Raw genomic sequence first — 60,948 nt, 5'->3', positions numbered from 1 at the left:
CAATCTAAAGGGAGACAGCGGGCTGATCAAAAAAATGAATGGATTCCCCAATCCAAACAAACAAGGTAGATGGAAGAATTCTCCCTGCCATGCTATTGTATTCGGACAGCAGGGACGAATGTGCGCTGTATGAACACACTGATCAGCGGGTGCAGCCTGCTATTCAAGAGAACTTTTCCCATTTGACAGAATTTGATTGTTAGATTGACTTCTGTCAAGAAGTAAGGGCAATAGATGGAATTCAATTCAGCCGGACACTGCTGAACCAGCAGTTTCAATCTGTCTATGGCCAGCTTAAGCTATGCAGAATGTGAACTTGTAGCTGTAGGAAGAGGGCGGGGCTTGCTGAGGGAAAACATGGAGGCAAACTTTAAAACATATATGAGATTTTAGTAATGAGTTCCCAAACCCAAGTATATAAATATGAAGTCCAAGCATTATCTGTTTCGTAGTTAGAGAAGCAGTAAGCATCCGGTAACAGAAAAGATTAGTTTTATTGAAATGAGGGGTTTGATGTGGTTTTTGGCAGCTTTGTCATGTAGCCTGTAAAATTACTCTGAGAATATGTTTATGCACTATCCTATTGTTACTAACCTTAGGAATTTTCAGCAGACCCCATACCCTTTACAGACAAATTATGTATGGGCAGCCTGTAAAAACACAACACTGTTTATCAGAGAAGAATATCTGGCAGCGGTCTCACATTTAACCGAAACTGCTCAAGAACGAAAAGCTTCAGGCTTCATGCACACTAGCAGCTTAAAAACCTAAAAATGCTGGATGAAAAAAAGCTTGTTTAACTTTTTTGAGTGTTTAGCAATGTTTTTTTGCAGTGTTTAGGAGCATTTGCATTGTTGTTTAGGAGCACTAGCATTTTGGTAAGAAGGCGAGCGGCTGCCAGAATCCTTAACGGACGACTCCTCAGAAGTCACTGGAGTTCCCCACTGACAGCTGAATGTAAACAAAAGAATTGCTGGCAATTCAAACTAAAAAAAATTAATAAAATAAACAAAATGCATAAAAAAGCTTTTACTTCTTCTAAACACTGAAGCTTCAAGAATGCTTCTAGACTACAATAGCGTGCATGGACACATAGGACAGCACCATTTGTTTCTAGGGGAATTTAAAAAGACGCTCATAAGCAGCTGCTAGGGGCTTATTTCTAAGCCAGTGGGCATGGAACCTCATAATATACTGTGAGAAAGTAAAGTAGCTGTGCACTCCTTTCAAGAAAAGAGTAACCATTACAATTCAATTCATAAGACTTCATGGAACTTGTAGCATAGTACAACATTGTGATATTTATGTAGAAGTAAAACCAAATCACAAAAAATCTCACTTTTAACATAATGAAGTTTTATAAGTAAATTTTAACCTTCAAATCTACAACTTTCTTTAAATTAAGACCTGCTGATGCTGCCAAGATCCCTGTCTTCTAACTGCTACCCTAGGTTGTCACCTTGTCACGTGATTCATCTCTGCCACTTCTGCCACTCTGCTTTTCTCGTCCTTTCAGCATACTACTTGTCGCATATAAATGGACTGTCTTTACTGCTATTGCAATGGGACTGCTTGAAGCTGATGCTAGGTTAAATTCAATTTACACTGCTTGCATAGAATTTACATTTGAAATAAATATTTCACCTTTTGCAAAGCATTAATAAATGCACCCACAATGATTTTTTAGAAAAATGCATTGTTTGCAATGGAGACTGAAATTGTAACAGACCTCCGGTTCTCAGCCTGGAAGTATCATTGGACTACAAGTGTAGAAAAGTCACAAGATCACTGTGAATGGATGACATAGCTGAATAAGCAGAGCCAAATTCAGAAAATGACAGGATACTGCAAAGAAAAGAACTCCGCCATTCAGTAAGGGTGAGAGGTTATTTGGGAGTAGGGTCCTGTGGTGAAACATGGTAGAAAATGGACTTCGCTCTTAAAGTGTTACTAAACCCAGGACCCTGCATTCACTTTATCTGGTGTCACACAGTACACACAACATGGAAATGGAATGATTTTAGTAAATATAAACTGCAAAATACATTTTCTAAATCAGCAGTTAGAGCAGTCTTGTGACTTCTATCAGTGTCCAGCACTGGTTAAAGCTTGTAGGAGGAGGTTCATTCTCCTCCCATTACCCTATCACATTGCATAAAACCTGATCCTCTATCTGGACAGTGCTGACTGGCCCTGTGCTGATCACATGCACTCTTCTTATTAAAAAAAAAAAAAAAAAAAAACTCTAGCAGTACACACCAAACTGAGCATATGCAGAGTGTTCCCGAGGCTGTGTTCTATCAGGAGATGAAATGGGGATTGTAGAAGGGGAGGATCAGAGAAGACAGGATCAAACATCCTTTTTCCACAATGCAGAGGATTAACCCCGCAAGTCCCACAGCGAGTATAACAAGCATGCTTTACTGCATATACAGACTGATTTTACTGTTGTGGATTTAGTAACACTAATGATGTATTCATGATTACAGAACTGCATTAATATGTGTCTTTTATATCTGCCTAGAGTTCAGATTTATTTCTCTGGGAACCAATGTTTAACCCCATAGTAGAGTATATAACTGAAAAAGACAGCAGCTTAGTAATCAAGAACTGCTGAGGTCCTGGGTCCCATCTGTATGAAGAAGTTTATTACTTCCAACTGTTTGTGCTAGGTTTTCTCCCACAATCCAAAAAATTGCCAAAAGTATTGGGACACCCCTCCAAACTATTGGATTCAGGTGCTTCAATCACCTCCATGGCCACAGGTGTATAAAATTGAACACCTAGGCATGCAGACTGTTTATAGAAACATTTGTGAAAGAATGGGTCGCTCTCAGGGGCTCAGTGAATTCAAGCGTGGTACCGTGATAGGTTGCCATCGTGAAATTTCCTTACTACTAAATAATCCACGATCAACTGTTAGTGGTATTATAACAAAGTGGAAGCAACTGGGAACAACAGAAACTCAGCCATGAAGTTGAAGGCCACGTAAAATGACAGAGCGGGTTCAGCACATGCTGAAAAACATAGTGCACACAAGTCACCAACTGTCTGCAAAGTCAATAGCTAAAGATCTCCAAACTTCATGTGGCATTCAGATTAGCACAACAACAGTGCATAGAGAGCTTAGTGGAATGGGTTTCCATGGCCAAGCAGCTGCATCCAAGCCTTACATCACCAAGTGCAATGAAAAGCATTGGATGCAGTCGTGTAAAGTACGCCGCCACTGGACTCTAGAGCAGTGGAGCTGTGTTCTCTGGAGTGACTATTTACGCTTCTCTGTCTGGCAATCCGATGGACATGTCTGGATTTGGCAGTTGCCAGGAGAACGGTACTTGTCTGACTGAATTGTGCCAAGTGTAACGTTTGATGGAGGGGGGATTATGCGGTTGTTTTTCACGGGTTGGGCTTGGCCCCTTAGTTCCAGTAAAGGGAACTCTTAGGGCATCCGCATATCAAGAGATTTTGGACAATTTCATGCTCCCAACTTTGTGGGAACAGTTTGGGGATGACCCCTTCCTGTTCCAACATGACTGCGCACCAGTGCACAAAACAAGGTCCATAAAGACATGGATGAGAGAGTTTGGGGTGGAGGAACTTGACTGTCCTGCACAGAGTCCTGACCTCCACCCAATAGAAATCTTTGGGATGAATTCGAGCGGAGACTGTGAGCCAGGCCTTCTCGTCCAACATCAGTGCCTGACCTCACAAATGCACCTCTGGAAGAATGGTCAAACATTCCCATAGACACACTCTTAAACCTTGTGGACAGCCTTCCCAGAAGAGTTGAAGCTGTTATAGCTACAAAGGGTGGGCCAACTCAATATTGAACCCTACGGACTGAGACTGGGATGTCATTAAAGCTCAAGTGCATGTAAAGGCAGGCGTCCCAATACTTTTGGCAATATAGTGTGTGCGTATATATATATATATTATTATTATAAAAGGATTTATATAACGCCAACAGTTTGCTCAATGCTTTACAATATAACGGGAGACAATACAGCAACAATACAAGAGGGATAGGAGGGCCCTGCTCCTTGGAGCTTAAAATCTAAGAGGGAGGGGCTAGTGGTACAAAAGGTAGTAACTGTGGGGGATGGACTGGTAGGAGAAGTAGAAGATTCCATTATTAGCTTAGGGCAGGATAGGCTTTCCTGAAGAGATAGGTTTTCAGAGATCGCCTAACAGTGAGCAGAGTAGGCGATAGTCTGATAAATTGGGGTAGAGAGTTCCAGAGGATGGGGGAAGCTCTGGAGAAGTCCTGGAGACAAGCATGGGAGGAGGAGACAAGGGAGCTAGAGAGTAGGTCTTGCAAGGAGCGGAGAGTACGGTTTGGGTGATATTTAGAGACAAGATCGGTGATGTAATTTGGGGCAGAGTTATAAATGGCTTTATACGTTATTGTTAATGGTTTGAATTTTATCCGTTGGGCAATGGGAAGCCAGTGGAGGGATTGGCAGAGAGGGGTGACTGATACAGAACGGTTAGTAAAGGTGGATGAGTCTGGCCGCAGCATTCATGATTGACCTGCGATGAGGTCGGCCAATGAGGAGGGAGTTACAATAGTCAAGGTGAGATATAATAAGGGAGTGAATAAGTTGCTTAGTGGTTTCCAAGGTTAGGAACGGGCGTATCTTGGAGATGTTGCGGAGGTGAAGTCTACACGATTTGGACAGTGATTGGATTTGGGGCTGAAAGGACAGATGGGAGTCTAGGATTACACCTAGTACCCTGGCATGAGGGGAGGGACTGATGATTGTGTTATTGATCTCGATGAGAAGTTAGGGGAGGGGGCACGGGCTGGAGGTAATACTAAGAGCTCAGTTTTGGAAAGATTGAGTTTGAGGAAGTGGAGTGACATCCATGCCGATATGTCACTTAGTAGGTTAGTAATGAGAAAAAAAATATATATATATATATTATATATATATATAGTTATTTTGCTAGTTTACTGATATACTCAGTGCACATGATTTTTTTTTTAACACACAGCAATAGAAAGTGCATCATAGTCATCTGACAGTCCTGTCATTCATAATAGAAATAAAAATGGCAAAATTAGCTCTGTGAATACCAAGAATACATGATGACCCAAAAATAACTCTGCTGGAAACTTTTACAGCCAACAAACTGTAGCATCAACCACTAATGTTATAATTAAGGTCACACACACAGTTTTTACCCAAAACAGACAGTAGCTGACAAGGGTATGTAATAAGGATGCAGGTACAGATGCAGGTAGATTGGGTTTAAATTTAAAGCAAAAAGACGACTGGATGGTTTGAGCAAGCACTCTGACTTTCCCTTATCTCTACCTTAATTTAACACCCAACTATCTACCTATACCTATATATACACACACACACACACACACACACACACACACACACACATACATACACAGCAATTTAAATAAAGGGTTTGGACATTTACTAACTTGTTCTTTCAACCTCCATAAAGAAAAGACGTAAGAAAAATGCCAGAGAGATCCCACCATGCTCCGAATCTCAGATTACATAGACTTCAATGAGGAGGCACATTACATAAGACTTGTATCCCTCCCTATCTAAACAAGGATATAACACAGAGCATACTCGGCTCAACACACAGTCTCGGCAAAAGAGAAAGCGGCACTGAGGTAAGTCAATTGTTCCTTATTAAATGGGCACATTTTATCTCACCCACAGGAAATCTGTGGGGGTACATGAAAGAGCATAATAAACAAACACTAGTAGGTTTAAGTTCAGACACCACAGACCTAACTACAGCCACATGTGCTGAGCTCCTGGTACTGAGAGCCGGCAGGACCATGCGATATTGTGGAAGCATTCAGAAGGATTATGCATCACTCAATTGAGTGAAAGTGCCAACAAATACCTGCTGCAAGATTAAAAAAAAAGATTTGATTTTGATTTGGGAGATTTGCCTTCCGTTTGCCAAGTGTACAATAATATCCAAGACCCATGGCGTGTGCTCTGGAATGAAACCTTGTGTTTGTACTAATGCCTGCTAAATGGCCCCACAAGTTGGAAACAAAAAGTGCCCATCAAGGCTAATGAAATCCAGTATATACCTTTCAGATACTGGAATTGAAAATGCTGTAAATAAGGATGAAAGGCTGGTGCTTAAAACAAAGGATCTTTTCTCTGTGGGGTGGTAATAGTTAACAGAAGATAAGCCCTCTTAACAAAACGCTGATGTGCCACTCAACATCCCAGGCATGAACCAAAACTCCCTATCAAGGAGGAGCTCAAAGGGCCCTTGGTTCTCAATACTTCAATGCAACCTGGAGATCTAAGTTCACAATCCAATGATGAACAAAAAAGACTTAGAAGAGTAAAATTAAATTTGTTTTTACTTGTCTGCAAGTGCACTGTACTTGAAGAATGCCAGCTGGCTGAGTTACCAGAGCTTATGACAGCAAAGGCATTCCCTTCTCTTCCAGCACCAACACTCCAGCTGCAATGAACTGCTTTACATTTTCTCCCAGGACTCTGCAGGGGAGTCATCACTGAAATACTCTGCATTCAAACGCAATCTTGTGTTTAAAAAGTCAATCTTGTGCTTACAGATGAAGCAGGATGCAGCCGAGAGCTGAAGAATTCTGATCCAAACCTGGCTCAATCGTTCCCCTCATTTCTACTACTACTCTACAGAACACGGAGGCAAAGCAGACCCTGGCTGTCTTGGAAAAGGTTTGTCGCATGCAATCGTTCTATGTCTTTCTAACACTAAATGTTTAGAAAAAGAGAAGAAAATCTGCTGAAAAAAAACCTTGGATATTTAACACACATGCACATCTGGAAGCTGTTAACCCGTTCTCTGACAGCAAGAACCTAGATCGGCCAGAGCACAGCATAAGAATAGAAGAACTGGGAAGGAGAATGAAATAGAAATCACAGAATAAGCTGTACATTAGTCATGTGAACTTGAATATCACCAAGTATAAGTTATTAGTAAATAGGGATGGGCAAATGATTAATGAGACTGTATGAATATCTAGTATTACAGTCTGCCTGATCAGTTAGACTTTTATATTTATTTTACATATCTACAATGGTACATGTTTCTCTTATTTTTAGGCTTAAGTATAGATCATGGCAGCCTGCATAAACTAAGCTGCTCCAAAGGCCTTGCTCATATTGCCTGTATTGTAATAAATTACCTGTCTTTGTTGAACACAAAGATAAGGCAAAGGATTGCAGTTTTGCTGTTGCAGAAATAGAAAAGTTATATAGCAAGCAGTGCTGCTTGAATACTGGTAGTTCTAGAGCAGCTTGCAGTTCTATAGCAGCTTGATAATCAAGCTAACTTCTTATACACAGCATTGTTCCCCTATGCACTACTAGCTAAATGGGATTTTAGAACTCTACAAGTTAAGAGCCAGCACCATTCATAAACCTCCTAAGTATCTTCCTGAACCCTTCTTGGCTTGCACAGTTAACAGCAATAAAGGAAACATATGTACTACAGAATAGACTTTACAAAGGTTGCAAGGAATTCAACATCAATAAACGTAATTTTATTTATCAAGAGACTGGAATGAAACCGTGATAAACTACAGATAAATATTACAAAAATGTAATCAAGTATGAAGTGTAAAAGAAACAAAAAGGGGAAAATTAAAAGGCACAAGGTTAAATCAACGATTAGGAGCAACTTATAATGTGTAATAAACAACTAGTTGAGTGAGTCAAGCCAAAATGAAATTAAGAAATATTTATGGTTTTATTCAGGAAAACACTGCAAAGGATAAAGGTGAGGTGCACCCTGCACAACAGTTATGGAACTTAGACAAGTTAAAAGTGAATTTTGATTGGTTGCCAAGTGTTAATGAATTACAATGATAAAATATGCTTGCTAGCTGGCAAAATACAGTCATATGTCACAGTCTAGAGTACAAAAATACTATAGTGAGATCTGTTTATTTAGGAATTCCCTGGCATGTGTATTAGAACTGATTTGATTCCCTGTAGATCTACACAGACAGAGAGCTTCTGTTACTGCTATGGTGGTCACAAAGAGCCGCCTCTGCTGTGCCACCTGTCAGTCACTGCTTAGACTACATGCTCTCTTTATGCTTGTCACGTCCAAGTGACATTTTTCATAGCCTACTTAAACATAACATTTAAAAGTGGAGCTGTCATCACTGACAGAAACCCACATTGGTTTATTTAACAGATCAAGCATATTATGTAGCAAGATTTAAAAAAAAAAAAATTGGAACTAAATGCCAGGAAGCTTTAAAGGCAAATACAGCCGGGTAAAAAAAGTACTGTTGGGAAAAAAAAAAAAAAAAGTACCCTAAAGTAGAATGATGGGAAAAATAATAAAAAAGGATATGATGCAGTCCTCCAACAGCATTAACATAGCAGTCTAGGTTTTTCTGAGTCCCTCCTGTAACAGTTTGATTACCTGTTGATCCAGCCATTAGGTCTGTTACTTTTCAACTTTCATTAACAGACCAAGCTGTCCAGCAAAAGTTTTTATTAGAAGGATGAGAAAAAAATCATTTAACACCAACAGCGGTACTTACAATGGTCAAATGTTTTGTTACTTTAAAATCTTTATCCCCAAAGTTTCTAAAACTGCTTAAAAAGGGTTAGCTGTAAATACTCTAGAGTGGAGAAGTGAGTGTACCCACCATAAGTCTCGGTTGACAACTGTGCATTTCCTGCAGGGCACGCTTATGCAGGTACAGCAGCTCATTCATTTGAAATGAATGTTGTACCTGCAGTAAACGGTCTCCTGAAACTGCAGCTACATGGAAACCGCATGGTGCCAAAGCACCACAGATTTCAGTGCATGGGAAAATGCACCCCTTTTCCAAAGTGTGGGAGTGCCATTGAGAATTAAAAGCAGCATTGTTTGGCGGGTGCGGAAATGCGTGCGATTAACACTCATTCCCGCACCTGCAATATTTTGAACCTAGTCTTAGGCAGGAGGCATGATACTGATTGGATCACTAGGTAAAAATAAAAAGGAGAAAAGGCCTAAAAAAAAAAAAAAACTCTTGTAGTCACCACATCTAAGGATTTGTAAACTGCAGCTTACTTTATGTAGTTTTGGGGTTCAGGTATGCTTTAATAATAACAGGCAAACACATAGGGCTCCACTCATTGGATAGATCAGGAAGAACGCTGTTTTATAGTGTTCTTGCATTGATAAAGTAACTGTAGTACCATGTACATAATTACATAAACCTATACGTTACTGCACATGAAACAAACACAAGCATTAATATATATATGGTTAAAAAAAAAAGAAAAATCACCACACTCTGGGGCGCAGCAACTTTTCTTGTTTACTACAGCAGCAGAAGATTGGTTAAAAATAATTTCCAGACAACACGTTGGTGACACTTTGTTATATTAGACTTTCTGTAGGAGAGAGGCAGCCTGCAGTGGGAGTGTTTGAGAATAAGGCAGCCCATACATGAACAAATGAAAATGAATAAATTCCGTAATCTGCTCATTCAATGTGGATGTCGGAATCCCTCCCACTGAGCTATTGCAATCAGACAGTGGGGAGGCTTCCCCGCCATCAGAATACACCCATCAGCACCACTCGCTATAGTCAGCAGCACTGATCGATCAAAAATATTCCAACACGCTGGTTGTACAGAAGTCTATTGAGTGACTGACTTCTGTACAACCAGCTTGCCCATAGAGGGATCGAAAAATTCAATCCATTTCTGTCTGGCTTTGCATCAGGAAAGAAAAAAGGGTTCTCACGTGATCAGATTACTGACAAAAGGAAATGTGTGGCATGATGCACTGAAACAGTGATTCTCAACTTTGTAATATTTTATGGCTCTTTATTACAACAAATATTTACTGAATACTCCCTAATGTGTCAGTTTATCTCAAGTACCCCTCCAGTGTGAATATTTATAGGCTATAAATCATAAATACAGTTGCAAGAAAAAGTATGTGAACCCCTTGGGATTCCGTGGAGTTTTGCATGAATTGGGCATAAAATGTGCTCTGAACGTCATCTAAGTCACAACAATAGAAGAACACAGTCTGCTGAACATAATACTACACAAACATTAGATGTCGCCATGGTTTAATTGCACATAACATGTAAACATTCACAGTGCAGGGAGGAAAAAGTATGTGAGGCCCTAGCTTAATGACTTCTCCCAGAGCTAATTGAAGCCAGGAGTGAGCCAACCTTGACTCCAATCAGTGTGATGATATTGGATGTGTTGCTGACACCTGTTTTGGGTTTACTGGTTTCAAGAAGCACTGTCTGATGTGAACCATGCCTCGCAGAACAGAGCTCTCAGAAGACCTACCATCAAGAATTGTTGACTTGGATGAAGCTGGAAAGGGTTACAAAAGTATCTCCTTGAGCCCAGATGTTCATGTGTCCACGGTAAGACAGACTGTCTACAAATGGAGAAAGTTTAGCACTGTTGCTACTCTCCCTAGGCGTGGTCGTCCTGTAAAAATGACTGCAAGAGCACAGCGCAGAATGCTGCATGAGGTAAAGAAGAATCCCAGAGTGTCAGCTAAAGACCTACAGAAATCTCTGGCACATGCTAACATTTTTGTTGACACATCTACAATAAGGAAAACATGAAACAAGAATGGAGTACATGGGAGGACACCACGGAGGAAGCCATTGCTGGCCAAAAAGAATATTGCAGCACGTTTGAAGTTTGCAAAAGAGCACCTGGATGTTCCACAGCACTACTGGCAAAATATACTGTGGACAGATGACACCAAGATTGAGTTGTTTGGGAAGAACACACAACACTATGTGTGGAGAAAAAAAGGCACAGCACACCATCAAAACCTCATCCCCACTGTGAAACATGGCAGAGGGAGCATCATGGTTTGGGGCTGCTTTGCTGCCTCAGGGCCTGGACGGATTGTTGTCATTGATGGGAAAATGAATTCCAGAGTTTATCAAGACATTTTGCAGGAAAACGTACGACCATCTGTCCACCAACTGAAGCTCCGCAGAGGATGGGTGATGCAACAGGACAATGACCCAAAGCATACAAGTCATTCAACAAAACAATGGCTGCAACAGCACAGAATACGCCTTCTGGAGTGGCCCAGTCAGAGTCCTGACCTCAACCCCATTGAAATGCTGTGGCATGACCTTAAGAGAGCGATTCACACCAGACATCCCAAGAATATTGCTACACTGAAACAGTTTTGTGAAGAGGAGTGGTCCAAAATGACTCCAGATCGTTGTGCAGGTCTGATCTGCAACTACAGGAAACGTTTGGTTGAGGTTATTGCTGCCAAAGGAGGGTCAACCAGTTATTAAGTCCAAAGGTTCACATACTTTTTCCTCCCTGCACTGTGAATGTTTACATGTTATGTGCAATTAAACCATGGCGACATCTAATGTTTGTGTAGTATTATGTTCAGCAGACTGTATTCTTCTATTGCTGTGACTTAGATGACGTTCAGAGCACATTTTATGCCCAATTCATGCAAAACTCCACGGAATCCCAAGGGGTTCACATACTTTTTCTTGCAACTGTATATACCAGTGCTTTCCAAACTATTACCTTTGCTTTTTAAAGAGCTAAAAAATAATGAATACAGATTATGTATAAGATGTAGTATTTCCTAAACGTTTAGGAAAGATAGAGATTTTATCTTGTCAAGCAGTGCTACCCCTTATACCTACTGAAGTACCCCTGGGGGTACAAGGACCACATATGCAGAACTACAACAGGCAGGCTGTGCTCCCTATATGCAGTTCTAAGCGATTTGCAATTTTCAATCTTCTGTTATACCAAATGCTGACACAATGAGCAAAGTAACAGAAGATCAAAAATATTTTATTTTAAAATTAAACACACTTCAGGAATACCAGCAAAGACAAAAGCATAGGCTGTAACATTAAGAAAAAGCAAGAAAAAAAAAAAACGAATTTCAGCGCTTTAATTTTTTTTCTAAATCTTCAAGTCTACCCAATTTGCAGCTACAGCATCAAACTGTAACAAGATTAAGTAATCTATTTGTGCCATATGGAATCAATTGCAGTGCTGACACACAGTAAGAATAAAGGGGGTGTTCTCTTGTTTTTTGTGCATATGCAGCAATTTCTGTATCTATGAGAATGGATCTAGGTTAAGTTACTATAACAGAGGGGAGGAGACACTGTCAGCATGACAGCAGGACAGCCAAGAGAGCATACAATGGAAACAGATGCAGAGCTGGGTTCACATCAAAGAAACAAACCCATAATCCACCTCTGCAATAATGGTCACCTAACAGAGAGATGCATATAAATCAGTTTTAGTATGTGCTTGTAATGCAAAAAGAGGCAGGAAATTACGTGAATGCTGAAAAATGTATATCGTACATTTTCACATATTGTAGGAGAAAAATGTACAGAAAAAATAAAGAAAGGGGGAAAATTCTGGGGTAAGTATAAAATCACAGATGTATGCACTGCTATGCTAACCAAAGGTTCTAAAACCCTTCATTGGGTAAAGGACTTTCCAAGTGCATAAAAAAAACCAAAAAAACATTTGAAGCTGGTGTTCAATGGTTTGTTATTCAGCTGTAACTAAAAGCTTTTGTAGCTTGTAAAACTCCCTGAAATGGTTGCGCTTCTAGGTCCTATAAAAAAAAAAAGTCACTGTTAATAGTAGAAACTCGGGAGTTTACATAAAGTACATGAAATAGTTTGGAGGAAAAAAAATAAAAGAGTGCTGAAATGCAAAGCAAGCAATCAGGTTAACCCTTTAAAACATAAAAAAGTAATTGAAAAAACATACATACATATAATATATCTATATCTATCTATCTATCTATCTATATATATCAGGACCCCTTAGAACAGGACTGGATAGGAGATCATGATACTCTAGTAGGCACATGCGGATCATGACAACCCTTTCCTACAGGCTCACCAGCTTTGAGTCAAAAAGCCATTTTATGTGCCTGAGTGTTTTGCTGCATGATGTTTTCATTACATGCAAATTAGCTATGACATGGCTCACTCCACCAGTCAACAGCCTACTCAGGGTGGCTGCCTATTAACTGTACTGCACATAATGTTACTGTATTGAGCAACCAGTTTCTCTTCAGTTCTTCTGCTGGATTTACGAACATACAAAGCAGATGATGCACTGAGAGCCCCTTATGACCAATCTATAGCTCAATGTCAGGGCAGTTCCTACCATGGGGCAAAGTGATCTCTGTCAGTGGTAGTATCCTTCTGAGGGAGGCATGAGACAAACCTTGCACCTCACTCAACAGTATCTTAGCTTTTTTCCGGCATCCTTATGGGCCCAAGCAAGAAAGGCTAGGATAGAAGGTGACTGGGGACTTTCTCAACACTCTTAGCCCTCAGTTGTAAGTAACATTGCATAAAGTAACTGCTCCTTACTGGCCTTCTGGGTGAATAAAATCTGCTTTTACAAGGGACTACAGGTCTTGTTTTGCTGGGGTAACAAACGGTTCATGAAAACTACAGTAAATTCTCACTTTGCACAGATTTTTCTGCAGTTATGAAATAGTCTTGCTAGCCTAATCCCCACAGTTATCTCAAAATACACTGCTTATTGCAAATTACATCAACTGCACTGGCTACAGTAGGAAATGGAAGGTGGTGTCATGTGAAAATGTGCAAGATACGAGTGTTGATGCATCAACTCCCTGCTCTGCAAACACAGCAACATGTGCCTGCTGTGTGATCTGCAGCAGAGCGACTGGTGGCTGCAATCCCTAATTGTCACATTCATATTGCTGGACACACACACATTGCAATCTTACTGTCACTATCATTTAGGTTAAAAATGTAGTATAAGGGCCTACCTAATTGAACACAAAATTAGTGGAGTCATTAGTTAGGCTCATATTGCATAGTTGGCAATAAACCTAAAGGCGATTGTACAGAAATTGTATAGTTAGACTAGAAATGTGTGTGAATGTGTGTGAATTTGTATGTCACTGCACAGTATATAACTGCTGAGCGATACACCTGCACCGTCTCGCGCTGGCAGGCATTTGCTGTATAATGGTATCACGACACCTGTTTGATTATGATATCTTGAAGATATTTGTTACATGACAGGTCTCATAATTCACATTTATAGGATAGAACTTGGAATTGGCTATGTGGGAAAACAACTGAGGCATTTATCATCACCATAAGAAAAAAATAATGTGAAAATAAAATTTGAACACCGGCACTTCCAGGAACACAAACTGAAGAACCCCTAGTATAACGTGGCTTTAACAGGACAAGCAAAAATGTGTTTGGTACCAAATACACACAGCAAAATAAAATCTAAAATGTATCAGAAACAGACCTCATTTCCAAGTATGTTGTACCTGCATAACACAAACTTGTTTATATAATAAACTTGGAATTGATGACTTAATACTCTGGAGAATTTCTTCAGGAGAAACATGTTGGCACACACAGAAGCAGGCCGCTCTTCCATGTCTTGAGTCAGAGCTCCAGCCAAACAATACAAGCAACGTGTGCTGCAGAATTCAGGAGCAATCAAGAGGCAGTGCTGGTCTGAGTCTCACAGATGTTTACAGCTATAAAAATGGCTAGCCCTTGTCTACTGCCAAGAGTTTATCCAAAAGACTTTCTGGACAGAGATCCAAATATTTAATCTCTCTGCAGCATATTTTCATCCATTCTGGCTGTCGGACACCCTGAGGTTTTTAGTCCATAAGTCCAAGAAACAAAATATTTTCAGGGACGTAGAAGGAAGATTAGTGTTATGAGCCATACATTGGCATCACTGCACTGTTGCTTCCCTATACACTATGCAGTCATTTTCTCTATAATGTGGAGATCATCAAACCGGCCAACCCTATCACATTTTAGTGAGAGAGAAAAATAAAGTGTTGCATATTTAAGTGACGCAATCAGCTACAATAAAGGCAGACAAAAAGGGTATACATGCCTGTATATACAATTAGGTAGCTAGCAACTACTTATTTTCTGGGAATCCTACTCAATGTTATTTAAATATAACTAAAGGCAAAACTTTTTTTTTTTTAGTTTTGGATAGAGTGTAGATGGATTACAACACTTGTGAGGTTCTATTGCCATGTGTCCCGGTTAAGAAGATTCACCCTCTATTTGTCCTGTTTACCATTATCATTGAAAGTGAAAGTAAAAGAACAACAAATTTTGGATTGCTGCCGCAAAAGTAATAGAGGGGAAATTTTCCAAGGGTGGCCTGGGTGTGCCAATGAATTCCTCTTATTTGCAGGGATTTTCTCTCACTTTGTGTTTTGGCTATTGGACAGTAAGGGAAGGTAAATGTCCCTAGTGAGACACAGATGGCAAAAAATAAACTGACAGAAGTTATAATCCTCCCTTACTCTATCCAAAATGGAAAAAAAAGTTTTGCTTATAGTTCTTTTTTAAATTGTAACTAATTGTAACTGTATACTATTTCTGTATAAGGGTGGCCAGGCTAGCCCTGCATGGTCTCTAGTATAGACACCCCCCATAGCACATTCTCATAGCCTACTATAGTAGCACATGCCAGCCTAATACTATGACATCAGAAAGTTGCTTCTATTAAAAATGCCACCAATGCACCAGTGGTTCCAGCACTTTGTAAAGCCTTTGCTCACAGGGTCTATTCAGGCTAGCAATGCAGACGTGAACAGGCCCTAAATTGGTTGTAAACCCTTACATATATAGTACCTTGTGAAGGGACTGGCCTCATTGGATACAAAGTGATGAAAGAAATCCTCCTATATAAGTTGTACCTGCTTATCTGCATTCTTCTCTTCTCGACACCTGTTCAACGTGCAGAATTTATAAAGCTTGTCTGAGCTTTCGGAAAGCCGGGGACAGAGAGCTGAAATTACACACTGCAGAGATCAGTGAGGAGAGCTCTCAAAGCTGACTGGAGGGAAGGGACATGCCCTCTTCAGACAGCTCACAGGAACAGAGTTGAGACTGTCAATCACAGGCTATGTGCTGGAGGTCCATGCAGTTATAATTTTTATCTTGGTGTCAGGAAAACTTGTCAGCAGTAATTCATGCTGATAGCAAAGGAATGAAGCAGATGACAAATGACATTTAATGCTGTTCACTGAGACAAGTATGCGCAATAGAGGGATATGCTTTGTTCACATCTCATGTCTGAGGCTTACAACCACTTTGGAATGGTTTTACAATCTGTTAAACAATTTAACAAAAAGGACATTTGTGAAGGTAATTTCTTACTGAACAGTAAAATCTCAAAGTACTTCTGTCTTGATATAAGAAGCAATAAGAAAAAGCAGCTTTAATTAAAATCTACCCAAAGGCTATAGATTTTAGAGTAATATAAAGACATTTTCACGGAAAGTTGAAACGTAGCTCTTATTTTAATACTAAAAGACATCTAGGAAGATCACTTTCTCCTGTACTCTGCAAGACAGTGCTAGAGAGAGTAGGAGGGACTAGGCAGGACTGTTACACCATTTATCAAAGCTCTAAAGCAGTGTTTCTCAACCGAGGTCCCCAGGGATTCTGCCACGATCTACCGGTCATTCATAAGCAGTTGACGGGGAGATCGCATCCCTTGCATGCAGAGCGGTGCCAGAAACTAAAGGGTTTATTTAGTGTTCCCTGCTGGACCCTCCTGTCCATCCCATGTGCTTATATTTGACATCACCTGGGATGGACAGGAAGAGAGGAGGAGCTGGCGGTGAATAATGCGCTGGAAGAGTAAAGATCCCAGAAGCTTTTCTGCCATGCTCTACACATGAAATGGAAACCAGAACTGTAATGCTCCGTGCCGCATAATGTGCCATGCTGGGTGCCTCAATGTGCGCCCCATAATGTGATGTGCTGCGCTGTGTGCGCCCCATGATGTGCTGCGCTGTGTGTGCCTCATGATGTGCTCTGCTTCCACCTAACTGTGCACTGATTCCACATGTGCTCTGCTTCTCCCTCATGCAATGTGCCCACTTGAGCCTCTGTACTCTGCCCTGCTGCACCCCCCCACCCCACTGTTTATCTTAAGTTGGATCCAGAATGGTGCATTTCCGCAGAAAAAAAAAAAAAAACACACGTTTCATAATAACCTCTTCCAGACCGGACACTTTTACCCCCTTCCTGACCAGGGCAATTTTCAGTTTTCAGCGCTATCACATTTTGAATGACAATTGCGCGGTCATGCCACACTGTACCCAAATGAATTTTTTACCATTTTTTTGAGACAGATAAAGCTTTATTTTGGTGGTATTTATTCACTGCTGGGATTTTTATTTTTTTTGCTATGTAAATGATAAAGTCCAAAAATTTTGAAAAAAAGTGTTTCTTTTTTAAATTTTGCAAATAAATAATATTTCATCATAAATCTTGGCCAAAATTTATTCCGTTATCTTTTTAGTAAAAAAAAAATCCAAATTAGTTTATAACCAAAAATTTTAATTATAATTTTTATAAAAATTATATTTTTTTTTTACATTTTTATATTATTTTTTATTTTTATTTTTTTTCCTACATACTGTCACCCTAGCAGTACAGTGTCAGCATGGTGACACTGTACTACTTGTGGGGGGTGATAATTTTTTTTTTTACACTGATTGCTTTTACACCCATATAGGATGTAAAAGCAATCATTTCTCCTTCTCTCTGTGTGCATTCTTGCAGTCATTGAGAAATACAGAGTGAGCTGTGATTGGTCACAGCTTGTCACATGGTACAAGGCTGTTGTGAATAGCCTTGTACCATGTGACCTCTGTGATCATTCACAGAATTCACATGTAGTAAGCAATGATGTCACAAGTGACATCTTGCTTTCAACTTTGCATGTGCTCACTGATTGGCCAATCAGTGATCACATGATCGGGACCTCGTACAGAGGTCCCGTCCGACGATCTGTGTTTCACTGTGTCCGGAGGACACAGCGGGCACCGGATCGCGGTGCTGCGCGCTCCCAGGGAGCGCGCACAAGCAGGGTGCGGGGAGGCCGTTTATAAACGGCCACCCGACCCTGCACTGCCACCGTCCGGCCGTTTATATACAACGGCCGGATGGGAAGTGGTTAAATAGGTATGTTTTAATATTTATTATTTTATTTACTGCTATTTCTAAAAATAGTTGTTGTTACATCAACAGCTCTCTGATCATATTAATGTTCCATGAGCAGTACATGAAAACATTTCAGGGGTTCCCCGAGATCTCAAACATTTTGCCAGGGATTCCTCGAAGGTAAAAAAAAAAAAAAAGGTTGAGAGAAACTGCTAAAAAGGGCTGTGGGCAGAGATAGATATGGCTATCCACTGATAGGAGCGTTAAAGGTGCCAGCATCTACGCAGGAGGAAAAGCCTTGTCAGCCCATCAAAATACATATACAATGATTCTACTGGCATGACCAACAGGTACTTACAACCTGTTCCGGGGGTGCTTATAAAAACAGAGCCCAGCCAACCTGATAGGGGCAGTAGATTAGGGCTATAAGAATTCTGCTGAAAGCTCTCTGGAAGAACAAACATATTACAGCTGTCAAAATGACTAACTCTACCTTCTCTGTTTTAGTTGTCTGGACAACAATCTCCTCTGGGTTAAGATGGACACCACCTTGTGGACTTTAAAGGTGTTACTGCTATTTCTGTTTACTGCAGGACACTGTGCAAAAGGCAAGTCACAAAGCCAGAGTGGAACTTCAATAAGACTCGCTCGTTCTACCGACAATGTGGAAAATAATGATGGAAAAAGGTGTGGCTACACATTCTTGGTACCCCAGCAGAAAATCACTGGGCCAATATGCGTCAGTACCAAAGGACCTGGGTCAAATAAAGACCAGGTGACTAGAATGGACTTGGAAAATGTTAAAGACTCTCTAGCTAAGCAAAGGAGAGAGATGGAGATGCTACAAGTTCTAGTGGATGTTGATGGAAATATCGTTAGTGAGGTGAAGTTACTGAGAAAAGAGAGCCGTAACATGAACTCCCGCGTGACACAGCTTTATATGCAGCTGTTACATGAGATTATACGTAAAAGAGATAATTCCCTAGAAATCGCTCAGCTAGAAAACAGGATTCTTAATGTAACGGCTGAGATGCTTAGAGCAGCCACACGGTACAAGGAACTGGAAACAAAATATGCCTCCCTTGTTGATTTGGTCAACAACCAGTCTGCCATAATAACACTTTTGGAAGAACAGTGCATGAGGGTCTTCTCCAGGAGGGATAGCCAGGGGTCACCACCTCTAGTACAGGTGGTACCACAGCACATCCCAAACAGTCAACAGTATACACCTGGACTAGCAGGTGGCAATGAGATCCAAAGAGACACAGGATACCCAAGGGCCAGGGACAGCCGGCAGCCACCGCAAGCCCCAGCGCCGACAGTCAGTCCATTTCGTGTGCCTCCGGTGACCGTGATCAATGAAGGTAATGTTTATGGTCATATACAGAGCACTTTGTTGATTTACTGACACTGTAATTCGTAAAAGAAAAAAAAAAATAAATTTTACAGTAACCTACATATGCACACAGAATTCCAATTTAGGCTTGTGGTGTTGGAAACATTCTGGTGGTTTTAATATGTGCCAGCTCAACATAATATTCCCAACCACAAGAGCTGCTCAATGGGATCTAAATACAAATATGGTCAGAATGCATTAACACTTACTGATTCGACAGTACATCAAAAACGAACAAGAAAGCTTGCTGGGGAGGATTTGTACCTAATCTAACTACCATGCCTTCATTTTCACCACACATTTGGCTATTTATAGAAAAAAAAAAAATACTCCATGAAAAAACCATAATATAACTCTACTTTGCAGACAAATGTTACATAGTCTGGCTGAAAAAAAGATAGAAGTCCTTTCACTTCAGCCATTAAAAAAAAAAAAAAGTTATAATCCTATACCCACAGTTGATCCAGAGGAAGGCAAAAAAAAAACCCAGCAAAGCATGATCCAATTTGCTCCTGCAGGGGAAGAAATTCCTTCCTGATCCCCCGAGAGGCAATCGGATATTCCCTGGATCAACTTTACCTATAAATGTTAGTATCTAGTTATATTCTGTGTATCCAAGAAAGAATCCAGCCATTTTTTTAAAGCAATCCACTGAGCTGGCCAGAAACAACTCTTGAGGGAATCTATCCCACATTTTCACAGCTCTAACTGTGAAGAAACCTTTCTGTGTTTGGAGATTCAATTTCTTTTCCTCCAGACATAAAGAGTGCACCAAGTTCACTATATGGACCACTGATGTATTTATACATGTTGATCATATCGTCCCTTAATCTCCTCTTATAAAAGATTCAGTTCCTCTAATCTTTCCTCATAGCTGAGCTCCTCCATGCCTCTTATCAGTTTGGTTGCCCTTCTCTGTACTTTCTCCAGTTCCCCAATGTTCTTTTTGTGAATTGGTGCCCAAAACTTAACTGCATATACCAGATGAGGTGTTACTAATGATTTGTACCGGGGTAATAGGATATCTCTCTCTCTGGCGTCTATACCTCTTTTAATACAAGAGAGGATTTTGCTCGCTTTAGAAACCGCAGCTTGGCATTGCATGTCATTATTAAGCTTGTGATCTACCAGAACTCCCAGATCCTTCTTCACCATTGATTCCCCCAGTTGTACCCCCCCCTAGTATGTATGATGCATGCATATTCTTAGCCCCCAAGTGCATAACCTTACATTTATCAACATTAAACCTCATTTGCCACATAGTTGCCCAATTAAACAGTGCATTGAGGTCGGCTTGTAAATTGGAGACATCCTGTAAGGACGTTATTCCACTGCACAGCTTGGTGTCATCTGCAAAGACTGAAATTTTATTTTTAATCCCAGACCCTATATTGTTTATTAATATATTAAAAAATAAGGGTCCGAATACTGAACCTTGGGGTACACCACTGACAACCCCAGACCATTCAGAGTATGAATCATTAACCACTACTCTTTGAATACGATCTCTTAGCCAGTTTTCTAACCATTTACATACGGATTTTTCCAAGCCCATAGACTTCACCTTACACATTAGCCGTGTGTGGGGAACTGTGTCAAATGCTTTTGCAAAATCCAAATATACCACGTCCACCACCACCCCTCTGTCCAAGGTCTTGCTCACCTCCTCATAAAAAGAAATCAGATTTGTTTGACAACTTCTGTCTTTCATGAATCCATGCTGTCTGTTGCTTAAAATATTTTTTTCCAGCAAGAACTCATCTATGTGGCCTTTTATCAAACTCTCCAGTATCTTCCCAACTATAGAAATTAAACTAACAGGTCTATAATTACTTGGTAAAGATTTTGACCCCTTTTTAAATATTGGCAGCACATTGGCCTTATGCCAATCCAATTGTACTATGCCAGTCATTAAAAAGTCCCTAAAAATTAGAAACAATGGCTTTGAAATGACAGAGCTCAATTCTTTAAGGACCCGTGGGTGTATACCATCCGGTCCAGGTGCTTTATTCACCTTTATTCTGTCTAAATATTTTTGGGATCATATCAATTGTAATCCAATGTGGATCATCTGGAGCTGTGTCAATACCATGCCCATTATGGACAAGAGCTCCTCCATGCTCCTTTGTATAAACAGAGCTGAAGAAGGTATTTAATAAATTTGCCTTCTCTTTGTCCCCAGTCACTCACTCTAGATTTTGTAAAGGGCCTACATGCTCGGACCGGACCTTTTTACTATTAATATATTTGAAGAATTTTAGGGGTTGATCCTGCTATCTTTTGCAATCTGTCATTCGTTTTCAATTTTTGCGGCCTTTATTTCCTTTTTGCATATACGGTTATATTCTTTGTAATGTTTAAACGATGATAGCGTTCCTTTATTTTATTTAATAAAATCTCTTTTCTTATTATCTATAGCTTTTTTTTAACTTTGGCTGTAAGCCACATAGGTTTGATTTTTTGCCTTTTAAACTTGTTCACATACAGTCTTTTTAAAGAACTCCCATTTCTGTGTTGTGTTAATTGATGCCAATATTCCCTCCCAGCCTAAGTCTTGGAGAGCAGCTCTCAGCCTTGGAAAATTAGCTCTTAAAATTTAGCATTTTTATTTTTCCCGTATGTGCTTTCTGTTTACATTTAACAATAAATGAAATCATGTTATGGTCCCTGCTACCCAGATGTTCTTTTATATGGACATTCGTAATAAGCTCTGCATGGTTTGAGATTACCAGGTCCAGCAGAGCATCATTCCTAGTTGGGGCCTCTATGAACTGTACCATAAAAGTGTCCTGTAGTAGGTTTAAAAATGTTTGCCCTTTAACTGTTCCTGCAGTACCGTTACTCCAGTCAATTTCCAGATAATTAAAATCCCCCATTATTATCACTGTCCCAGCCCTTGCAGCCCTTTCGATCTGTGCAAGGAGCAGAGTTTCCACCTCCACATTAACACTGGGAGGCCTATAACAAACTTCAATGATTACATTTGTAGTGCGCACCCCCATGTGCAGTTCCACCCATAATACTTCAGCCTCATCACACTCTCCAACTAGGCCCTCTTTCACACTCGCTCTGAGATCATTTCTCACATAGAGACAAACAACACCACCTTTCCTATTTACCCGGTCTCTCTGAAAGAGCATAGCCAGGAATATTAATGGCCCAGTCATGTGAGGAATAAAGCCAAGATTCAGCAATACCAATTAAATCATAGTTCTCTTCATGCACCAAAGCTTCCAACTCACCTATTTTGCTTGGCAGACTTCTGACATTGGTGAACAAACACATTAATTCATTGACACCTTGTTCACACGTATTTTACATCCTTTTTATTTTCATACAAATGGTACCCATTCCACTGGTTCTTTGTAACATAGGAACCTTATCTGCCATAGGCTTCCCCCCCATCTTTCCCCATTCCACCCACCAATAAGTACTGACCCCTATCTGATCTGTCTACCCCATTATAATCAAATTCTCCTTCCCCCCTTGATCCTAGTTTAAATACTCCTCCAGCCTCCCCCATAAACCTTTTCCCCAGCACAGCAGACCCCCTTCCATTTTGGCGCAAACCATCTCTAGCATATAAGCTGCCCCCCAACGAAAAGTCAGCCCAGCGTGCTAGAAACCCAAATCCTTCCCTCTTACACCAGGTCTTTAGCCATGCATTGAGTTCTCAAATCTCCCCCTGCCCTTCCTGAGTTGCGCATAGCACAGGTAATATTTCAGAGAATATCACCTTGGAAGCCCTTCCCTTCAACTTGCAGCCTATTTAAATTGATTCTTAGGGAGCCTCCACCTTCCATGTATTCTGTCATTGGTTCCAACATGGACCAAGACAGCTGGGTTATGCCCAGCCCCTACCAGTAATTTATCAACCTGGTCCACATGCCGAACCTTGGCAAAAGGTAGACAGCAAACCAATCGGTTGAGGCGATCACTTTTTCTATCAGTCCTTCTGATTATAGAATCCCCTACTACCACCAGCTGTCGAGGCCTTACTGCACTACCCTCACCACCCCTCCCAGATGGTCTGCCCTCCCGGCTGTTAGGGATAGCAGTGACATCCAGGGCTGCCACCCCTGAGCTTGCCACCTCCACATCTTCACCCAACTTGGCAAATCTGTTTGGGTGCAAAAACCCAAGGCCGGCCTTCCTTTTCTGTGAGCCCCTACCATTCCTTCTCGTTACAGTAACCCATATTCCTACCTGATAATCCTGATTAGCCCCTCCGCCCTCCACATCAATCCCATTAGCTACCTGCTCAAGCAGCAGAAGACCCTTTTCAAGGTTCTTGGTTCAGTCCAGTGTTGCAACTTGCTCCTCCAGATCTCTAACACGAGTTTCCAGAAGGGCAACCCACTCACATCTGTCACAGCGGTATCCATCCTGGAGCTGTTGCTGCATTGTTGCATACATGCGGCATACTGTGCACTGCACAAAACCTTTCACCCTGCTAGCACACATTATCCCAGTTACAATATTAATAGGAAATATCAGATGTCACGTACAGATTAGTAGACTCCTGTTATAATCTCCTGTTTTTCACTCTTTTTTTTTTAACTCCTTATCAAATGTCCACTTTGTCAAAAGGTCCGGCAAGCAAAATACAGGCAAGCTCAGAAAAAGCTCTACAGCAAGTTATATAGTACCTATATCACCTGTGAACAATTAACCCCTCCCCTTAATTAGCAGACTGAAGGAAAACAAGGAAAAGAAGAGAGAAAAAATGCTATTTAAGAAGTGCCAGAAAGTGATTTAAAAAAGTTAAAGCTTTTAGTAAGACCCAAAGAAGAAATAAAAACTACAGGCACCAGCAATCAAAAGTAAAACTTTTTCACTCTCCACTCAAATTTCCCACTCTTTTTAAATGTCAGCCAGCAAAAAATGGCAGACACTGTAAGACAGATTAGAAAGGTTTGAAAAAACATTTTGTTATTTCAAATTTGGAGCATCCCTTATGTTTATTACCTTTTGTAATAAGGGTCAGTCATTCACAATCTAAAGACAACTTGGAATGTTCACATTGTAAAGCAGGGCTTTCTTCCTATTTTTATAAAGGCGCTTAACGCAAACTTGTCACAGGTTTACAGAAATCAAAGTAATTTCATGTGCATGGCAACCAAACTAATTTCAAATGCCATTTTCCAATGCCCGGGTCTAAAGATAGATGGTTTCTACAGGGTATTACAGGCTGTCAAACAAAAAATTAGGTTTCTCCTATGGGACTTTAATGCAGCTAAACACCACAATGTGTGTATGTATAAAAGTAATTATTGTTACATTTATGAATATTGTATTAAGTTTGTAAAACAATTTATCTAAAGTTACAAACTGTTCCTCAAAAACTTGATACAGGAGTTCCAAGGGTGGTTTTACTTTCCCTATACAGTCAAGCAAAACCTGAACTTTCCTTTTAAAGGCAACACTGAATACAATTTCACAATATTTTTTAGATGTTAGGTTGCTGCCCTATTTTAAATAACACATTTTCAATCAGTCACTTTTTCAGAAAATTAAAGCAACTGTCAAAAGGTTTTAATTACATTGATGTGCATTTACACTGGCTTATAAACATTTTCATTTGTGTATGTAAATGTGCATTAGTGCATGTACACGTGTTTTAGTGCATTTAACTGCACACACTTGAAGTAACAAATGTGAAAGGCAGTTGGATGAGGTTGGAGTTTTTATGAAAGGGTATCAAGGAAAAGCTTTCCTGAGGGGCTGTTTGGGGATTGCATAAGCAAAGGGAGAATCAGTGTGCAAGGACAAAGAAGAAATATTAAAATATGCTTTTAAAAGCATTATATTTGTTTACTTTCCTTCTTATGAAGGTCAGGAAAAGTCAAGTAGCTTCTGTGAGATGCAGGTCCTGGTGAACCCCAAGTAAGAATATACAGTAACTGCAGAAGATCAAAATGTCAGGACTTCCTAGAATCTATAATTGCACAGTGATGTAAATATAGCACACCATGACATCTCCACATAACACAACGTATACAAACAGATATTTCTTCTCTTTAAAAGGCATTGACATGGTTTTAATAAAAGTACAAAACATATTCCCTTAGAAAGTAAAGTAATAGCTTAACCTGTTATCTTTTGTGCAAGATTCGGAGCCTCTGGCACTGCAGCTGCTGTAACTTCATATTCTGACAGCTGTGATTGGTTGAATACAATGACTGAAGCAAACAATATGGTGTCAGATAGGACCTCTCCCTACTGTACAGAGTGATATCACGAAGGTAAATTATAGACAAACAGGTGTTTGTCAACAGGTCTTCCAAAGAGAGAAAGTATAAAGATTTTGGGGGGTTGATGTGGGGAAGAGTTAAAGGATAACAACTGAAAGTTCAGTCCAGAAAACACAACAGTGATGTCAGATGCCTGCAAGTTACTCGATGTAATTAATACATCAGTGATGTCAGACGCTTGCAGTTACAATGATGTAAAGTACCTGGAACACGGCGATTCTATTGGCCAAACATATGACTCAAAAATGTATCCACATCCATTGCTACATAAGCAAACGTTCAGTACATGTTCAGTATGAGTAGAGTATGCTCATCACTAATGCACTAGGCTACATAGCCAAGTTATTTTATGTTGAAATTGTGATTTCAATCAACAGATAAGGAATGGAATTTTTTTTTTTTTGAAGCAATCACTTTTTATAAAGAAGGACTCAAGAAAAACTATTGATGACTTGTTAAAGGTTAAAAGACTATTTTGTTAAATGACCCCCCCCCCTTTCATCTTCCCAAAGGCCTATACTTACCTTTCCTTGTTTCTCAGAGATCTTTGCTGAGATGCCCGCTGGGAACTACCATTGCAGAAGCATCCCCGTCAAGTTTTTCTCGCTCTATACATAAGCAAAAGAATCTCTATTCCTTTTTGGCCACTGCTAGCATACATAATAGATGTCCTATCCATAGAAATCAATGTAGATAATTCCATGTACGCACAGAAAAAGAACCTAGCCAGGGGACTCTTGCAGCTACAGCTACGCAGTGAAGATTTTGGAGGACCAAAGAGAGAAAGTATAAAGATTTTGGGGGGTTGCTGTGGGGGAGAGTTAAAGGATAACAACTGAAAGTTCAGTCCAGAAAACATGCCTGCTGATGGGCTAGGAGAGCTACAGGGCAAGCTTCTCATGTATCTCCTATTCTAGGGATGCTGTTAAGCAGTACACTGCATTATTATTATATAGGATTTATATAGTGCCAACAGTTTGCGCAGCGCTTTACAAAATGAAGGTAGACATTACAGTTACAATACAATTTGGTACAAGAGGAAACAGAGGGCCCGGCTCGTTAGAGCTTACAATCTAGGATCATCACAGGACTATTGGCAGGTCTTACAGTATGTACTAACGTGGTTGGTAGCAGGGCTGTGGGGCAAGATTCAAGAATGCAGAACTGGAGCATGCTGGGAGACATGGGGGTGCAGGCAGGGAAGGTACTGAAAATGAGGCAAGTTAGGCACTGAGCTGGACCAGGAGGATGCATTGGTTAGCTGGAAGAGACACCTGCATGGTTATGGAGGAAATTTAAAAAAAAATGAATTCCTTTTTAGATTTGATATTGTTTTGACTCAGGAACCAAGGTGGGATGCCTGGTCAGAGAGACTGCCCAACATTTTTGAAAGAAAAACAAAAAAAAAAAAAAAACACTATGTATTGACAAGTACTTGGTCCTGCTCCAGAGTTAAAGTGTACCCTAGGATGTTAAGTGTGTTAGGTCTACGGAGCGCGTCCTGCTCTCATCTCCATAACATATGAAACAAAATAAGAGAATTTCATTGTTAGGGTTACGCACACTTCAATCCCTACTTTTCTCCATGTTTGTCACCTGCACTACTAGCAAATATTAGGCCAGCCTTAGCTATGGTCATGGAAACTTGCTTTCATGACTGCAGTCATGTTTTACACATTGTATACAAATTATATCAAATGATATCAAAGCTAAACTCCACCCAGGAGCAACAGAATATTAGCAAGGTACTTGACTCATTGTGCAAAAATGCTCTCCTATTCTTTTTATAGTCAGGGTTTCCACTACTACTTCTCCCCCAAAATGGTCCATTCTGCCTCCTGTTTATTTAGGCTTCTGGGTTGTGCATGTTGAGCACCACCTTTTGTTCCTTATGAAGAAATTACTCCCAGTCAGGTTGCCTCCTTGTTTTAGCTTAAAGCATAATTAAACTCATTGATTTTAATGGCTTCCCAAAAGAGTTACGTCCAAGCCATACCATGAATGATAATTGTCACAATTGCTTGTGCTATCAAATGTCTGGTGTCATAACCAATCACATATGCAGCACCATGGTAACGGCAGATAAAACAGAGGCTAATATGTATGGCAGCTTCCTTGGCTGTAAGGAATAGTAGGGTTTAGTTTCACATTAATGAAGGAGAAGCATGATGCTTATGTCACACATCCTTCTGTGGGCAGGTATGATCTCCAAAGCAATTAATTGCATACATCCTCCCTTTGGTGCCTGGGAGTAGAGCATTTTTTCAAGGAGCCAACTAGGGAATACTCAAGAATTTATCAAAAATGCATTAACTAAAAACTGTACAGAGTTTTTATTGAGTGAGGAGAGAAGGATTTATGTATCCAAAATGGCTAGAATCCTGGAGTCAAGCTTTAAAATCTGTTGAGCAAGCTACACTGTCAATTGTGTTTAGTGGTCCACGGAGAAAGAAAAATACATTGAAAAGGAGACCTTTCCCTCACAAATGTGCCCAGTATGCTTGTAGTACAGAGAGATGCAACTACTGTGACACTAACATAACAGTAATATCCAATTTACATTTTACCCTACTGCCACATAAACATGCAAGCAATGTGCAAAACTGACAGGCGTATATGTGGGAGTACATTTACAGGGTCACATTTCAGGCTGAATTCAGTCCAAAGTAAACAGACCAAGAAAGATAAACCCAAGTAAAACAGGAAATTGTTTCTTTATTGTTTACCTACTGTGGAAAGTATTTTTAAGAAAATATTTACAATGATATTTTCTAAAGCACAATTTAGCTTTCTAGAATATATCTTAATAAACGTAATTCATCATGTGCCGACACCTGTAAGGAAAGGTCAGTTTAGCTGACCCCAGTCTTGTGCAGGAGCTACACATTCCTGGTACTCTAACAAAATTTTGCTTAAAGGGCAACAGTTTTACCTACGAAATGATTGGTGTAGCAATCGTGCGCACAGATATGGCCGCGGACCACCATGTTGCTAAAGATCCTCCATCTTATGTCATTCTCACTCCAAAATCAGCCCCCCTCCCTTTCTGGTGTGTGGCAGGAGGTCCGGTGTGGCTCAGTTCAGGAGAGCACAGGTCACAGCTGGATACCCTTGATGGTTGTAAGCCCAATTAGCTGATGCCAGGGTGTCTGTCTCACTCTTGCTCTGAAGCTGATCGTAAAGCTATAAACCCATCAGTCACTGGACTTCAAAAGCATTCCGGGATAGCAGTAAAACATATATCTCATTTGGAGACCACTTTTTTATACACTTTCATAATTTCTCATAAGAAATACGTATAAGAATACAAAGCATATATTCAGAGAGGTCATTTTAATACAAGTCACCTGATACCTTACACCCCTAGATTACGTCTACCCGGGAGCAGAAAGCAATATCTCTTTAACAGTCACAGCCAGATATGTCATATCTGGTGTCTGGACGTTCAGAATATTCTGCATATTATCCTGCCAGTGGCTAGGCTGCTGCATGCACCAATGGAAGGTTATTGACCATGATATAAACTGCGTGGGATTTGGTCATAGCCTGAGTTCCCCGCCTACACACCCCTCCCCAAATGAGGAGATTGGTTCTCTGCTTTAAGGAGACACCCTGCTGGGTTCCTAGAAAAAGGCTGTTATGCCTGGGGAAAAAGATGAAGAGATCTCCCTTTTAACATCAGGAACCAACTTTGGGAGAAACGGAACGCTTTTGTTCAGAACACTTGAATTTTCTTAACCAAGGACTTTGGCAAGTACTCTACCTCTCTAAACTTCCTTCTGTTATCTCCCTGTTCTGTTATTGCTCTCTGTATATTTTATATATATATATATATATATATATATATATATATATATATATATATATATGCGCTACATCTTTTTCTTTAAATATTTTTATGACCTTTTCAGTAATAAATCCTATTTTCTGAAAAGTGTTGAACTGTTTCCAAAGCCCTTTAATGCAAACTAAGAATCCCTGTCTCTGAAGAGCGCTACTGTGTGTTTTAAACTTCTGCATACATCTGCCTGCGGTGACAGTGTGTATACAGACGCTTATTCAAACATCATAGTGTTACTGCTAAGATTGGCGAGTTTCCTCCTTCTCCGTACAAAAAGGCGTTGGTGGCAGTGTGAAGGGTTAATTGCGTAATTAACCTGACCCAGTAACAATCGCTCTCAGGCTGCGGCACATAGATTGTGGTCCAGTGAGCTGGAAAATCTTTGTGCAGGTTGCAGCTGAGCGTGGCATTGTTACGCAAGTGACAGGGAGGTTTTAGATTGGCTAGTCCTTCGGTCACAAGTTGGTGAGAAGGGCTGGGGGTCTGACTCTGCTACCCATTCACAGAAGCCTTTTATTATGAAAACTAGGTTTCTATGATTGGGCAGGAGGAGGGGAGGGGTGGGCATAGAAGCTGCATCGACTCTGCAACTAGGGGGAGCCGAGACCAGATAGTCCAGTGTTGGAGTTTCTTCCAGGAGTTCCATAAGCCTGTCAGATGTAAATTAAGGAAATAAGCCCAGGATCTGGTATGCACCTCACCGGACTTAATTCATAGTATGCCTGCACTTTATACAAAGAAGCTGAATTCCTAGAGTTCGCTTTAAATCTGTAAAAATTGCAGGGAATTCATACTGGGCCTACAAAAAAATATGTATATGCAAATTGCAACGTTTCCTCTAAAGTCAAGTTTATCCCTGGTGCCAACTACACTTGCAGAAAATAACAGGGTGGTATTACAGGAAAAGGATCCCCTTTGTTTTATTACACAAGAACCTATTTGTTTTATGTAACCTGAAAACACTGGGTGAAGCTGACAAACACAACTACTTCTAAACAAGTCACCATTTGAACCCATATATTTATAGAACTATATATTCTATGGAAAAAATGCCATATTTCCTCAATTCATGAAGGGTGGTGCAGACACTCATTAGAAGTGTGTTTCACCTCTGTACAACAAAAGCTGGTGCATGCAATAGGTTCATGAATATGCGCCAGAGTCAGCACTATTTACATGAAGTGGTCTTATTCACGTCCATCCTAGGAACTCCAATATGGCAGTATTCCTAAATGAATCTATCATGGCCACAGCTGCATATTAGAAAGGAACTTTATGAATTTGTTTTGGAACTATGAAACTGTCACACACCTTTTATGAATTTGGTGCAAGAGTGTCACACAGCCATAAAGCCAGAGCTGCATTGCAAAGCATTTATTGAATCAACCCCAGTGTTTCTTTTTCAAGACTTTTCATATACAACTGCACAGCTCCCAATTGTCCCTCTGTTGGAAATAAAACTCCATGTTCTCTAATTCTCAGCCATCCCTCAGTTGGGTTTCTTGTACAGAACTGAATAAGTAATTGTAATTTTTAACATTTACTAAACTTGCCAACTTTAAATTACTGCATTGATATTCAAAGGTTAGCAAAGAGAAACAAATGCTGAAAAAGCACTAGTGAGTTGACCTGACAATTTTTCTGAGAGTTCTTGTTTTGTGTGACTTGGGAATGCATCCTGTGCCAATTTTTTGTCTCCCATCTTTCCCATGTCAATGTTTGGAAGAATGCAACTTTGTAATATAAAGTCACATTCTTTTTAATATGCATATCCTAGTAAGGAAGAATATAGCATGTCTGAAACAACGTTTCATGCCAGCTCAATTATAGCTCAATCAGATTCATAGGGATTAAGCAGTCTGCTTGTGAGAAGCATGCCTTGGATTTGCTGCAAAGGAATTGGACACGGAAGCTTCCTAGCAGGAAGTCATAATCTAGCATGAAGGATGCAATTTCAGTTGCAGAAGTCTAACATTGTCACAAAGATCACAGACAGATGTGCAGCCCCTTGATCAAACATCGGAAATGACAGAAACACAGTCTAGGAGTACAAGGAACAGCTGAAGGTGGGAGAAAGAAAGGAAAGGAAAAGTTATCCAACATTTGTTAGATATACTTAATTTTACCTCATTAAAGTATAACTATAGACAATTTTTTGGATGAAAAAAAAGTTACAACAAAGCGCAAACATGAAATTCTTGAATTCTTCCCTCCATTGCTTATAGGGCTCTCATTATGGTTTGTTTTGTTTTTGATTAACTACGATAAGCATAAAAATGGATTAAGAATTATTACACACTTGAATCGAAGCACCTAATCAGTTTCTCAAAGTAAGAACATGTGGCTTTTTGTGCCGATAATTTCATTGCCTGACAAGGTAACTGCAGGTCTTCAGAGGTTACTGTAGTGTTAATGGTATTAAGAGGGGAAAAAAGATCACAGTTGGGGGTCCAGAGAAGAGGGTTAGCTTATGCCAATGGATAATATGTGCTGGGTTAAGGAGTATGTACATCTAAAACATCCCACTATTTACTTCCTACTGCATTTTGACAAACAATCATCTTTGTGCGAAAAAGCATTATGCTTTTGGGGTCTACATGGCTCTAACAGTCACTTTGATGCAGAAAAGTTCAAAAGTCCAACATGCCTGTGCAACTTCACCCATCCTTTACACATTGATACAGGCAGCTCAGGGTCATAAAAAGATGAAAAAAGGCACCTTCTAATTTATTGCAGATGGTAATCTTCTCTATTCATCCACCAGATGGTGCTGTGCATGTAGAAAGTATGTGAACCACACCACTAACAGAAAGAAATCCTAGAGATGCTGAAATTATGGAAGTAAAGTAACTACCTTCCTTCTCCCCAGCCAGGTTCTTGGATTTGCCATGGGAGCTCATTTGCACACTGAGAATTTATTACACAGCACTTAAGTAGGGCCAACAGTTTGCACAGCACAAAACAAAGGGAGACAGTACAGTTATAATACAAAGTGATACAAGACAGATACTATAGATACTGCTCACCCATTACAAAAGAAGAAAATTCCAGTACAGTAAAGTTGCACAATTTATATGGGAGTTCTACACAGAACCATGTGCTGTGGAATGTGTAATGATATAAACACCTTACTATGAGGTGTACCTTTATTAAAGGATGGTGCATAACAAATGAGAAGTAAAAGCACAAGCCTGTGGCTTTAAAAAGTCTGGTTCCAGATGGACGGCCCGTCCACTCAGAGGGGAGCTGTGGAGGAGAGGAGTGCCTGTCAAGTAGGGGCAAAGTGATCGCGGCGTCCCAGGTGACGTCACCGCGATGTCTGGGAGACGGGGGAGAGGACACTACATGCTGAGAGGAGAAGGCCGGTTACCAGGACACTACATGCTGTACATTAAGAGTTACTTTTAAGCATCAGGTTAGGTTTCAGAGTAGTGAAGTGGGTAAAACTAAAGCAGACCCTGACCCAGGAAGGGAAGAACAGCCCCTTTTCTTCTTCCCCTCCAACACCTTATTTTTTCCATTTTCAGAAGGTAGGTACTTTTTTTATTTTTTACAGAAACCCACACTCCTGCTTCCTCAAACCTCACTTTGGTGAAGAGAACGTCATTTTGAAGTGCCCCTCTAGCCAACAGCCCCATGGGACATATTGCACATCCCAGGAGGCTGCAGGACTCTATTTCTGTCCCTTGTCCATGCGCAGTGGGGTGTTGGCAGTGAAACTTCATGAAGCTTCCAAAATTCAAGATGGTTGCACCAGAGAGCTGAAGCCCAGCAAAGAATCGGCTGCATGGGGGACAATGCTGGACCCCATGGGCTGGTAAGCAAATTTTTTTTTTTTTTTAAAGCCAGCAGCCACAGTATTTGCAGCTCTAGACTTTGATTTTTTTTTTCCCATAAACCAGCTAAATTTCCTCTTTACAAAAACAAAGTCTATGGATGATCTGGCCTTATGTTGCCAACAAATTGGCCCTTGATGTCTGTTAACTGTCCTCTTCTTGAAACAAACTTTTTAATAAAAATATTGCGAAAGAAAAAAATAAATATAAGGTCATGCAAAGAAACAATAAATATATCTTGAACTTTGAACTTCTAGCTCTGGGTTGCTGGGTTCCTGGCACTGGAATCTAACAAATCATGTTTATCGGTTAAAGCATTGGTGCTCAACCTGTGGCCCTCCAGTTGTTGCGGAACTACAAGCCCCATGAGGCATTGCAAGGGTGACAGTTACAAGTATGACTCCCATAGCCAGAGGCATGATGAAACTTGTTGTTCTGCAACAACTGGAGGGCCACAGGTTGAGCATCCATGGGTTAAAGCAAACCCTCTCATCCTTTTAACTTTCTAGAAGTCCTGACAAAGAGCACACACAAAATTCCAGCAGTTACTTATTAGCTATAAAACCAAACCTCTGTTCATTACTCTGAATCTGGATATTCTGTGTAAAAACTTGCCTTAACTGACTTTAAGGATATGTTCATCTTTGGAAAATGTTACATTTTCCACCTGTTTTAAGGGTGGAACATGCAACATGTTCCAGCATTTGCACCTGCTCCATCCGATCGCCCCCCTCAACCCCCACCCAGCCTTTGGTGACAGCTGGTGGAGAATCTTCTCCCTGCACCAGCTGTCACAATTTGAAAACAGCACAGCTGTGTGGGGCTCTGCCCACATGGCCACATTATTCAATTTCCTGTGAATGAATATACTACAAGTACCATCAACCATTGTGGATGACGACCTGTAGTTCTCAAACCGCAAGGGTGCTGGTAAGTGCTCTCATAGTTCATTGATGTTCCTGCTCTCCAGTAACTGCCTGCCTGTACAAGAGTCTGCAGGAGTCTGACATTGGATCCACGATATGCTGATCACAGGTGCAATGGTCTGTAGGCTCCTTAGGAAAAAAAAATGCAAATGTTTTTAAAATGTGGGAAAACATGAGCATTTACTATTTTTTTTGCAGAAGGCGAATCCTTTAAAGCTGAGCTAACCCTCACAAATAAAAGTACTTTTGGATGCAAGGAACAACTGAATTCACAATGATCAGGAAAGAGCAAAAGAGCCAAGGTGAAAATGCAGAAACCAACATCAACCAGATTATCACACAATGACTCTTACTTAGATAACATAGGTTAATTAAGTGTCAATGTTATGATTAGTTATTATATATTCATCAAGTTATATAGTTTTGCCTGTGCTGATTAGGGAGATGTACACCAAAGTCCTATCATAGTGATACCCAGGGTATTATTGTGAGCAGGGCACAGTAAAAGCCTGTCAGAGGTTCTGCCTCTTCCTTGTTTTCCAAGTATCCTCTTGGTGTATGGCCACAGAAACGCTTCACCCTTTTTCAGAATTGTAATGAAGAATTTACAGTTAAAATTAATATTTGGATATAAAACTTACAATATGGTTTAACATACAAATAAAATATTAAATACGAGAAAAACGAAAGTTCCAAGATCTCAGTCCTGTGATATGTTAGCACAAAAGCTTAGTTTTAGACTTTTAGGTTAAAATGAGAGCCTTTCCACACCCACTCACTGTTGTAACACATTGTAAAATGAAATGCATTGTACTAGGTGTGCTGCCAATCATTTGCAAAGATACCCCAGTGTACATGTACTGCTGCCAATTCACCTGCAATACAGCACAGGCCACTTGCACCTTTAGCCATTTAGGAAAAACCTTTTATTTTCTTCAGTGAATACAAGGCCTTCTCTGATTAGACAAGGCAGAGATTGTGATGTCAATTATCCCTTGTATTCATTGGCTACAAAGAAGGGACATCTGGATATTTTTTTTACTGGCTCAAAGTAAGTGTTTAAACTAATCTCAAGAATTCTTCTTTAATGGTTTCTAATAATCCAGTGTATCATAACTTATAAAAATACCAGCATTAATGCAATAAATAGTGTGAACTGGCCCTTAGTAATTGGAGTCCTGGGTTGGGGTTAGTGAGTGTTTTCATGTAAGTGAAAAGTTAAGACATGATTTAAGTTATAGCGATACTAAAGGCGAAGGCTTTTTTTTTTTTTAATAACAAACGTTCTAATTACCTGCTCTGTGTAATGGTTTTGCCAAAGAGCAGGGAGAGCCCCCAGCAAGCCAAGACTCTCACAGACATCTCTGGATATCGCGATTGAGCTCAGGGGAGTATTGGGAGGGCGGGGGCTCTGGGGACTGCTGCACACAGGTTTTTCACCTTCATGCATAGATTGCATGAAGGTAAAAAACCTTGAGACTTTAGAACCACTTTAACCGACTCCCGCCTGGCATATAAGGAAATGATGGGCGGATGGCGGTTCTCTCGTTTCGGGAGGACATCATATGTTGTCCTCCCACTCTAACTGCGCATGCGTGCCCCCGGGGACGTACGGCGATTAGTGTTGCGCTGTGTCCCTGGGGCACAGCAGATCACTGATCAGCGTAAAGAGCCAATGATGTTGGCTCTGTCATGTGATCAACTGTGTCCAATCACAGCTGATCACATGTAAACAGTAAATTCCAGTTATCCGTAGTCCTCTCATGCCAACAGCGTGCAAGGAGAGTCTGTAATCGGCATTCCTCAAAGGGGGCATCTACATTGATCATCAAGGCACTGATGATCAGTGACCTGATGGTCAGTGTAGCCCCATCCGTACCACCTGTCGGTACTCATCAATTCCACCTGTAAGTGCCCATCAATGCCACATATCAGTGCCCATCAATGCCACATAGTGCCCATCAGAGCTACCTTTGAGTGCCAACTATCAGTGGTGCCTATCAGTGCCCGTCAGTGCTGCTTGTCAATGCCAACAAGTGATGTCTGTCAATGCCCATCAGTGCCATCTATCAGTGCCTCATCAGTGCCGCCTATGAGGGCCCACCACTGCAGCCTCATTAGCGCACATCAGTGAAGGAGAAAAATTACTTACTTACAAAATTTTATAACAGAAACTAAGAAAAACCTTTTTTTTAAAAAAATGTTCAATCTCTTTTTAGTTTGTTCAGCAAACAATAAAAAGCCCAGTGGTGATTAAAGAACACCAAAAGAAAACTCTGTCTCAAAAAAGTGATAAACATTTTGTTTGGGTACAGCGTTGAATGACCGCGCACTTGTCAAAGTGCGACAGCGCTGAAAGCTGAAAATTGGCCTGGCCAGCAAGGGGGTAAAAGTGCCCGGTAGGCAAGTGGTTAAGCAGCAAAAACTTTTTTTTTTTTTTTTTTTTAAATATTTAGGATAGAGCAGGAAATTCTTAAAACCCATGCCAGTTTTTTTCCTGCCATCTGTGATCCATTTGAGACATTTCCTATTACTTTCTGTCTCTCAAAAACTACAGGAAACAAGGGGACAGCTATTCAAAGTGAGATGAACCCCTTTTTTTAATACGGCTGTCACTGTAAAAGGTGTCCCCACTGGAATATTTCTCTTCTATTCCTGTTGTGGTGACAAAAAAAAAAAGTTGGTATCTTCTTTCAATGTTATTCTTAGCAATAGCGGTTACCAAGATGATCCCAGCACAGAAGACCCTAGACATGGAACAGCTGTCCCCAGCATCATAAACCAACATACCAGAATAATATTCTACTAGGGAAGCCACAGGACACAAGGATGTTTCCTTTAAACTAAAACCATCACTCTCTACTTACAACCCAGTAGCAGGAAAGCTAATTGGTAAAGTATGTTCAGAATATGGAAAGGACAAAATGTATTGCATTTAAAAATGATCACCGTGCATCCTAATAAGAAGTGACCTCGGTTGGAACTGGTTTTCTTCACTATACTGCAAACACATCAGACAAATAAGACATATGTGGAGGAAATGCAGATCTAATATGCAAACTTTGTAACATTCTAAATAATGTATTAATCTACACAAGGAAGGCTTTTACTAAAAGTGGTTGTAACGGCTCAAGGTTACCTTCATGCATTCTATGCATGAAGGTAAAAAACTGTGTGTGCAGCAGTGCCCCCAGCCCTCTCAATACTTACCTGAGCCCCATTGCAATCCATCGATGTTCACAACAGCCTCGGCTGTCCTGGGTTCCTGCCTCCTCATTGGCTGAGAAAGCCAGCAGAAGTCAATGGCTCCCACGGCTGTCAATCATAGCCAGTCAGCCAGAAGGGCAGGGGCCAAACCACAGCTGTGTGTGTGAATGGACACATGGAGCAGTGGGTGACACCATAGCAAGCTCCTTGCTGTGGGGGCACCCAACAGAAAGGAGGAGCCAGGAGAGCCTGAGGGAGACCCGAGAAGAAGAAGCTCAAGGCTGCTCTGCGCAAAACCATTGCACATAGTAGGTAAGTATAACATGCTTGTTATTTTCCAAAAAATAAATGAAAGAACCTTTAGAATCGCTTTAAGGAAACCCTGCACCAGACAACCCATTTTACCTAAAATCTTCCCATAAAAGTATACATGCATGAAACCTACTGTACTTTATGCAAGGTATTTACCTGAAGAAACCTCTGTTGTGTAGACATCCAAAAGCCCCAAGACTTCTTCTGGGCACAGCCATCTTGGATGTGACACTCAGTGGTATTCTTCACTCCTCCCCTGGCAGCTACAAAAAATGTTTTGCAGGGAGGTGAGGTGAGGGGCAGAGGATCTAGGCCAGCACAGACTGCAATCAGAGACTCCCAGATACCTTTAAAAAATAATTAGACACTTCCAGAAAAGGAGAGGATTAGGACATGAGGGAGGAGGCTGTAATAGGGACCTTCATGAAGTAGTCAAATTTTCCAGCAAGTTCAAAGGCACATTGCAAGTGAAAAAAAAAATTTATCGAAAGGAAAAACACTAAAAAGTAGACATTTCAAATACTTGATTTTTTCCTGTTTTTTTTTTTTTTTACTGTTAGCAAGAAGGGTAAGTCCCTCTAGGTTTTATGGCTATAATTCACAGTTAACTGCACACTGATAACTTGTAAAAGCACTTAAAAAGCCTTACCAATGGACAATTTTGGGTGCCATCATTTGTAATTATTTCATGGGCATGCACGATTTCGAGGCTTGACATGTTTGGTATCTATTTCTCGATGCAACCTCATCTTTTATATTTTAATTGGGTATTATTGAGTAAATTAATTTTTATGTATTTATTCCTGAAAATATGCATTTGATAAAAAGCTGCACAAACATTGCGTAAAAAATTGCAACTGCCACCACTTTATTCTACAGGGTCTCTCCTTTCAGATAATTTATAATTGTTAGAAGGTTCAAATTTGTTTGCATAAAATGTTATGCAAAAAAGTGGTTAAAGCTGAATTTCAGTGGCTACAACTGTAGGAGTCTCATATTTCCTGCCCTCCCCTTTTTCCTCCCTCCTCCATTAAGAAAACTCCTTGTATTTTTTTCCACAGGGTGCAACAAGTTCTATGAGTGAAGTAGGGCATTCTGTCATTTATCTGCTTTTCCTCCACTCACAGGACATGTCACAATCCGTGAAAACAAGACAAGGAGTTTTCCAAATAGAGAAGAGGTAAGGAAATGGAAGACAGATACCTGGAGACTTTCATAGCCACAAATGGAAGTTCACAGCTGCTAGCAAGATCAAACATCAGTAAATTGAAAGAATTAAAACAGTTTTAGCTAAAATGCTAAAACTAAAAAAAAATAGTGAGAAGAAAAAAAACATTATAGTTAGATTGGGGACTGTTGATTTGTCCCTATAGGTTATTTCACATTGCTCATTCTGCAAACATCACGTGTCAACAATATGTAGCGTAAAACATGCTAGCTAATAAAAGAAAATAGCTAAATCATTAACTAGAGAGGAAAACAAAAGATCAGAGACATCCGGAAAGGGTTTACCAATCTTCCTCTAATGCAAACACTACATGCACATAATGTATACACAATGACTGTAGACAAGTACTTGTTCACATTAAACATGATGACACAATGCCTTTAGCCTATGTACCCAAGATTATGTTTATAAATATTTACAAATATGTTCTTGCTTGCTATGTAACATGATCTAAAGTTCATTTCCTTGCTACAATACATGCTCCTATCACACCGAACATATTTTATGCCTGTAGCCCCATCTGTCCACAACAACCAAACAACTTTTACCTTTCATATTCCAAGGACAGCTCAAGGGAAAAATGGAGGATGACTGCCTAAATACATTTTTCTGTGCACAAATATGTTGGTAACCTTCCACAAAATAAGAATCCAAAATTCTCTGAAATAACCTGAAGCTAGGAGGAGAAAAAAAAAAAAAAAAAACCGTATTCACCTTTTACCTCTTTCTTTTCACTGTAACGGGATTTGTATATGGGGAAGATTCTGCTCAGTCACAGGATTCTCTTCCCCATTCACAGATTGTGTTACAGGCAGTGAAATAAACTCTCAATGGAGGAGAGAGCAGGAGGTGTAACCCCGTTGGATCATCTCTAGTGCAGCTGAGTCTGGAGACTTGAAGCTTTTAACCTCCACAGCACCAGGAGCTTAGCAGTAAAAAGAGGGCAGGACAGCTCTGCAATGAAGATATCATTATAGGTAAAAGGATATGACTAAGCTGTTGAGGAAAAAAAAATGTTTTTACCCAAACTGCAGCTTTAAAACAAACCATGGCTGTCCTCTGTAGCATTAGACATTGTGGAGCAATTCATCCTCCAACTTCATAACAAGTTCATCCTTGACAACTGATTCAAAACAATTCATCAAGCAGAACCAAAATGATCGTGTTCCTAGCAGTAACGTCTTACAAAACACCATTGATTGCAAATAAAAAAAACTTAGTTCAAATCCATTAAAGGGATATGAAAATGTTCGACTTCACTTTTTAACTAGTTATCTTTCTGCTTCTCTCAAAGCTTACTCACTCGTCTAGCACAAATCAGTGAAAACTCATGGGTGATTTGTTAGCAGAAAATTCCATACCAGTAAAACACAGGAATGTATAGTCTACTTAATGATTTGTAGTGTGTAGATGTAAAAGAGATCAGATTAATGTTATCTGTGTGTTCATACATTAACCACTTGCCCTCCAGAGGATTTACACCCCTTCCTGACCAGGCCAATTTTTACTATCGGGCGTGGTGTTACTTTAACTGACAATTGTGCGGTCATGCAACACTGTACATAAATTAAATTTAAGTATTTTTTTCCTCACAAATAGAGCTTTCTTTCAGTGATATTTGATCGTGTTTTTTTTTATTTTTTGCACTATAAACAAAAAAAAAAAAAAACTGTAAATTTTGAAAAAAAAACAAAAACAAACAATATTTTGGCTTTTTGCTATAAAACATATCCAATAAATAAAAATGTAAAAAATAAAATTGCTTCATAAATTCAGGCCAAAATGTATTCTGCCACGTCTTTGCTAAAAAAAAAAAAATTCCAATATGAATAAATTAATTGGTTTATATGAAAGTTAGTGTCTATAAAATGGCAGTATATATACTGGAATTGTTTTTTTTATACTAGTAATAGCAGCGATCAGTGACTTATAGTGGGACTGTAGCGGGCATTCTGACACTGGGTGGGAACTAACGGCCACTGACATTTCCAGTGACACTAATACAGTGATCAGAGCTAATAAAAAGCCCTGACATTGTATTAATGATACTGGGCAGGAAGGGGTTAACATCTGGTGTGATCAAAGGGTTAACTGTATGTTGTGATGTGCTTACAATGTGTGCCATTTTACTAGGGAGACATGCTTCTCTCTCTCATTTGTGCAGAGACAGAGAAAGCAGCATGTCCATGCTGACAGGAAGGGATCTGTGTTTACACACAGATATCTCTCCTCTCAGCTTTAGCAACGATCACCGAATGCCAGCCGAGAATCGCCGGTCGGGACTTGGTGATTGACATCTGCTGCAACCAATGGTAGCGCGGGTAGGGCAACGTGTTGTGTCCCCTGGCCGGGACAGCAAAATCACATACATATCATACATATATTATTATTATACAAGATTTATATAGCGCCAACAGTTTGCGCAGCGCTTACAATATAAGGGAGACAGTACAATTACAATACATTTCAGTACAGAAGGAATATGAGGGCCCTGCTCGTGGAGCTTACAATCTAAAGGAAGGGAGAGGTTATACGAAAGGTGATAGCTGCGGGGGGATGATCTGGTGGAGGTGATTCAAGTACAGTTCTAGAGGTGGGGTAGGCTTCCCTGAATAAGTGAGTTTTCAAAGATCGCCTAAAGGCATACAGGGTGGGGGCTGAGCGGACATACTGGGGTAGGGAGTTCCAGAGGATGGGAGAGGCTCTGGAGAAGTCCTGGAGGCGAGCTTGGGAGGAGGTGATGATGGAGCTAGAGAGGAAGATATCATGGGAGGAGCGGAGTGGGCGATTTGGGCAATATTTGTAGATGAGGTTGGAGATGTAGCTAGGGGCAGTGTTGTGGATGGCATTGTAAGCTGTGGTTAGTATTTTGAATTTTATTTGTTGGGTTAGTGGAAGCCAATGAAGGGATTGGCAGAAAGGGGCAGCAGTCGCTGATTGGTTGGTAAGGTGTATGAGTCTAGCAGCAGCATTCATAATAGACTGAAGGGGGGATAGCCTGTGTAATGGTAGACCAATGAGGGAGTTGCAGTAATCAAGGCGGGATAAAACCAAGGCATGGATAAGTTGTTTTGTGGTGTCATTGGTCAGAAAGGAGCAGATTTTGGAAATGTTCCGGAAGTTATATATATATATATATATATATATATATATATATATATATATATATATACACACACACGTGATTTTGCGCAGAGCAGCTGCCCTGTAGCAGTATATCTGCTATAGGGGTGGTAGGCAAGTGGTTAAAAACATGCTCCAAGTACAGCTCTTAACTACTTGACCTCCAGAAGGTTTTATCCCCTTCATGACCAGAACTTTTTTTTGCTATTCTGTACTGTGCTACTTAAAGTGGCGACTGCGTGTTCATGCAACACTGTACCTAAATTAAATTTCTATAATTTGTTTGCACACAAATAGAGCTTTCTTTTGGTGGTTCATGATTTGAGTGCTGTCTGCTGGCCATCTCTTTCCACAACTTTCTGGATTCTCTGAATGCTTTGCAGCTTTTCCCATGCCGTTAACTTTCAATTTCTAACTATATATCCCATGATATCTTGCTGTCTACAAACAGTGATTCCTCTACTGAGCCTGCCTCCTGACACTCTTTCCATCAGGACCACTGTTTTTTTTATTCTCTATACGGCACCAGCTATATAAGAAAGAGGTAATAGGTATGCTGTGTGTGTGTGTGGTACTGCTGTATTGTATTAAAATCCTATCTTGTTACAAAGCAGCTCCACTGGATTTTTGGGTGCTGTTGGCATGGAAGCAACTGCTAAAGGCCTTGTGTTATTTCACCGAACACAAAGTGTTCTGTGATTGGAAAATGAGAGTGGAGGGGCGGGGATGCACATGATACAATCCATAAATTGAAACTTCATATAGGATTAGTAACAAAATAGAATAATATGATGCAAGAATTAACACTACATTGTAGTGTATATTTAAAGTGCATCTAAATACTATAGCCCAATCAATCAATGATGCAACTGTAAAGTCTTTAGATGTAGCGGCTGCGTTTTTTTTCCCAGCAAACTGAATTCTGGTAGGATCAAGAGATTTTTTTTTTTTTTTTTACATCCACTGAACTGAAAAAATGCTTTCAAATTGTATAGTTACCATTCTAAACAGGAACAAAAAAGAAAAGTTCATTGTTCTAGTTTACCAACAAATCCACTTTTTTGTAGCCTGAAACAAAAAGTTCTCCAAATTTCAAAAATTAGCCGCATTCCATGTGCAATGGAGATGGTTTCTGTCGCTATAATTGAATACTTGTGTTTCTGTAGAACCTGCCTACCTCTTTCATCAGTCCCTTGAAGAGACATCCACATAAGCTTTCACAATAGCTAAAGCTAATTATTACCAGAAGCAGCTGTTGTATTACAAATTTAAACATCAAATAATTATATGCTTGCGACATTTTTGACTACATGTTGTCCGATTTGTTTTCATACATACGCAACTTTCCCATCTATCATATATTAATAGTAAACTATTTTCATGACTGACCATAAGAAAGGAAATTTTCATTGTAATATAAATAAAGTTCTTGGTCATTTAAATACAAAAGTAACATTTCCACTCTTAAAAAGGACATAGAAAAAAAACTAGAAAAAGAAATATAAGCTTTATCCAGAGGAATGAAGAATGCCACGTCAATATTGAAAAGAACATCCCGGGGATCCTGAGGGGCCTTACAGAAAGCAGGTTTGACAAAAATCACAATTTCTAGCAAACAAACAAAAGTCTCCGTTTTCATTCTGGTGGTACAGAAAGTCATGCTGTGAGAACAATAAGACAAAGACTAAACATATTAAACTATTCATCTTCTGCCTCATCAACTCCAACCTATCTAGGCCACTCTACTGCACCATAAACAGTCACAGCTCAGAGGCTGCAGATACAGTTGACTTCTTCCAGCAGGAATACGATAGCACAGAACTCCAGTATTACGCCTTACATATAATACTCTCAACATCTCCACAGCACAACACCACACTGGTAGATGCAAGATGACATAGAAAATGTGTATATTCTTATTTGCAAGACAAAAAAAAAAACATACAAAACAAATACCAAAAACAAGAAAAATACAAACAAAAAACCAAAGCAAAAAAACTCTTCTCACAGCAATCAGAGTATAGCAAAATCCCCTAGAGGTCAAATAAAGACCATCATGGATGATGGTCAATGACAAAACAACTGCTATACTGAACAAACAGATTCCCTGATCCTTTGCCTTCCCCCATGTTCCTAGCCATTCTCACTCACCATGCAATCTGTACAATATTCTCCTGGCTTGTACACTGTTGTACCCAGAAACGGACATTGTACTCATTCTGCTGTAATAGATCTGTGTAGTACAACCTTTATCAACAATCTACTTTCAAAGACTTCTTTTTTTTTTTAACATAAAAAATGTTTTAATAAAATATAGAAAAAAAAATATACAAATAGCTCTCCACCATAAATAATATCAGCATGCAGTTGTATAATAGTAACTGAAGGCCTTATGCATCCTGGTAAAAAAACACTACAGAAAAATATGTATGACCAAGGCCCGATGTATAAAATATAAGCGCCATTTGCCTGTTATTTGAAGGTTATATTCTATTGTACTCTGTCGCAAACCTTTAAAAAAAAAAATTATATATATTATATATATATATATATATATATATATATATATATATATATACACAGTTGCAAGAAAAAGTATGTGAACCCCTTGGGAAAACATGGAGTTTTGCATGAATTGGGCATAAAATGTGCTCTGAACGTCATCTAAGTCACAACAATAGAAGAACACAGTCTGCTGAACATAATACTACACAAACATTAGATGTTGCCATGGTTTAATTGCACATAACATGTAAATATTCACAGTGCAGGGAGGAAAAAGTATATGAGGCCCTAGCTTAATGACTTCTCCCAGAGCTAATTGGAGCCAGGAGCGAGCCAACCTTGACTCCAATCAGTGTGATGATATTGGATGTGTTGCTGACAGCTGTCCTGCCCTTAAAAACACACACCTGTTTTGGGTTTACTGGTTTCAAAAAGCACTGTCTGATGTGAACCATGCCTCACAGAAAAGAGCTCTCAGAAGACCTACGATCAAGAATTGTTGACTTGCATGAAGCTGGAAAGGGTTACAAAAGTATCTCCAAAAGCCTTGATGTTCATGTGTCCACGGTAAGACAGACTGTCTACAAATGGAGAAAGTTTAGCACTGTTGCTACTCTTCCTAGGCGTGGTCATCCTGTAAAAATGACTGCAAGAGCGCAGCGCAGAATACTGCATGAGGTAAAGAAGAATCCCAGAGTGTCAGCTAAAGACCTACAGAAATCTCTGGCACATGCTAACATTTTTGTTGACACATCTACAATAAGGAAAACATTAAACAAGAATGGAGTACATGGGAGGACACCACGGAGGAAGCCATTGCTGTCCAAAAAGAATATTGCAGCACGTTTGAAGTTTGCAAAAGAGCACCTGGATGTTCCACAGCACTACTGGCAAAATATACTGTGGACAGATGAAACCAAGATTGAGTTGTTTGGGAAGAACACACAACACTATGTGTGGAGAAAAAAAGGCACAGCACACCAACATCAAAACCTCATCCCCACTGTAAAACATGGTGGAGGGAGCATCATGGTTTGGGGCTGCTTTGCTGCCTCAGGGCCTGGACGGATTGTTGTCATTGATGGGAAAATGAATTCCAGAGTTTATCAAGACATTTTGCAGGAAAACGTACGACCATCTGTCCGCCAACTGAAGCTCCGCAGAGGATGGGTGATGCAATAGGACAATGACCCAAAGCATACAAGTAATTCAACAACATAATGGCTACAACAGCACAGAATACGCCTTCTGGAGTGGCCCAGTCAGAGTCCTGACCTCAACCTGATTGAAATGCTGTGACATGACCTTAAGAGAGCGATTCACACCAGACAACCCAAGAATATTGCTACACTGAAACAGTTTTGTGAAGAGGAGTGGTCCAAAATTACTCCAGATCGTTGTGCAGGTCTGATCTGCAACTACAGGAAACGTTTGGTTGAGGTTATTGCTGTCAAAGGAGGGTCAACCAGTTATTAAGTCCAAAGGTTCACATACTTTTTCCTCCCTGCACTGTGAATGTTTACATGTTATGTGCAATTAAACCATGGCAACATCTAATGTTTGTGTAGTATTATGTTCAGCAGACTGTGTTCTTCTATTGTTGTGACTTAGATGACGTTCAGAGCACATTTTATGCCCAATTCATGCAAAATTCCACGTAATCCCAAGGGGTTCACATACTTTTTCTTGCAACTGTGTATGTATATATATATATATATATATATATATACACACACACATACATACACACACACACACACACACACACACACACACACACACACACACATATATATATATATATATATATATATATATATACACACACACACACACACTATATTGACAAAAGTATTGGGGCACCATTCCAAATCATTGGATTCAGGCGTTCCAATCACCTCCATGGCCACAGGTGTATAAAATAAAGCACCTAGGCATGCAGACTGCTTCTGCAAACATTTGTGAAAGAATGCTCAGTGACTCCAAGCGTGGTACCGTGATAGGTTGCTACCTGTGCAATAAGTCCATCTGTGAAATTTCCTTGCTACTAAATATTCCACAGTCAACTGATAGTGGTATTATAACAAGGTGGTAGCAACTAGGAACAACAGCAATTCAGCCACATAAAATGACAGAGCGGGGTCAGTGTATGCTGAAGTGCACAGATCTCACCCGCTGTCTGCAGAGTCAATAGCTAAAGACCTCCAAAATTCACGTGGCCTTCAGATTAGCACAACAGTGCCTAGAGCACTTCATGGAATTGGTTTCCATGGCCGAGCAGCTGCATCCAAGCCTTACCATCAGCAAGTGCAATGCAAAGCGTCAGATGCAGTGGTGTAAAGCACGCTGCCACTGGACTCTAGAGCAGTGGATACGTGTTCTCTGGCATGACGAATTACGCTTCTGCCTGGCAATCCGATTTACATGTCTGGGTTTGGCAATTGCCAGGAGAATGGTACTTGCCTAACTGCACTGTGCCGAGTGTAAAATTTGGTGGAGGGGGGATTATGGTGTGGGGTTGTTTTTCAGGGGTTGGGCTTGGCCCCCTAGTTCCAGTGAAGGGGACTCTTAAGGCGTCAGCATACCAAGACATTTTGGACAAGTTCATGCTCCCAATTTTGTGGGAAAAGTTTGGGGATGACCCCTTCCGCTTCCAACATAACTGCACGCCAGTGCACAAAGCATGGTCCATAAAGACATGGATGAGCGCGTTTGGGGTGGAGAAACTTGACTGCCTTGCACAGAGTCCTGACCTCAACCCAATAGAACACCTTTGGGATGAATTGGATGGAGGTCACTTGTCTTCACTTTCTTCTTGTCAATACTAAAGTGTTTTGCAGTGAGTCTAAAGTAATCAGATTATTTTTACTATAGATGTTACACTAGGGGTGACATTTACATTTTTTATTAGATTACAGGTTGTAATAAAACTGTACCTATGACTTTCAACAGGCCCATTCAGAGACTGCAAGCATGCCAGAGAATCAGGATTTACTAGCAGTGGTATATACTTGATAAAGCCCACCAATGCCAATAGTCACATGCAGCTATGGTGTGAGAACAATCTGGACCCTGGAGGCTGGGCAGTGATACAGAGAAGAAGTGATGGATCTGCTAACTTTTTCAGGAACTGGGAGACATACAAGGTGAGCTCAAACATCTATACTAGCAAGTTACAAAATTCATCCATTACCCGGTTTTGTCCTAGTTAATCAGAAAGAATAATTGGAAGATTCAAAACCACCTTTAGCCAGAGTGAGCAATATTTTAAGAACTGGTGTGGCTCACAAATAGTTTCCCTTCGTGCTGTCAGCAAAAGTGAAAAGCATCATATCAGAATGGATTCAATTACCTTACAGGGAACTTGATGGCTGTACAGCTAAAATGCACCATACAATACTTTAATGCACCTAAATGCTATGGTGTGCACAGCCCCATTTTAACTACCTTTTAGGTGCCCTCTCATGCACACAAAACATACATCATACTAATTATATAAATATGCAACTCCTGATTATCCTAATGCCATGGATTTTGAAATAGGCAACATCACAGCAACACAAGTCACGTGGCTCTCAATTCAGTGGCTTAGGATAAAGTAAACTAGATAACACATTTTTATATATATGTTGGGTATTCCAAAGGGTATGTAGTATGAGGGCCAATTCACACTGACTTGCGCTAAAATGTACAAAATGGACTAAAATGCTAAAATATACAAAATGGATGTACATTTCCATTCATTTTCATGACATCCATTGGCATACATTTTGAGGTCTGTTGACATACATTTTAGCGTGTTAAAGCATACTGCACTTTCACAGGATATCCTGTGCATTGTTTTGATATCCGCTTGCATCGGCTTACATCCGTTGCGTTAAAATGCATACATGTTGCATTTAAGTGTGTGAATAGGACACATTGGAAATTATTGTTTATCAGATGTCCTAACTGGTGTGAATTGGCCCATACTGTGTGCAAGAAGCAATATATAATTGCTTTGTTAGACTTTGTGGTTTAACAGTTTGATATAGAGCAGGTGTCACAAAATGACGGACCGAGTGACAGTCCTGTCCGGAATGCGGCCACACCGCTTAGCAGCCTGAGTGGACTCCTCTCCTCCCTCCGCTGCAGCTGTTAGAAATCGGGAGGAATGGCAGGATGGACTCCTGTTCTGTATGTACTTGCCTGTTGCCGCTGCTGTTGAAGTCACAGCAGGGAAGAGGGTGGGAGGAATGGAAGAAAGACCTCCTTCTTCTGAATGCAACGGCTTGCCGCCACTGAACTCAGCATAGAGGAAGGCAGGAGACACTGCAGGTCTACAGGGGGAGCGGGGAAGGGAAGCCAACCCTTCATTTTTAAAAGCGGGTCACTCGCTTTTTAACAAGATGAGTTGGGCAGCTTCCACCCTCAGTGGAGACCTTCTGTACCTCCCGCCCTCATCCCTACCCTGAGTTCAGTGGCGGCAAACCGGAAAACATTCAGGAGAGGAGGTCTTCCTTCCATTCTTCCCACCCTCCATCTTGCTGTGACTTCAACAGCAGCGAGGATGGTAGCAGTGGCGGCATGCGAGTACGTACAGAACAGGAGTCTACCCTGACATTCCTCTGGCCCTCCACAATGATGAGTTAAGGTAGGGGAAAGATTATGGGGTGGGGGGGCTGTGATATCAAAAGGGGGATCTGTGATATGGGGGGCTGTGAGAGAGGGAAGCTGTGATATGGGGGGCTGTGAAGTGAAAGGGGGTAGCTGTGATACTGGGGGCTGTGAAGTGAGCTGTGAAATGGGGGGCTGTGAGAGGGGGAAGCAGTGAAATGGGGGGGGGCTGTGATGTGAGAGGGGACAGCTGAAATACTGGGGGGCTGTGATGTGAGGAGAGCTGCGATATGGGGGGCTGTGATGTGAGGAGAGCTGTGATATGGGTTGAACTGTGATGTTGGAGGTTGGAGGGGGAGCTGTGATATGGGGGGGCTGAGGTGAGAGAAGGGAGCTGTGATATGAAGGGTCTGTGATGTCAGGAGTGGGGAGCTGTGATGTGGGGGTTATGATTGCAAAGGGGACTGTGATGTGAAGGGGGGCTGTGATGTAAGCGGGGCTATAATGTTGGGGGGCTCAGATGTAAAAGGGAGTTGTGATGTACAGGGGCTGTGATGGAAAAGTGGGGACTGAGGACATTCATGTAAAGGGGGCTGTGATGTGAAAAACTTGAGTAATAGAAGAAAAATGAGATTCGGACCTCTGCAGAAAGAAAATGTTACCAACCAGACCTCCATGAATTTTAATGCAGTACCCCTGATTTAGAGCACAACCTGAACAAATACATGTCACCGCGCCACACTTTAGTATTAAACAATAGTGATTAAGCCGTATAACACAATCACTGCACAATTTCTTCTTGTATAGAAAGGCTTTGGAAACATTGATTCAGAATATTGGCTGGGATTAGAGAACATCTATCAGCTGACAAACCAGGATAACTATAAACTGCTGATTGAACTGGAAGACTGGAACAATAAGAAGGTCTATGCTGAGTACAGCAGCGTCCGTATAGAGCCAGAGTCTGACTTCTACAGGCTTCGACTTGGGACATATCAGGGTAATGCTGGAGACTCCATGGTTTGGCACAATGGCAAGCAGTTTACAACACTGGACAGAGACAGGGACATGTATACAGGTAAGGAGCATATACTGTATATAAGCCTAACAGTAATAAAATAGATTGTTCTTTTTGGGTAAGTGTACCATTTTAGGGTGATGGCTTCCAATAAGAAACAACCCTCTGCAAACCTGATCAAGTGTGGTAATACAATTACAAACTATACAGCGGGTCTTCCTTCACTTTCTGCTTGCCCATGCTCCAGTAGCATGTATCGTCTCTTTAGCAGCTGGCAATGTGAGCGTTACAATGCATGCCTTAACCATGGATTATATAATGAACCGCTACATTTGCAGCGGAACATGAAAAATGTGCTGTATAGAAACTATAAACTTTGCAAGGTTGGAGGTTTTAAAATACACCTTTTAAAGCCCAACTCTGGGAAAAGAAATGATCCCCTGCTGTAGGGTTGTGCATGCACTGCAAGTATTAATAGCAAATTTTATCTCAGGGAGAGGAGAAATCGTTTTACTTACCTGATCCTCTGCTCCCTGGCCGATGGCGCTACCTCGCAAACCGGCAGTAGACTGTCCCTCAACATCCTCACCTCCAAAGCAGAGTTTTGAACTCTGCTCTGGACTTAATGTCAGGATCTTAAGTTGGCCATACATGGATCGAAATGTGGCTAGTTTGGTAAGGACCAGCCAAACTTCAATCCATGAATGGCCACTATGGTTGAACAGAAGACATCTATCTGCAGATCAACTTTTGTTCTACTGCCCTGTTGTAAATTTTCTGCTTGATCTGCACCGCAGGCAATAGACTGCAGCTCATAGACTCCTGAGTAGTGTATTCTGATGGCGGTGAAGTCTCGTCGCTGATTAAAAGAAGAAGAAAAAAAAAAAAAAAAGATTCATCTATGTCCAGCCTTAGTTTGCTAGAGCACAGGGGTGCAGAAACTGCAGGAACCTCTCAAGTTGTGGGAAGGAGTGAAGGACCAAGTAAATATATTTACTTAGTTTCCCTGGACATAATGGTGCAATTAATTCTTGCAGCGCGGACACAGCCTCACTGCAAGAGGTAATTTATTTTTAATTTGCCTGCAGTTGGGCTTTAAAGTGTTTGAACATCCTTTCCTAAACCCAGTGAAGTGACTGGCCTCAAGTGATACACAGATGAAACCAATCCTTCTACATACATTTTACTTGTTTATCTGCAGCCCACTCTTCTGTACATCCATTCAAAGCACAGAATTTATACAGCTTGTCTGAGCTTCCAGGAAGCAGGGGGCGGATAACTTAAGTTACACTATATAGACCTCCCTGAGGAGAGCTGATGGGAGGGGAGGGAAGGGACACCCCCCCCCCTCCACATAGCACACAGGAACAGAGCTTAAGCTGTCAGTCACAGGATGTGTGCTGGAGGTCTCTCCCCTCCCCTGTCACCTTTTTACCTCTTGGTGTAAAGAAAACTTGTCAGAGGTGACTCAGATAGCAGAGAAACGAGGCACCACACAGAAATAATATTTAGTAATCTGGAATGAGACAAGTACACACTATGGAAGAATATGCTGAGGTTTACAACCACTTTGAGTAAACATGAACAATGCCCCTTGCAATGAGAATGTCAGTTAACCTTGCAGCATATAACTAGGGATACACAGCTGTGTGTGTTTCTAGTTCTCAGGCCTGATGTCAAACAAAAAGAATTGTCAAAGTTATTGTCAGGTTGAATACAGACATTGATAAGCTGCTAAAACCTCTGGTCAAGAATGGTCTGGCCATACATGGAGAAATCTTTCATCAGCTGCGAAAACAAGCTGATGAAATCTTTATGAGAACTGCCAGTTCTTATAAAGATTGCTGTAACCACAAATCCTGACTCAAATGATTCTCATCCTGAATAATATATTTCAAGGTGAATTATAATGAAAAACTTTACTTTTTTTTTTCATTGGAATGTTGGCTCTTGCTTGATTCATCAACACACAGTTCCCAGGTCACATTTTACAGTGGAGGCATTTAAATCAATATATACAGCACCTACCTAAGCTGTAGTAGCAGCATATTTCAGCTTTACCTGTTAAAAATGCCACTTGAGTCACTGCAAAGATTCTCTGGATGTTTAAAGAGGAGCTCCACCGAAAAGTGGAAGTTCCACTTTAAGGGTTGCTCCCCCACTCCCTGTTAAAGATTGGCACCTTTGGGGAGCGGGTACCCTAATTTGACAGGTACCCGCTCCCACTTCCGGTCTGATTGCTTAGGCAATCGGAAGCGGAAAGTGTCCTCCCTACCTGTAGTCTTTTGGGACACGTGACAGGTCCCACAAGACTACAGGACCATTCATGAAGCGCAGCGCTACTCGCGCATGCGTAGTGGGTACCCGGCTGTGAAGCTGCAAGCTATCACATCCGGGTGCCCACACTGAAGATGCCGGCCTCCTGGAATACAAAATGGCCGGTGAAACAAGCTGCGGTTTTTGTAGCTGCTGACTTTTATTTTTTGATAGGTTGAGTGGAACTCCACTTTAATTAATTTAAGAGGCTTCAGTGCTCACTCATGTGAGAGGTCAGGGGGCAGTAAAACCAGTTAGCTGAACCCAGTTTTAACTGCCCAGCTGTACACATGCCACGGCCATGATGTTGGGCTTCATGGCTGCAATAAAATCAAAATGTCATGTCACTTTTGGCAGGTAGTGCCACCACTGAACGCAGCTAATGCAGTTTTATGGGGCACACAGGAACCGCACCACTACCATGTGGTATGGCAATTATAGGGTTAAATCAAGCAGAGAGGTGGTGACATATCGCCTTCTCATCGCCTGTCAAAAACCTCTGAAAATCTGAGCATCGATCACTTTTCAGAGGCGCAGCAATGCCTGCTGCACTTTGTGAACAACCCTCCAGTGTTAACTTACTGCAGCTCAGCATACTGAAAACAATAGTGATCATTTGAAATCATAAAAGAGATAATCCTTGCCTCTGCTCTCACGATTGGCCAACTAGGGATCACGGACATAATTTGCTGGTCTCTTATAATGTACCTTGAACTTTAGATTTATTGATGATTTAGTACACATTTTTCAAGTATATTATAATTAACATATCATAATCCCAGGAAACTGCGCTCACTTCCATAAAGGAGGATGGTGGTACAACGCTTGTGCACACGCCAACCTAAACGGTGTTTGGTACAGAGGAGGAGTATACCGTAGTAAGCATCAAGATGGCATCTATTGGGCAGAATATCGGGGAGGTTCCTATTCACTCAAAAAGGTCCAGATGATGGTAAGACCAATAGACTGAAGCATAAAGAGGGACAATAATGAACAGACAGAAAAAATAATTTTATATATTCTTTATTTGGAGACTTGCATTTTTATGGCTTCACTTGGGATAACAAAAAGAACTAAGAGGAACGCTGGACATCCCTCCATGTAAAAGGTTACCATGAGATAAAATGTATGTATTTTTGCTAAATATTTTATGGAACTTCTGTAAGAAATAACAAATATGACATGGCTTTTAATTTGCCAACAGCAATCATTTGTGAGAAAAATCAATTCTGGACAATGCAACAATAAGGGAAAAGATGTGTAGTCACGTCCCTATACGAATATATGTTAATTTGATTCCTGCCTGGGATGTTTCCATGTAGTACAAAGACGTGTTTGTTAAGCTCCATGTAAACTATAAGATGTGTGTTCCACAGATCACAACATGCTGTGTGTGAAACATTTCAGATAAAAGGTTTACATTATAAATAATTATTGGATAGTGTATGGTTTTATTACCATACCAGATGTTACCATTAGATAAGGCTGCAGAATAAACCAGCCTGTTACATATCAGAACATAGAATTCCAATTAAAAACTAAAAACTTCCAGTCATTGCAAGCACCTTGGAGTAGCCAAAATCACTCTGCATATGCAGTAAAGCATGCTTGTTATACTCACTGTCAAACCTAAGGGGTTAATCCTCCACATTGTGTAAAAAGGCCATTAGATCCTGTCTTCTCTGATCCTCCCCTTCTACCACAGTCCCCAATCCATCTGCTGACAGTACAGAGCCCTAGTAGCCACTCTGCACATGCTCAGTTTGGTGTGTATTGCTAGAGAGGGTTTTTGTTGGGAGGGTGCATGTGATCAGCACTAGGCCAATCAGCACTGTCCAGATACAGGGTCAAGGGTCATGCAGCCTCACAGGACACTCAGAGGATGAAAACTCCTCCTACAAAAATAACCAGTGCTCGACCAGATACTGAAAGCAGTCACAAAACTGCTATACACTGCTGATGAGAAAAGGTATTTAGTGGTTTATATTTAATAAAATAATTGCATTTACATGTTCTGTGAGAGACCAGATAAAGTGAATGCAGAGTCCTGGGTTAAACGACACATAGGAGCTCTTCTGTTTGCATTATTTCAATGGGAAAATCACAATATCAGAAATAAGATCTCTGTATGAATGAGTTCCAAGAGTGAAAGTTTTGGTAGTTCTGTACTGTCACTGCCAGGCTGGAAAACACAGAGCTGAAGACCAAATGTGCCCAAAAACTAAAGTTTGTCTGAATGTGCCTTCTGTTTGCTTCTGTGAATTTACATAAAACTGCCTGCTGCCTACTAGACTGAAGGGACTGGATCATGAGGTCTACACTAATTGGGCAAACCAAACTATGAATATGTTTTAAAAAGAAAAGTATAACATTTACATTAAGATATTATTTTGAACGATTTCAGTGTTTGCAGGTTAACCACCACAGAGAGGTCTTCGTGGATATCAATAAACAGGGAGTGCTTTGTTCTCTTAAAAGCTGGCCATACATGGGGGAGTTTTTTTGGTCAACCATCGATCTGAATGAAAACACTGACTCGATTCCCCCATCCACACATTCAATGTGGATGGGGGAATTCTCCTTGCTGTGTCATTGTACAATACACAGATCAGCACTGTAGCCTATTGCCTGTGACGTTGATTGAGCTATAACATACCAACAGCGTGGCTGAGCAGAATTCAAATCAGTAGATTGACAATGGCCACACATGGACTGAAATTCGGAAGGTCCCTGCTGAACTAGTCAAACTTCTATCCATGTACAGCAAGCTTAAGAGTTGGCCGCCACACAGACTTGCGTTCAAAGAAAAAGTAGTAGAGTACAACCACATCCGTTTAACACTGCAATGTGTTTGAAATGAATATATATATATACACACACACACACACACACACACACACACACACATATATGTGTCACCATACACAAATTAATAAGAACAGTTTTTACATAACAGTTAATACATCACACGATGACATTTTCATCAAGATGATTATTACCAGAAAATTAATTGGGAACAGTTTTTAGCACATCACACGATGGCATTTTCATCAGAATGATTATTAAAAAACAAACAAAAAGGACTATACATTCCCTTTAAGAATTCACTTCAGATGACTACAAAAGACATTTGCAGCTTGTTGCACAGTCATGCCAGAAAAAGAACCCATGTTTACCAAAAAGGTGATATAATCCTGGAGCTCTGGCGGGCTAATGCCAATGAAATAAATTGCTTACGGCAGAGTACTGCAGAATCCATTTTCAACAAATACACAATGGGAAAGTTTAAACTGGTAGCAGTCACATAGTTCATCTGCTTTCTTCTGTTGCAAGAGAATTAGGGTCGTAACTGTTTCTGCTGTGCTAATTCTCCCATTAAACCTCCATTTTATTTTATTTCCTAAAAACACCGTCACCAGACCATTCATTTCAACAACAATGTTCCCAAAAGTTTTAATGTGTATTAAATATCTTACTGTTATTTTCACTTAAATAAAAAGCCTTTTGAGTAGATGCCCAAAAGACCCTCAGAACTGCCACTCTATTGATGCTCTAATAATCCCCTTCATTTCTCCAACAAGCAACTACAGAAAGGGTTATTTAGGGAGAAGAGGTGATGGAAAGGGCAAGGGAGATGTGACAATTTTTAGATGCTGTTAGAAGAGGGCTATGACGTGTGAAGTAGTAGTAATGTGCATATGCTGGAAAATTAAGGTAGCTTGTATTGGAGACCGCGCTGTACTGACTGGATTGGTCACTGGTCCTGGATGGGAATTTGTGTGGGCAAAAAGGAAGGAATTCCTTCTGGCAGATAGTGGCCAGTTATGGATGGTGGTGATGGGCCCTCTTGTGGATTGAGCGGCTGCCTTTTCTGTGCAACCGTATGGTCGTTTCAACATTCAGACTTGGATAAAAAGAAAGGAGCACTCGTGGTAATTGTTCCCATTAACTAGTATGCATCTACAGCCATGAAGGGGGAGTCCATTGCCCCGAAACACGTTGGGTTGATGTAGGTGTTGCTACTTTTTAATAAATCTATGAAGCATACTTCAGAAGTTGCATTTCTCTGGACACTGGGCATTCCATTCTTTTTATCCAAGTTGGAAAATTAAGGTAAGCATTCTGCAGTATCAATTGACTAACATTTTGTCTCTGGTGCCTTTACTTAGAAGTGGGGCTAGAATTTAAAGTATGATTATTTTCCTGAATTTTAAACTTTGTAAACTACTGTTGCATTTTGAAAGAAGTACTCTCTTTGCCATCAACAACCAGACCAATTTTCAAACCTGCACTTGAAAAAATAAGAATGTTGATGTGATTAGGTGTTAGATGTAACAAGCTATTAGTTTAGACCAGGGACTCTCTAATCCACAGCACAACGGCCTCATTCAACTTACTACAAGATTTTATCTTGCCTGCAGCAACTGTCCACGAAGATACCCCAGCTGGCTGGCAGTGGAGGTGCCAGTCTGTGTAACATATTATGGAGACTAGTGCATCCACTGCCAGCCAGCTATAACCTTCCCACCATCCCCAGAGCAGATCCCCACCTCTCTAGCTCCCTTGTGATTGTTTGGTAGGACTGCCGATATGCCTCTGCTTTCAGTCCACTGCTTGAAAGGAGAGGGGAGAACTCTGCTGGGCATGCATCAATGTAAGTGGGGATGCTTATGGGCACACCTGGATGTAAAATTTAAGTTTTTTTTTGCTTGGCCTGCGAATATTTGTAGAAAATATACTATGAGGACCATATATTAAAAAGTTTAGATGCTTGATAAAGGAATCCAGCACACTTCTGCAGTGTGCATCTGCAACCCTCTCAGTCTCAAATAAGAGAAAGAATATGAAATAAGCTGCACTGCTCCAAGTCCTGGGTATGCGCCTTGGGTCCTCTCCTAGGTACCTCTATGATTATTCAATTGGGATGAAATGGGGTTTAGGGAGGGGACTGTGTCAGAAGACAACTACATCAATTAAACTTTATAATGTGACTCTATGGAGAGTGGCTTTTTCCCTTGATGTAGTTAAGAGGAAGAATATGTTGCAAGCATTTAGTGGTGTCAATCCCTCCACATTCAGAAATCTTTGAGTTATACATCATCTATTCACAATACTTCCACACCCACTCTTTTTACTACTCTGCAATGCAGAACATTTATATAAAAATACTGCTTGCAAAGTGTTCTCATTCACCCTGGTTAACATAGCAAGTAGTAGTAAGTCCTATTCAACTGGACTTGTTCTGCAATTTTAATTATGTTTTGGTTGCTCATTCAAGTAGCTTCATCAGTTCTTGTGACTTCAACTTTACAGAACAAGTCCAGCTGAATATGACTAACTACTACTGGCAAAAACATTCTATTTTAGGGTCTTAAGTGTAACTCCACCCAAAACTATTAGTACACAGACCGGGAAAAGGTTACAAATGAAGTCATGTTTTTACTGTTTTCTGCATGCCTGGTGGGAACATTTATCTTCGCTTCAGGTTCCGGTGGCCATTACAAGCGGGCCTAAACTCTGCAGAAACTGTAAAGCAAATCTGACAAAGTTTCGACATTCTACAGATACATGCAATTATGGTTCATTCAGGAGGCTGCAAACCCCAGGTCACCAATTGTGCAAATAACTTTTGGCACAGAAAGTGGATGGAACCCGGTATTGCTGGTCTCTCTATTGGTTAAGCAAGGTCAGTACATTGTTTTATGCATGCTTGAGGCTGATGTGACACAGCTATAATCTCAGAGCTGGAGGCAGCCATTGGATATAGAGTGACCTCTGTTTGCAGACTCCTCGTTTTCTGTGGACGTTAACAAAAACACAAATGTAGAAACATCTAGGTGCCTGCTAACACTTTTGCTTTAAATCTCCAGGTTAAATAAGACTCAGTAATGTTATGTAAGTAGCCACTATTTGGTGCCTGCTTGTAAAAGACTTTGTAAATACATTTAGCAGGCATTTAACAAGGTAGAAGTAGTGGAAACATTCACGTCCAAGAGGTCTGACAAACCTCTGAAGTGTGCAAGTTGTAAAATTATGAAAATTTCCTGAAAACTTAACTATGCAGCCAAAGTGGCTAATATATTGAGCATATTCCAGAAATTACTTGGCAAAGTCATCTATGCCTGTGAATCAATGTGCAGATGTAAGTATAAAATTACAAAGATACAGCTTCACTCTGTGGTATATTTGAGCTAAGCGTTGATCAGATGAAGAGGAAGCTTTGCTGTATTTACCATGCTAACTTTTAAAATGGCTAATAAACCCTTAAACCCCTAGACCCAACAAGGAAACCACCAATGATTATTCAAGTGAAAAGTACAGACTTTGTTGTGAAATTACTTTTATTTTTTAGAATAAAAATTACAGGGAAAGACCTGATTAAGCTAGCTGCAATGAATTACCAAATACTTAAAGGTAAACTCTGAACTTTCTGACAAACACTGCTGCAAAGTTTACTAGACAGTATAGGCAACTTACTAATTGACTGTGTAGTGTCTGAAACTATTCTTCTAGGGCCTTAAAGAACATACAATAGCATGTTCAGGTACTCAAAAGGCAATACTGCCATCTTAAAACTCTAAATGCAAAACTTTAAAAATAGTCCATGCATGACACCATAAAAACTTATTAAGGAGGTATAATGAGAGTCTGGAGGACATTTCAGGTTCATACACTAAACAGAACACATTTTATAGACAATAAAGGAAATATGGAAACAGTCCATAGACTGTACTCACTGCCATGTCAAACTGCCTACACACTTTTCAGCATGGGCTACATATAAAATAAAACTACACTATATTGTCAAAATTATTGGAACTCCCCTCCAAATCATTGGATTTAGCTGTTCCAATCACCACTATGACCACAGGTGACTGACCTCACAAATGAGCTTCTGGAAGAATGATCAAACATTCCCATAGACACACTCCTAAACTTTGTGGACAGCCTTCCCAGAAGAGTTGAAGCGGTTATAGCTGCAAGGGGTAGGCCACCTCATTATTGAACCCTTCGGATTAAGACTGGGATGCGATTAAAGTTCATGTGTGTGTAAAGGCAGGCGTCCCAATGCTTTTGGCAATATACAGTAGTGCATATCGTCCCTGTGAGAGCCATTGAAAAAAAATATTTCATAGAATAAAAGATGACAAAACAACCCAGAAAAATTGCAGGACTTCTATCCCACCAGGCCATGAGACAACGTATCAAAACAAAATATATTAAAAAATAGACTAAAAAAAGTTACTGTATAATATTAGTGTTGGACAAACAGTACTACGAGAGATATTTTGTCTACCAATATTGACCACCTGAGAAACTTAGGTAGAGCTGACAACGCTGCTTGGTATTTCGGTGCAGCATGCTGTCAGTCCTCTACAAGATGGCAGGAACTTAATGTATTTCTGGCAGAATGAAAACGTACGTCATACTTGAAGGTTTTTACAGACATAACATCAGTAGAGGTGAATGTGTTTATTATTTCCTGAACAAGCAGTACAAAAGCAGTTTTAAACTCTCATACAAACCCTCTTTAGCTATAGGCATTGTGGACAGATTCATCTTTAAAGTTCACAGTAGAGGCACTGAAATCCCAGCTGCCTTCTCTTCATTTTCTATGGCACGAGCCATCTAAAATGTTAACAGCAGGCATCTTCAAACTGTTAGAAATTCAGATTAACTGGACTTCATAGTATCTGTTGTCTTTGAGGATGAATTACTTTGCAGTACATTAATCTAGAGATGTGTTTACTTGTTTCAGCTTTTACTATCCAGAATATTTTAAAAAAACTTAATACCCATAATCTGGGTACCTGTGCCCAAGTATCAAGCTTTAGTACCAATGGTTTAGTTTGTTAGTTACAACAAATGTTCAATAACTTGTAGCCAAGCAAGCCTTCACAGGGGATTTTATCTTCCTGTTACTGGGAGATTTAAAGAAGGTCTATGCTCACAGCATACACTCATTTTACATCAGCATTGGAAAAGCAATACAAACAAGAGTTATTTTTGACAATCTAATATAAGCCTACTTAAAAAAAAAAAATAATAATAATCTTTCATATTTTAATTGATGCCTGTCTGGCCATCTCTTACCACAACTTCATGGACTCCCAGAATGCTGTGCAGTTTCTCCTCTGCCATATACTTTTGATTTCTAAGGGTCAAATATACCATGGCCCCTTGCTGCTTGCAAACGTGATTCCTGTACTGATCCCTCCTCCTCTTAGCACCTCTGTAGTTCAGAAGGCAGGCTCTGTGCATTCTGTTACACTCACAGGGAATAGTGAATACGTGTCACAAAATTTAAGGAAGCAAAATGTATGAGTATTTAATCAGAATAATAGCACTAGGCTAGAAATTACTAAAATACAATGTGTTAAGGAATGTATGATTTAAAATTT

General features: G+C 40.4%; 1 protein-coding gene across 3 annotated transcripts; it reads left to right on the top strand.

Annotated features, from left to right (window-relative positions):
* The first annotated feature begins 5,496 nt into the window (after positions 1 to 5,496).
* On the top strand, positions 5,497 to 54,608 carry ANGPTL1 (angiopoietin like 1). 3 transcript variants are annotated; one of them, XM_089683963.1, is made up of 6 exons: positions 5,534 to 5,641; positions 6,575 to 6,698; positions 18,496 to 19,352; positions 47,569 to 47,762; positions 50,020 to 50,290; positions 53,329 to 54,608. In XM_089683963.1, the coding sequence occupies exons 3-6, from the start codon at positions 18,527 to 18,529 to the stop codon at positions 53,514 to 53,516; spliced, it is 1,479 nt and encodes a 492-aa protein (XP_089540089.1). In that variant the 5' UTR covers positions 5,534 to 5,641; positions 6,575 to 6,698; positions 18,496 to 18,526; the 3' UTR covers positions 53,517 to 54,608. The 3 variants fall into 3 exon arrangements, with proteins under 3 accessions (XP_089540091.1, XP_089540089.1, XP_089540090.1); XM_089683965.1 differs by lacking the exon at positions 6,575 to 6,698 and having other exon boundaries at positions 5,497 to 5,641; XM_089683964.1 differs by lacking the exon at positions 5,534 to 5,641 and having other exon boundaries at positions 6,289 to 6,698.
* The last annotated feature ends 6,340 nt before the right edge of the window (positions 54,609 to 60,948 follow it).

Source organism: Staurois parvus, unplaced genomic scaffold, assembly GCF_062004578.1.
Source record: "Staurois parvus isolate SC_StPar_1 unplaced genomic scaffold, SC_StPar_1.0 ptg000332l, whole genome shotgun sequence".
Taxonomy (NCBI): domain Eukaryota; kingdom Metazoa; phylum Chordata; class Amphibia; order Anura; family Ranidae; genus Staurois; species Staurois parvus.
This window is presented reverse-complemented; position numbering and strand designations above follow the sequence as displayed.

What these genes read in the sequence shown, in the direction of transcription:
- ANGPTL1 (XM_089683965.1), top strand. Translation starts at nt 18,527, where the DNA reads ATGGACACCACCTTGTGGACTTTAAAGGTGTTACTGCTATTTCTGTTT. An exon ending in GGAACTGGGAGACATACAAG is followed by an intron (nt 47,763 to 50,019) that starts GTGAGCTCAAAC and finishes CTTCTTGTATAG; the next exon opens with AAAGGCTTTGGAAACATTGA. An exon ending in AGACAGGGACATGTATACAG is followed by an intron (nt 50,291 to 53,328) that starts GTAAGGAGCATA and finishes TCATAATCCCAG; the next exon opens with GAAACTGCGCTCACTTCCAT.